This window comes from Chinchilla lanigera, unplaced genomic scaffold, assembly GCF_000276665.1.
Source record: "Chinchilla lanigera isolate Chin_1 unplaced genomic scaffold, ChiLan1.0 scaffold00031, whole genome shotgun sequence".
Taxonomy (NCBI): domain Eukaryota; kingdom Metazoa; phylum Chordata; class Mammalia; order Rodentia; family Chinchillidae; genus Chinchilla; species Chinchilla lanigera.
This window is the reverse complement of record NW_004955432.1, coordinates 22,585,126-22,657,214: the sequence shown is the minus strand read 5'-3', so window position 1 is coordinate 22,657,214 and position 72,089 is coordinate 22,585,126. Positions and strand designations below refer to the sequence as shown.

At 38.3% G+C, this 72,089-nt stretch overlaps 1 protein-coding gene and 1 long non-coding RNA gene across 2 annotated transcripts; both read right to left on the bottom strand.

Moving 5' to 3' along the window:
* Positions 1-31,851: 31,851 nt before the first annotated feature.
* On the bottom strand, positions 31,852-62,046 carry Capza2 (capping protein (actin filament) muscle Z-line, alpha 2). The gene is made up of 10 exons (XM_013515922.1): positions 61,975-62,046; positions 59,502-59,565; positions 54,562-54,613; positions 47,246-47,309; positions 43,203-43,409; positions 41,290-41,369; positions 38,509-38,587; positions 36,697-36,768; positions 34,229-34,291; positions 31,852-33,418 (listed from the first exon to the last, which is right to left on the bottom strand). The coding sequence occupies exons 1-10, from the start codon at positions 62,044-62,046 to the stop codon at positions 33,278-33,280; spliced, it is 894 nt and encodes a 297-aa protein (XP_013371376.1). The 3' UTR covers positions 31,852-33,277.
* LOC106148901 lies at positions 47,634-54,541 on the bottom strand. The gene is made up of 2 exons (XR_001234653.1): positions 53,146-54,541; positions 47,634-52,364 (listed from the first exon to the last, which is right to left on the bottom strand). It is a non-coding gene; the product is annotated as an uncharacterized LOC106148901 (long non-coding RNA).
* Positions 62,047-72,089: the final 10,043 nt, after the last annotated feature.

Genomic DNA, 72,089 nt, shown 5'->3' with positions numbered 1-72,089 from the left:
TTCTTTCAGGCTTGAACTACTTCACTTAGAGCTCTCCTTGACTTGAGGGTTTGTGTTGAGAAGTCTGTTGTGATTCATTCTTTATAGATGATTTGTTTCTTTTCTCTAACAACTTTTAATATTCTGTTCTTGTGTTGAATTTCCAGAATCGTAACTATTATATGTCTTGGTATAGTTTTTTTAAAGTCATGGATAATTGGAGTTCTATATGCCTCGCTTACCTATATGCCAAATTCTTTTTCCCTGCTTGAGAAGCTTTCTGCCACTTCTTCTATAAATAGATTTTTTATATCATTTGCACTATCTGCTGCTTTTTCATTGACTCCAATCAATCTTATGTTATTCTTCTTTGCATCATCTAGCAGCTGTTGGATAGATTTTTTTCATGATCCTTTGCTATTTTAAGTAACCTATTTTTTTCATGATTGTTAGCTGCAGTCCTGTCTTCTGTATCTGATATTCTGTCTTCACATTGTCTGATGCTGCTGCATATACTTTCAATGTAATTTTTAATGTGTGGGTGTCTGTTTGAACCTATTTCATGGATTCTGTTTCTTTCCTATTTGGGCATTCATGATTTTGATCATTTTCCTAAGCTCCTCCTTTTTTTATCTATATCTTCTCTAGAGTCACTAACCATTTCTTTCATTATGGTCACCATCTTTGTAGTTATCTGAGAAATTATTTCTGATTTGATTTTTGCTAGAGCCTCATTCATCTGCTTTGTTACTTCTGCTGTTGCCCCTTCAGAGAATCCAGGTGACTGGCTTTCAGATTTTCCCACCTCAGTGCTCCTTGGATTTACCTTTGGTGATCTAGAATTCTGGGGTTGCATCTTGCTTCTCTGTCTTATTTTCTTCCTTCCTTCCTTCCTTCCTTCCTCCTTCCTTCCTTCCTTCCTTTCTAGTTTAATTCCTGGGTTGATGATTGTAAATTACTTATGGTGAGTAGCTTTATAGATAGTATTTAGAGCCATTAGGAAATCACTACTTCTCAGAGATGTCCTCCAGGGGTAGCTGGCTTTTTAGTTTTGCATCTGCCTCTTCAATTTATTGGGGATGAGAAGTTGCTACCTATTTGGCCTAGCTTCTGGTTCTTTGGTCCTGACCTATGACATTTCTTATGACCCTTAGGCAATGTACATCTTGGCATACCATGAAAAACAACTGGTCAGGACAATTACATCACCTTGGTTAAAGTTGACAATCAGCAATAACAGTAACATCAAACAGCCTAGAAAATGACAAACTGTGATAACTATTAATTTGCTACCTTTAAGCATATGAACTAAATGTGTGATTATATAACAAAATTTAAAGTAATTCAAAAAATTGTACACAGTAAATAAGCTCTCAGTATGGTGATTTTACTCTCAGGGGAGAAAATTTAAAAGGTGAGAGAAAAATAGAGATGAAAAAGGAAGAAGAGTGGGAGGGGGAGGACAAGGAGAAGATACTAGAAGTAAGGCTAGAGAACAAAGGAGAGTATACTTCCCCTTGGAAACTGGTGAAGAAGATAGGCAGCAAAGAGAGAAGGAAGAAATAAAAAGAACAAAACAACAACAACAAAACGAGAAACAATGTTCACACTCATAAAAATGAGAACAATCAAGAAAACAAAACAGAACAGCATAAAAACAAGAAAAGAGAAGAAAATAGGAAAAAAGTCTACTTCAAGGCAAGTCTTTGCAATCACTAGTAGACAAAGTGGGCACAAATACTCCAGATCAGTGTTGACTAATCCCAGCAAGCCAGTTGTAGCTTTATGGCAGACTAGTGGATAATCTCAACAAGCCTGCACCTTTAGCTCCACTGAATCTCAGGCTGGTTTCTGGCTGTAAGGCTGGAACCCAATTTGTTCAACACTCTGTGTGCCTCCTGTTGGCCTGAAATCAACTCCTTACCCACTTAAACTTGGCTCCTTGATCTTCTGCTGACTTGAACTTGGAAGCCTCACCCTGACACTGGCAGCCACTAGATGGAGCCAGCCTGTAGTTGTTCTGACTTCTAAACTTACTTGGACCCTCTTCAAAATGGCTACTGGCCAATCGCCCTCTCCTGGGGGATGTCTGAACCTGAGTAACTCACCATCCACTGCAGTCCACTGCACCCTTTGCTCCTTTATACTAGTGTGTTTCTCCACAGATATCTCTGCAGTCGCCAGTTGTCACTGACCATCTGCAGGTTTGAGCTGACCCTTCCATGCAGTAAGTCTGGGCTAAGGGAGAACACACTGCCTGCTACCACCTCTTCTTTGTTGAAGTCTCTCTCTCCACTCTCCCCATGAGCTTCAATTCTCTTTTTTTTTTTTTTTTTTGTGGGACTTGGTGGTCTCTCGGTGGTCTCCAGGGGGAAATGGCGAGAGGATTCAGAAAATAAAGACGAGACAAGAGCCGGGGTTAGGTGGAGTTACCTCTTGCCTGATGAGCAAAAGGACTGACTTCAACAGTAGGGGCGTTTGTTTATACCCTCTAGAGGTTGGTTAATTTCTGCCTCGTCGCCAAACAATCAGTTAACAAGTTACAATGGTGTGTTTACACACTTCGAGGAGCTCCCATGTTCTCGGGCTGGCTTCATCCTGCTTGTGTAATTATTTTCCAGCTTCAGTGGCTCCCAACAATTTTTTTTTTTTTTTTTTTTTTTTTTTCTTTTTGAGACAGGGTTTCACTATGCAGTTCAGGTTGATCTTGAACTCACTTTATAGCCCAGGCTGGCCTCAAGCTTACAAAGATCCTCCTATCTCAGCCTCCTGTGTGCCGGGATTACGGCGTACACCACCACGCCCAGCTGGGCTTTCATTTTTCCTTCATCAGATCCTGCCTGGGTCCCAGGGAGCTTCTTCCCTCTTTTTCTTCCTCATGCTGCTACATTCCAGCATCTGTACACCAAATCTCAGAGAGGCTCTTTCTCTGCTTTTCAGCACTCCACCATCTTCCTGGAAGTCTCTACTGTCTTAGTCTTTATTTCTATATTTTGTTATTCTATATATTTAAGAATTTACTTTCGTGAATGATTTTCAGAGTTCATCTGAGATTTAAACACAAGACATAACTGTTCTACTTTTTTGGTTTTGTTTGAAAAATATCACTTTTGCTCACTAGTTGGGTTTATCAATTAATTGGTCAGTATGCTGTGTTCATGAATGTTATGGTTTATATCAGGATGTACCCCAAGAGCCTCCTGTGCTAATAGGCTGGACTTTTAGAAGTGATTGGATTACTGGAACTTATAGCTGACTTGTCACTAGGGGTAGGGTCTGGGGGGAAGAAGTGAGTCACTGGGGGATGTGACCTGAAAGTGTATGTCTCCCTCTTTCTTGTCTCCTCCTCTTTCCCAGTGATGTTGAGCTGAGCAGCTTTTCCTCCACTATACCCCTCTGCCATAATGTCCTGTCTAGGAGCCAATAGGCTATGGACTGAAACCTCTGCAAACAATACAAAATAATCCTCTCTTCCTTTAATTTGCCACTCTCGGGTTTTGTATCCCAGCAACAAGAAAGTGACTAATACAATCTGTAACATCCCACATACATGGTTACCCTCAATTACTGATTTTCTTAGAAAAGAACAAGGACAAATCCAACCTAGTTTAGTTTTGAGAAGCAGTAAAAGCAAAAACAAACAGGTTTGGAAAGAAATTACACTGTCTCATAGAATATTAAAAAGATGGAATTTCAGTTATCCATATGTAGTTGGAAAAGATTATTTAGATAGCATAAAGCTTGGGGAGCACTTCTCTAAGGCATAATTTTGCAGTTATTAGGAAAAATGAATCTCCATAATCAACAGACATAGATAGATAGATAGATATAGGTATATAGATATATCTTAGACATAGTGGACATTTCACAATTGTTACGTTTAGAAAATGCATAATGAATTATAATCACAGTTATATTTTATTTCTGTTTCTAACAAAGATATCTTAGCCTCTATGTAAAGCCTTTTTCATACAAGTTGATAAAATTTCTTAGCATTCCTGATTTATTTTAAATTAGTTATATTATTATGCAGAACAATTCTGATAGCAAACATGCAAAATAGAACAATCAGAGTAGTATGAATAATCTGAAGGCAAATTAAAGCTCTCTCCACACTGAAAACCAACCCCAGTGAATGGAAGATGGTTCCTTATTTTATTTATTTTTATTAATGCATGTTTGCAGTATGTAATGATTACATTTACCATGAGAAGTTGGTACATGTACATAAAACATCTTAATTCTTCTAAGTCTGCTTCCCTTCCCTCTTGCTGTGTTAGTTTTTCTCTCCCCTCCTTCCGTTTCCCTCTATCTCTTTTTTCCCACTCTCTTTTATTTTGCTCTTTATTTATATTTTGGGTTTTTCATGTAGGAGAAACTATGTTATGTTTAAGCTTGTATGTCTGATTTATTTAACTTACCATTATGGTCTCAAGGTGCATCCATTTTCCTACAAATGACTCAAGTTTATTCTGCAATGTAGCACTTCATTGTGCTAAATGCCAGATTTTCTTTATCCCATTCATCTGTTAATGGACCTACGAGCTACATCTACAATTTAGCTATTATAAATTATGCTGCTCTAAACATGGGTATGCATGTATAACAGACATCTGATGGCTTTAAGTCTTTTGGGATGAGACCTAGGAGGATAGCACAAGTAGCTAAATTATTTGTTTGTGTATCTGCTGTTTTGTTCTTTTCATCCACAAGTCTGTTTCTTTGTCAGTATCATGTGTTTTTTTTTAAATTGTTGTGGATTAGTAATGCGAAGCCCAGAATTGTGATGCCTCCTGCCTTGCTCTTGTTGCTTAGTATTGCTTTTGTTATTCTAGATCTCTTCTGGATCCATATGAATTTTAGCATTGTTTTCTCTAGTTCTGTGAGAAATGCTATTGGTATTTTGTTTGAGATTGCATGAAGTCTGTATATCAGTTTTTTGGAAGTATGACCACTTTATATTGGTTCTGCCTATCCAGGAACAGAGAATCTCTTTCTATTTTTTTTAAGGCAAAGTCTCATTATGTAGTGCAGGCTGGACTTGAACTCACTTATGTAGTCCATATTGGCCTCAAACTCATGGTGATCCTCCTGCTTCAGCCTCCTGAGTGCTGGGATTACAGGTGTACACCACCATGCCTGGGTTCATTTTTTTGATGTCCTCTTCAGTCTCCTTTTTTAAATAGTACTGTCATTTTCATTGTAGAGGTCTTTAACTTGCTTGGTCAGGTTAACTCCTAGGTAATGAATTTTTCTGGATGCTATAGTGAAAGGTATTGTTTCCCTAATTTCTTTGTTGTGAATTTATTATTGGGATACGGGAACACTATAGTTTTTTGTGTTGACTTTATATTGCTATGCTACTGAATTTGGTTAATAGTTTTAGGATTTTTTGGTAGTATTTTTGGGTCTACATAGAGCATTATGTTATCTCAAATAATGGTAATTACTTGCAAATAATGGCAGTTTAACTTCTTCCTTTAATGTACCTATCCCTTTAACTTCTTACTCCTGCTTGATTGTTCTGGCTAATTTTTGAGAACTATATTACCCAGAAGTGGTGACAGTGACGTCCTTGTTTTGCTCCTGATTTCCTAAGGGAAAGCTTTCGGCTTCTCATTTAATATGATGTTGGCCATTGATTTGTCATAAGTGGCTAATATCAGATTGAGGTAAATTCCTTCAGAATCTATTTTCTTCAGGGTTTTTATCATGAATGGATGTTGGGTTATGTCAAAATCTTTTTCTGTGTCAATTGAGGTGATCATGTGAATTTGAAAAAAATAGAGATTCTTGCTTTTGTTTATGTGAGTTATTACATCTGTTGAGTTCTATACGTTAAACTATGCCGGCATCCCTAGAATGAATCCTGCTTGGTCATGGTGTATTACTCGGTGATGATTTGTTGTGTGCTGTTTGCCAGCATCTTAATGTGGATTATTGCATCATGTTTATTAAAGTGATTGGCCTGTGGTTCTCTTTTTGGCTGGTTCATTTTCAGGTTTTGGTGTCAGGATTATGCTAGTTTCCAGGAATGATTTTGGGAATTCTCTGTACTTTTTGATGTCATTAGCGTTGGAGGATTACTGCCATTAGATTCTTGCTAGAGTTCTTGAAAAATTCAGCAGTGCATCCACTGGGACGTGGGTTTTTCTTAGTTGATAATTTATTATTACTTCTTCACTCTCATTGCCTAATATTGGATTATTCATGTTTTTTGTTTTCTTGGTTCTGCTTTGGCAGTTTATATGTATGGAAGAATCTATCGATTTATTTGGAATTTTCCTTTTTGCTAGTACAGCTTCTCATAATAATAATCTGGATTTCACTAGCATCCATTTTAATTTCATCTTTTTCATTTCAAATTGCATTGATCTGTTTTTTATTTTTCTGTCCTTATTTTGGTAAGATTGGCTACAGGTTTGTCTATTTTTTTTTTTTTTCCAGAGAAACAGCTTTTGATCCATTGATTCTTTATATTTCTTTTTGTAGTCTGCATTTCATTGATTTCTGCACTGATCTTTATAACTTCCTCCAATGTACTAGGTCTGGATTTGGGTTGTTCTTGTTTGTTTAGGACCTTGAAGTGTGCCATTAAGTTATTCATCTTGTCTCACTCTGATTTTCTGAATGGGCATCTACCCCAGTAAACTTCCCTCTTAGGACTGTTTTCATTGTGCCCCACAAGTTCTGGTATGTCCTACTGATGTTATTGTTTATTCAAAGAAGTATCTAATTTCTTCCTTGATTTCTTCTGTGACCTATGGATTATTCAAAAAGGCATTGTTTAATTTTTATGTGTTTGCATCATTCCTGTGATTTCTTTTGCCATTGATTACTGTTGCACTGTGATCTGATAATATATATAGTATAATTTCTATTCTTTTGCAATTACTTAAGCATTCTTTATGGACTAAAATATAGTCTATTTTGGTGAAATACACTTGCACTGCTGACAACAGTGCATATCCTGTTATTGTTAAGTGGAACACTCTAGAAATCTGTTAAATCCATTTGCTCAAAGACTTCAGTCAACTCTGATATTTCCTTTTTTTTTTTTTGTCTAGTTGATCTATTTGTGACAATGGTCTTATAGAGGTTTCCATTACAATTGTGTTGGTGTTTCTCTGATTTTTTTGTCTGGTAGTGTTTATTTTATGACATTGGGCATGCCAGTCTTTGGTGCATATATAGCTAAAATTGTTATCTCTTTCTTTTGAATTGTTTATTTAAACAATGTGTAGTTCCCTTCTTTGACTTTTGTGATCAGTTCTGGTTTGAAATCTACATTGTCTGAAATTAGGATAGCCACTCTTTTTTGTTCCCTTTGCAAGGAATATTGTTTTACATCCTCTGATTTTTAATTTGTGCATTTATTTTTCGATTTAATGTGTTTCTTGTATACTTCATAACATTGGGTTTTGACTCTTGATCCATTCTGCCAGTCCATGTCTTTTGGTTAGAAAACTGAGACCATTCACATTGATAGTTTTTACTGAAATATATTGGCTTATTCTTGTTATTGCATTATTTTGCTGTTGCTAATTTCCTTTTTACTACCATCCCCGCCTTTCTACTTACCTGCTCACCCAGCCTGGTGTATTGAATCCATTAGGTATTTTTGCATTGTTGGCCTCATTGTCTGTCAGATATAGATATCACTGAGAATTACTGGAGTGTTGGTTGTTTGCTGGTCATAAATTTCAGTACAGGTTCTTTGTTACTGAAATTTCTTTCTTCATCAATTTTGAAAAATTATTTTGCAGGATATTTCCATCTAGGTTGGCAATTGTATGCTTTTAGGACTTTAAACACTTAACTCCCAGATCTCTTGGCTTTTAAATTTTGTGTTAGGAAGTCTGCTGTATTTCCAATGGATTTACCTTTATAAATGATTCCTTTCTTTTCTCTTTTAAGATTATGTCCCTGTTTTGGACTCCTAGGATTTTTATTGTGATGCATCATAGAAAGATTCTTTTTTGATTATGGCTATTTGGGGTTCTATATGCATCACTTATCTGTATATTTAATTCTTTCTTTATATTTGGGAGACTTTTCTGCTATTATTTCTGTAAACAGATTTTTCATACCATTTGTGTTGTCTTCTCATTTTTCTTTAATGCCAAATAATCTAGATTTGCCTTTTTTGCATCATCTAGCAGCTATTGGGTCCATTTTTCATGTTCTCTTGTTTTCAAGGTACCACTGAATAACTGGCCTCCAACATCAATCCATCAGTCTTCTTGTTTTGACCCTCTGTCCTCACATTGGTTGCCTCTACTGTCTATGCTTTCAATAGAATTTTTTTATCTCCTGGATTTCTGTTCACTACCATTCATGAACTCTCATTCAGCTGTGTGGCATTTGCTCCTCCATGCCTCATGGATCAGCTTTTTGGGAGTTGGGAGGCATTGTTTTGTTGTCTTCTCACATTTTTATTGTTTTTATTTATTTCTTTGTTTTGCTTTGTGCTTAGATATGCAGTCTCATAATGGAGTGACTTCGTTGCTATATGGCAATATCTCTTCAGTTATTCTGCTTTTCACAGATGCATTCAGGGCATGACTAACTATACTCCTTTGCCTCTGTCTCAAGTTCTGGTCATCTCTGTTAATATGGGAGGACAGGCTGCAATTGGCCCAGTAGTCAGTCATCTGGGAAGGGACCACAGCATTGTTAATGTCACAAAGGCAATCCAAGTATTGTCATACAGAGAAAACCTATTAATAGTAACTATGTGATCTTAGCAGGTGAATCAGCAACAGTCATGTTCCCCAAGACAAAGTGGATATTGACATACCATAAGAACCAATAATGTACCACTCTTAACCTTAGAAATCTACAATTATAGTATAAACCCTAAGATAAATCAAGATTGACATTCAGCAAATATTAATAAAAACAATAACTATACATCCATTAATGATCAAAAAGAATTCAACAGTAGTAACATAGTTTGAACTATCTAAAGATTAATTAAGCTTTATGGTTATACTACTAAAGATACAAGGGGTTGGGAACAGGAGAATGCAAAAAGTAAAAATTTTGAAAAATTAAACAGTGAGAGATGAGAAAAGTGAGAAGAGGATCCTATTATGCAGTAGGAAGATATTTATAGAATTACACAAAGATTACAAAATAGCCAATGAGAAATAGAAAGTAAGAGAAAAAAAGAGAGGAGAAAAATGGAATAATATGGAGACTGGGAATACAAAACATTAAAAGGGACAGCAAGTGGAAAAAGAGAAAAAATAAAGGACTAAGAAAAAGAAGAAAGAAAATGAGTCCAAAAACAGAGAAAAAAATTTTCTCTGTATTTTTCAATGAGCGGTTTCCTTCTAGAAGCCCCAGATTTGGAGTCCCACAAGTGTCAGTTTTCTCCACAAAGCTTCATGGCCTGTGGGTTTGTGATGTGCGTGCCAAGTCTCTGAAGCCTCTGTTTATCCCAGGATGTGGCAGTGTCCATGCTGAGACGGGTCCTTGCTTATGTTGGTGGATTGGGAAGACAATCAGATTTTAGATCCGTGCTGGAGGTAGGCAGCAGGGCAACCATTCAAGTACTTCATGCTGGTACTTTCAGAGTCAGCTGTTTCCAGCACAGCTCAAGCAAGGCCTCCTTCTCACCATGCGAGGTGGGCCCTGCCCTCAGCCTCAGTTTAAACTTCTCAGGAGACTGCCTAGCCTGCTTCCTCTCTGCAGCTGTCTCCCATGGCTGTCTCTCACCCAGTCACTGCGGGAGGGTAACACTGGGAGCCCTGAGGTAAAGTTGTTTTTTGGTTGTTCTGAGTCTGAGATTTAAATAATCAATCCGTTCCTGAAATGATGCCTAATCAAAAACTCTCTGGAGATCTGGTTGGCCTTGATGCTTAAATCCCTCTGCAGCTGTTGCTAGCTGTGTGGAAGGTGTCCCCTCAGAGCAAAACACCACGCTATTTTTACAGTTCACAAGGGCTGTTGGCTCCACTGCCGTTTTCCCCTGGATCTCCCAGCCCTGGGTGCTTACCTTGTTGTGGGGAGTCTGGTTTCCCTCCCACAGGCCATGAGAGCCTGGGAGAGAGTCCAAATTATTTTCTTCTTTTCTCTGCATTAGGGACCATCTTCCCAACTTCTCCATCGCTTCTAATTTTTCCCGGCAGTTCCTTCCTGATTCCTGGTGATCTGCTTATTTTTCTTGACAAGTTGCTTTCCAACATCTGGATTCTGGGATTTCAGAGAAGCTGAATTTTGTTTCCAGTCACCACTCCACCATTTTCTGTGGGTGCTGCTACTGTGATTTTCTGGGCTAGTTCAATAAGCAGTTGTATTAAATTCAGATCAGATGCTCAGGCAGTGATTGAAGTGAACTTTGGATGTCTCCCAGCTCAGACAAATCAGAGCACTTTAGCTATAAGGGAGAAATGGTTCCTTATTTTCAAGGAAAAAATAAAAGCAAATTTCATTTTTAAAAAGGCTCAGAGACATCAACAGAGTTTTCTCCTTTTTGCTGCTAAGATATAATCAGGATCAGTCACTCACCACCACTGCAGGCATCCAACTGCCAGCTCCTAGCTGTCTCTTCACATTGGCTCCCTCAGCACAGGGTGGCAGAGATGATAGCCAATTGACCAACCTGATCAAAGAGGAGGTTGACATCCCAGAGAAGAGTATCAGTCCAGAACTGAAGTGTTACCCTGCCACAGAGACTGGGAGAGAGCACAGGGGACAGATGTAGTGAGGGTTAGGACTAGAAATAGATCCCCAGATCCCCTGAGAAGATCAAGCTTAGGCCAGGAGGGAGACGGGCCCGCATCTTGTGGTGGAAGGCCAGGTTCACTGGGTGCAGCTTCCAGAGGTGGCTGGATCTGAAGGAGGTGGCATGGAGTCCAGCGGTCTGCTTGTGCACCCTCCCTGCTGCCTACATCCACTGGAGATCAGTGTCTGATAGCTTCTCCATGTACCTGAGCAGGACTGCATCTTGGGTTGGACAGAGGCCATGGTTTGGGGTTTACAGACAGGGGACCTCTTGAACAAAGGGCTCACCTCAGAAACGCATTGGCTACAAAGTGGGGTGGAGAGGGCTGTGACTTGCTGGATTCCAAAGACTACAGGGCCTAAAAGAAAACGATTCATTTAAAAATATTGTACATGGAATTTTGTTTTTCTTTTGACCCATTTTTTTCTCTACTTTTTGTGATGTTTGGAGTTTTATCTCCTATATTCTCCCCATTGTTATTATTATTGTTATTATCTTTATCTTTTTTGAGTTGGTCCTCTTTTTCCCTCTTTCTTCTCTTTTCTCATTCTCTTTCTCTCTCCTCTAATTTGTTCCCTTATTTTTCTTTTTCCTTTAGTTTACTCCATTTTTCTTATTTCTCTTTCCTTGTTTATTTTTTCTGCTACTTTTATCTAATACTATTGATATCTTTTTAATTCTTAATAGAATCCTTTATTTCAATTTTATCACCTCCACTTCTGTTACATAATTTTTCAATTCTACGTTTTCATGCACCCAGTCCCTGAAACCTCTATCTATTTAGTATTACCATTAAGCTTTATGAATCTGTAGATAGTTAACTGTGTCTTACTACAGTGGAACACTCTTCTATTGATGGCAGAGGTAAAGCTGTTCAAACTTCACTATAGGTCAATATCTAGTTTTTCTTAGTGTCTGTACTATATCATAGATCTCTTTGCTATAGTTAACTGTGGTACATGATTGGTTCTTAGGATTTGTCAGTACCCAGTTTGTATGTGATGCTACTTTTGCTGCTGCAGTAACTATTATAGGCAAGGTGGCATAGTTGTTGCTACCAATTGGTTTTCTTTGTATCCCAATATCCAGATTACGTGGGGATTATAAAGAACACTGTGGCCTTTTCCTGAAGGACCAGGTACCTCCCAGTGAACAGAGGTAGCTGGATCCTGGGACAGAAACAAAGGCCAATAGTTAGACACTCCCGGAAGATATTTCTAAGAAGTCAGACAGAAACAAAGGCCAATAGTTAGGCCAATAGTTAGACACTCCCAGAAGATATTTCTAAGAAGTCGACACTAACTAAAGAGGTTTCCACGCTAGCTACAAAGCTACCCACTATAATCAACCAGAAAATTTGAGCATAGAAGACAAACAAAAAGAAACAGAGAAGACAAAGCAACAAAACGCCTCTCCAAACTCCCAACTCTCCTAAAGTGAATCCAGAGGGCATCAGAGGGGGAAATCAAAAGCCATATAACAGAATGAAAGAGTAACAGTGAAGGTAATAAAAATAGATAAATAAAATGCTTGGTGAATTCAAAGAAGATGTAACCAAACAGACGGATCCCACGGAAACAATCACTGAGTCTGCAGAAGACAATAATAAGTAAGCAGAAGAGCTAAATAAACAGATGCAAAATATAAATGTGCAGTGTAGATAAGACCTGGAGACTGAAAGCAGGTTCCAAAGAGAAGCTAACAGTATGGGCCACAGAAACAGCCAATGTTAAGACAAAGTATCAGAACTAGAAGACAGAGCTGTGGTTGGTGATCAGTTAATGAGAGATACCTTGAGAACACAAGAAAACATGAAAAATGGATTTAACAGTTGCTAGGTGGTACAAAGAAGACTAACGTAAGATTAACTGGAATTTGTAAAAAAATCAGAAGATAGCACAAAAGGCATAAAACACCTACTTACAGAAATAATAGCAGAAAACTTTCCAAAACTAGAAAAAGAATTTAGCATACAGATAGGTAAGTTATATAAAAAAACCTCCAGTAGCCATGATCAGAAAAGAGTCACACTGTGACACATCGTAGTCAGAAATCCCAGAAATACAGCACAAGAACAGCCTCTTAAAGCTGTTAGAGAAAAGCAACAAATCACTTCTAAAGGAAAACCAATCAGAATTACAGCATACTTTTCCATGCAACCCTTAAAAGCAAGGAGAACTTGAGTGAAGATTTTTAAACCCTAGAATTCAACTTCCAATCGAGACTGATATATCCTTCAATTATCTTTCATAATTCACAGAGAAATAAGATAGCTCCATAGTAGAGAACACCTAAAGAAATTCATGACTGCCAAACTGATCACAAAATATTCAAGGGTATCCTAGAAAGAGGCACTGAAGCTGACAATGCCTAAATGTCCAATAGAATGAATGCACCAAGTAGAGCAGTCAGTTAAAGGGAAAGAAAGGAAATCAGCGGCAGGAAAATAATAAAATGACGGAGAAATCAATACGTGTCAGTTATAATGATTTCAATAATACTGTTTATATTTAATTCTGTATTAATATTACTTTATAATTGGAAACATCTCATATATTGGAACATGTAATAAATGTGTCCATTTTGCCAACAGTCTTAACTGGGACTTATTCTGGGGTAGAGCTTGTATTTATGAGCATCCTCAAAAAATCATGCTAGGGTTTGTCTTCTGGTTAGGTCTCATTTTAAGGGAAATACGGTAGCAGTTCTAATAGCAATTATGATAACTAAATTTTGGAAACAGCCTGTATGCCCATCAACAGATGAGTGAAGAAAATGTGGTATTTATACATAGAATATTACTCTGCTCTAAAGGAAAGATGATGGGTGCACCTTGATACCGTGATATTAAGTGAAGTAAGTCAGACGCACAAGCTTAAATATCACTTGGCTTCCCTTAAATGAGAAACTTCAAAAATAAATAACAGCAAAGTAGAAGATACATAGGAAGTAGGTAGATCTTTCTCAAAGATGTTGGATGTGGGAGTAGGAGGTGAAGGGATGGGTAAGAGGGAAGGGAAAAGGGAAGGAAAAATAAAGAAGTGAAAAAAAACGGAAATGGAGCTTTTGCAAATGGGAAGGGAATAAGAGTTAGAAGGAGCACAGAGGGGTGGGAAGGGCAGGGGATGAAAGGAAGATGTGTCGTGCCCATGCATCAGCTCCCCAGGACAAATGTAAGTATCGTGGACTGCAAACATGTACTAATAAAAATAAAAGATGGGAAATAAATTGGTCATCTCTGAAAAATAAATACATGAAATATAATCAGGAGTGAAGACCATAGGACAATGAATGAGATTTAAAAATTAAATTGACTGAGAGAGGTCAGATGCGTTCAACAAAAAGACCAAAAATTTATTTTAGGAAACGCTCTGAAGTTCGTTCTGGTCCTTTGATTCTGAGGCTAACTCGTCATGAGGTCACAATGTTGCCCACTTTCCTTAACTACTCTCTTTATTCTCTTGATTAGTTCTCAGTCTCTTTACTCTCGGGAAGATATTCCAAGATGAATTAGTCTTTCTGTTGCACTTTAAATACTGTGGAAAGGTGAGCATATATTTCTGAATTACTGCCACGCAAAGCCAATAATTAAAAGAAACTTTCCCCAGCATTGGGGGTTGAACCCAAGGCTTTCCCATTGAGCTACATACCAGTTCTTTTTCTTATTTTTTTATTTTTATACAGTATCTTACTAAGTAGCTAAGTTGCCCAGGCTAGGCTGGGACTTTCAATCTCCTGCCTCAGCCTCCTAGAGAGCTGGAATTTTTTCTATCATAGCAATTTTAATTAAAACAAAGACCCATTGTCTGAAATATTTTGAATATATATAACATCATCAGCTATTCAGCTTCACTGTTTTACTTAAAAACTGCATCTTTTGGGTTCATAACTGGTTAGCATTTCAGGAACTGGAGCCATCTATAGATACATCATTGCTAGTCAGATGATTTTAAAAATATTCAGCACAAGTGATGATCATTCCGTAAAATAATTTTGAGCCTCGTACCAAAATAGCACATTGTCTTTTATTCTCATGTGCAGAGCCTCCTGTTTTATGGGGTTTTTCCTTTTTGCTTCACTTTTCATGCACACAAACTTCCAAAGCACAAGATAGATTTAGATATCTTAAGTCAACAATCTTCACATTTAAAAAAATCCAGAAAGCAGGTTAGACTGATGTTTTAGAATCATCACTAGAATTAAGAAAATCCAATAGATATAATGAAAACATTGCTTTTATTGACACATAACCTTTATCCCCACATTTCTGAAAATGGATTCTATCATTTTAACCAAAATATACTCCTTTTTACTTTATGGGTTACATTTAATTTTGTTCTCATTTCTAATATGTGAGACTATACTTGGCATGCAATTAAAGTAAAAATTTCACAGTCCTCTGGTATATTTGACCTAAATAGAAATCTAGCCCACAAGAATAGGTAAAAGGAAAAAAAAAAAAAAAAAAGATTATTTTTTATCTTAAAATGTGTTTCAGCCTAATATTATGAAATGTGATTCTCACTCCAGCCTAAACTCACTGTATTTCTAATATCTCCTCTACATTGCATTGCAAAATTCATTCCTGGTTTTTATTTTATTTTGAATTTTAATGACATTTGCTCAGTTGCTAATAGAGGGCCTTATCCACGTCTAACTATAATGGGCTTTAGTTTCTCGTTAATAATAAAAGTTAGTGAATGTGGATCACAGCTGAAGCTCTGGCTTCCCTTTAGTTTTTTCCTCCTCCTCAAAATGTTATTACAATACTATTTGAGGTGTGTTATTCATTCTTGAGCTGAAGATACCCACATTATCAAGCCAGTTTGAAATAACTTATCACATAGAGTTGAGTGGACAAACTGCTGCATAGCAAGTAAACCTGCTATAGCCTAGGTTTAATTATCTGCTTTTCCATTTCTTGTATACAGTGTATATCATACTTCCAAAAAAGGGCACTTACTTTGCTACCATGACTAGCAAATGTTCTTCACAGGTTTATTCATTAGTCCATCTTCCTTTGTTAGAGCTCCTTGTGGGCTTAGCACAGCTGTTGTGTGCTGAGTTAAACTGGAACGAAAGTGTTGAATTGGAGGGTGGGGGGATAGGGTCATTGATTTTTTGACCTCTCAACAAGTTGATTTTCTAGACTTACAAAACAGAAGCCCATGTAAGAAAGGACCAATGCGTGTAAATAATGGGGGGAAACAGTTTAGTTTGAGGGGGAAGTGTCCAGCAGAACCGCTAGCTAGTTTCCCACCACTGAGCATATTCTACCAGGTTTGCAAAGTAGGACCCACAAACTATGACCACTGATATCCTGCGTTATCAGGTCACAACCGATTCTTGCAGAAAATAGGAGGTTGTATAACCAATTCATCCTATGTCGCTAGGACTTACCCAGTTTTAAAACTGAAAGTCTCTGAAGGCCTGGGCTATATAGTGCATTGAAGGCCAGTCTAAAGTACAGAGTGGGACTCTGTGTCCACAGACAAACAGTGGAAGTCCAGGGCTGGCTAAAGGGCCTCTGAGATTTCTTTCAAGTCTTAAGACACACGATTTAGAGCCTTCCCCAGACAAAACTGGGAGGAGAAGGAAGTTCACTTTCTATACTTCCTACTGGGCTTTTTCTCCTCCTCAGCTGCCTGTAGTTTCTTCCCTCGTGTACTTGCAAAATTTGCTCTCATAACTATTTATGCACAAATAATTTATGTTGGCTCAGTCCTTCCAAATACTATTAACAGATACCAGATATCAAAGCCATAGAATAAAACAGTGCTTCTCAAGTTGTTCCGGACACGAGCATATCTTGGGAGTCTGGGGACCCTTACCAAACCTGAATATGCTGATAAGTTTAACTCCATCTTACAAACTAAGAATAAAGGTATGAGTATATATTATGCATTGTGGTTAAAAAGTCACAAATAGAGCATGTATCCATAAAAGCAGACAACAAAAATATCTGTGCCTTATTACTAATTTACTACTTACTTCTTTTATCACTTTACTAAGACTCTAGCAAAAAACACAGTCACATGTTGCCTACTGACAGGATGTGTACAGAGAAATGTGTGGTTAGGTGAGTCCGTAGTTGTGCAAACAGCGTAGAGTTTACTGAAGCAAACTGAAATCCGTAGCTGTGATGTCACTAAGTGACGAGATCCGATGGGACCGCCACTGCATGTGTGCCTGTCCTTCACTGAGACAGTCTGTGGTGCGTGACTGATAGTGCGAGGCCAAGGTTTGATAAAAAGCTAGGAAAGAAACAACCTCGAAAAAACAATTCTCATTTTCACAAATTAAGGTGGTCATTTTAATCTTGTCCCTGAAACACCTGAGTTTCAGTGAATTATACGTGGAACAGACTGAGGTAAACAGTTGAAGCTCCACATGCAAATATTAACGTAGTGTGGTAGGATTTTAAAAGCAATGTGGATTTTAGTAAGTACAGCATGTATAGAAACGGTCGCAAAATTAAAAATTAAACGTATATATATGTATATACATATGGTTAGTGTGTTCCATAATGCCGCTATATTAAGTACACAATAAGAATATACAGGCATTTAAAATAAAACTTCAGTGTATGCATACGTACAGCATTTTCCCACAAGCCACTGGTTGTTTCTGTCTCTGCTGCCCGCACCCCACTGTAAGGAGGAGTGACACAGAAACCTCCTCTGTGGACTATTACGTCATTATTGCCAAGTTCCTGTAATCATGACACTGCTGCCTGTGGCAGTTAATTCTGAAATGTTTGGATGCAGGTCAAGTTTTCATCTTCTCAGTCTTCCAGAAAAATTCCAGAATTTATGAGCTTTAATAATGTTAGCACGTAGGAACACAACTCTGCACTAACGTGACTCATCGTCCTGCAGAAACGACACTTTACTATCAGAGTCTTTGTATTTCACCAGCCAGGAAAGTCAGTGAAAATTCCTTGAGGACCAGCCCTTCCTGAGTCAGGTTTCACTTGTTGCAGCGCACCCCAGCTGGACTGGTTTTCCAAGGCTGCCCTAACAAAGTACCACAACCTCTGCCCAGTGAGGCGTCCTGGTTTCCCGGGCTCTCAGCATTGTCCTCTAAGTTCAGGGTTTCTGCTGGACTGCCTCTTAGGCTCCCCTTCACACACTGGGGCCCGGAAACGCGTTGAGGGAGGCTGAGCTCACTTGTTTCCCAACTGCTTGCTTGTTTGAGGTAGGGTCCTGCTATGTAGCTTCGGCTGGCCTGAAACTCACGGCAGTTCTCCGCCTCAGCTCCCAGTACTGGGATTATGGGCGTGTGCCACCGTGTGCAGCTGGCTTCCCAGCGCTCTAGGTTCGTGTTGCTTTACTGCCTTGTCAAGGGCCTCGAGATGGCTGTGTCGTACGTCTTGTCTGTGTTGTTCCAGGGGTGAGAATAAATGGAGGAACAGTCCATTAAATGTCCATAAATCATGCAGAGTAACATTTATAACTGGATGAGCCGTGTTTTGGCGGGGTTAGTACTAGGGATGGAACTCAGAACTTCACACTGAGCTGCATCCCCACCCTGCCTGCTTGCCTGCCTTCCTCCCTTTCTTCTTGCTTGCCTGCCTGCTTGTTTGTGTGAATGAGCTTGCAGTCCTTCTGCCCCAGCCTCCAGAGTGCCGGATTACAGACACCTACCACCGTGCCAGCTAATTCAATGACTCTTTATTCCAAGTACACATTAAGTGTCATAAGGATTTAAGGAAGTGAGACATTAATTTACAAAAAACTGTTTTGGAGAGGATGACCTTTGAGTCAGGTCTTAAAGTATGATGAAATTTGGACTTAGAGGGCATACAAAGGAGGGAAACAAGTAGTACAAAGTAAAGGGCAGCTCAGCAGAGGGGTAGATGTGTGTGACATTTCCAGAAATTATTCTGTGTATCTCGTAACTTGTAGGAAGTAATCATGTTTTATGGATGAAATGGTCTGTGCGTATCTTTCGCTGTGGCTTGGATATGACTGAACTGTGCCCCTCCGAGGTTCGCTGTTGGAAGCTTGGCACAGTCTGGCACTGTTGAGAGGTAGTGTGGAACCGTGAGAGCTGTGACGCAGTGGGAAGCGTTCAGGTCTCCGGGTTGCCAGCCTCAGAGGGGATAAGGTAGTTTCCACGGGACGCCGAGCTAGTTCTTGGGAGAGTCAGTGGTTGTAAAAGAACAAGACTGGCCCCTGCCCTCTCTGGCTTCCTGTCTTGCCCTGTGGTTGCTCTCGCAAGCCCTTCCGCCATGGTGCCGTCTGTCACAAGGCCCTCACTAGCGCCAGCACCGTGTGTCCGTGTTCGGACTTCCAAGTAAAATATTTTATTTATACGCCTCCCAGCCCCAGCTATTTCGTAAGGCAAAGGGACTAATACACATTTCAGAGAATCGTCTTTCGTGGGCTGCCTGCTCTACAAGTGCAGTTCTGCTGTCTTCAGTCCCAGTGTGTGCATTCACTCACTGAGGTGGATTTCCTGAGTGGAGGTCAGTGTTTCAGGTGTGTAGCTCCACTGGTGGACAAAGCAGACTCCTGCGCCTGTAGAGCTTACAAGAACCAGTAGGGAGTGCGCAGGTGGGAGGGAAGGGGAACGATAAACAATAATTATAGTCAGACTCTTACACCTTCCTCATTTTCGCAGAAAATCTCTGTATTTCTTTTACGTACGTGCATAAGGTAGGTGGTTTAACCTGCGGAGTGACTTGTGTATCAGCCTGTTTCTTTTGTATATTCATAGGTGTCTTGAGCAGGTAGAAAAACTGCTTTAAAGAAAAGCACCTAATAAGAATGAATTGTACACTCCGAGGCCTATGTTTGGAATACAGAAATTACTGCAGATGAATATGTCTTTATGGCAAGTAAGTTGTGTTACTGGTAGGTGTGTTAGGGCTACAGAGTGTAGTTCCACTCTGGACATGAAGCTGTGCTGGGCTCTGACTTAAAAGTTGCTAAATATTTAGTAAAGGAAGGGCCACGTGGGAATTTTTGTTTCATCTCTTTCATCTCATGAATTCAAATTACTACATGATGGTATCTATGGCTACAAAAAATAAGCAGACAAACCCAAAAAATAAACAAGCAAACAAAAAACCCCAAAGCCAAAACAAACAAATGAACAGAAGTAATGCTCAAAGGAAGCGTCTGCCTTTCAAGGTTATATGCCACTGTTTTTGAGGCTGAAAATTGCAGGACAGTATCGCCCTGCTGCACATTATATTTCAGAGTGGGACATTCTTCCAGATCTATAGATTTTTTTTTTTTTAAAGAAAGCTTTTGTAAGAACTTTTAAAGTGTGTGTTTTGACTTGTATGATAATGAAAAGCTGATACGCGTGTACTTGGGATGACGTGGTCAGTGCCCCGTACTGTATCACTCAGGAGCCGTACCCACACTGCTTTGATCCATGTGCCATGGCAGAGGTCCACAGAAACCAGCCTCTTCCTAGCCCACACCACCTCTGTGACTCTCCTGTGGCATCTCCCCACTCAATCTCTGGGGCAGAGTGACACCAGAAACTTGCAAGTGTAGTTGTTATGTAGCTCAGTCTTAACACATTCCCAGTGGCTTGAGCCACCAGTGGTACGTGCATGACTGCCCCACCGGGCAGCTTGATACACTTCAGCTGTTTAGTAGGGGCATCGCAGTAAATTTTTAGAAAAAGCATGTTATAGGGGTATATAACACTCGTGTATTTTTTAGGAGTACTTCTATTGATGAATTATTAATTTTAATTTTATAAGTTTTAGTATATTAAATAATGTATACTTAACAGAAAAAACTTTAATAAAGTGAAATGCATTTTAAATATGTAATGGGTGTGTAAAATAAACAACATTTTTAACATCAACTGTTTACCTGCTTACAAGATCTAAAAAATAACAGCAGAAGTAAATTCCAATGTGAAGTACAGTGAAAATACAAACAAAACTCTACCACAGCAATAGTGCTTGCTTCAGTTATCACCACGAAGGCCGTCTTCACATGTGACCACAGCCCATTCTACACTAATCTTGCTGACACTCACAGCACCTGTACTTAGCTGTCTTTTCCTGTTTAGCAGGTCATACTTGTCATTCTCTTTTGTCAGGGGCTTCCTATTATATTCTACAATGAGCACTTGGTAAGAAAATGAAATAAAATATCAAATATATACTGTGTTTACAATAAACATCAACATTTTCTACATCAAGTGTTTGCTTACTAAATCTAAAAAATAGCAGTAATAAATTCCTATGTGAATTACAAAGAGAATACAAATAAAACTCTACTAAAAAATAATCCTTACTTCAGTGATCACACCCAAGGCAGTTTTCACACACGAGAACTGCATGTTCCGTACGTGTATGGCTTATACTGACACACGTGTTTGTTTTCCTTCTTCGGTAGGACATACTGACGTCTTGCTGGTCTTCCTGTTTTCTTAGGCGGTTCCTGTGATGTCTCACCTGTCTGCTCACTAGTCTGCTCCAGAATTCTTTTGTGGAGTTCTTTGGTCAGGTACGTACTGTTCTTCCTCTGCTGTAACTGATCATTCATCAATTCGAGTCTCAATCCTCTAAGAAAATTTCTCCGTGATATTTTGTGCTTGTTATTTTCTTTATAAACTATGAAACGATTTATGCCTGACATGTTTTGGATCCAGCAAAACATAATCATTGGTCAACACTTCGTGTTCAAGTGACAGCGTAGTTCCTGCATAACTCGTCAACAACATCTCCACTTTTCATTTCGTGAAATCTGACCATTTCTGACTCCTTATGTTGAAGACTCATGATCAATCTTTTTTGTTGTTCTTTGGTTTTGTGAGACAGGGTCTTGCTTTTTTCTTCACTATATGAGGCCAATGTCTTTCTGAAATCCAGAGATTATATTGTACATTTCTCTCTGGTACCGGGAACCGAACTCACGACCTTGCGCTTGCCAGAGCTAAATCCCCAGCCCCTATATTGTACATTTCTCTATTGTGAACTTGCAACATCGTTTCAGGAAACTCCATTTTATCTTACCAGTATTTCCTGTGCTGGTCAACTGGTGTTTTTTTAGCAAATGTAACATTGTAGGTAACTTGTGAACCAGTTGTTGAATGTGACATTAGGTTACTTTTTGAAATAGGTGCAACAGATCTGTTCACAGCACCATATGGTTTATTACTGCACAAATAAAGACCTGGTGGCTGTTTCTAAATTCAAGGTGTGAAATCTCTTATCCGACAGAGAGCATATATTTTTATACCATATTTGTAAGGTTTGTTTGGCATATATTGCTGAAACCTTCAACAAGCACAAAATGATGCAAGTTGTTTGTCAGTTATGTATTCAGATGATGTACAAACTGCTTGCATTTAAAACAAAGCCTTCAAAAAATGAGCAAATAGCCAAATTATCAGATTTTTCCTTTTCATCCTTCACTGTTCTTTTTTTTTTGTTTGTTTATTTTTTTTTGTTTTGTTTTTGTTTTTGTTTTTCTCCGGTACCGGGGACCGAACTCACGACCTTGCGCTTGCCAGGCAGGCGCTTTGCCGCTGAGCTAAATCCCCAGCCCCTTTCACGGTTCTTTTTACCATCAAAACGTAGGCAATTTTGAAAGAAACCACATCTTGTGTCATTATTACACTAAAAATCTCAATGCCACATCTGACTGATACTTCTCCATAAATTCTTTAGATTCTGACAATTAGAATGATAAAGTCCTGCTATGGAGGCTTTTAGTTCAGATGGTGAGGTGTCATGATACATAGATTTTTGAGTATTATTATGGATGCATGTAGAATGTTTTACTTGTATTTCATTATTAGCGTATTTTAAAACATCTTGTTGCATATCATCCATTAAAACAATTTTCAACATTGAATCGCACTGTTGGCATTCCATCCAAAAGGTTTCACCCCTGGCAAGAACCTAGTAATATTTTCTGACCTAGTTCTAACATTGGGTTGTGCAGATATACATGACCATTCTGTAGCCCTTTGACCAGTCAAGTATTTACATTACTATTTTCTTCCTCGTCTGAATCGAAGTCTTCATTCTCTCTCTGTCACATCTTGCTAACTCCTTTGGCTCACGTGATCCAAGGCATCAGTGGTAGCTGAGTCACCGGATGACTTTCAACCTCCTCTCAAAGTTGTAAAAGCAGATTTTCATGTGACATTGTTCTGAACTGGGCTCATTCTATAAGAAAAAAATCCAAAGAAAACGTGTAATAAAAAATACACAAAAATGTAACATGGTGCATAATGTGGGTAAAACCCACATCCATTTTCACTTTGACCCAGGTGCACACACCTTGCCATGCATCCTACCAAGTGAGTGACATGAAGATTGCTTCCTGCATTCCCCCAGGTGCACAGCCAGCTACCGTTACGCTAAAGTTCGTATTTTTACTAGAAAAATACGGCTGGGTGTATTTTACCCACCGTGATGCCCCTTAACCACATCCCATGATGGAATTGCACTCAGTCACCTGCAGTGCACAGCTAGGTTGGGCACATGCTGAACAGTTAACTCCTTCCCACATGGGGCCTGTTTAAACTCTCAGGTGTGCTGGCCCTACACTGATCTCCAGCTCTCGCCTGCCATGCAGGAGTGACTTTCAGAGCAAAGCCCCACGCTGTTTACGCAGTTCACAGTAATTGTGGGCTTTCCTCATGGCTCGAGCTGCTGGCCTGGTCTGTGGAGCTGCTGACCCTCTCAGGCTCACTTTGTGTCACAGAGACAGGGCTGCCTCTCCAGAAGCAGTACTTCTGTTCCTGACTGCTTTTTTCCCTTTTCTGCATTTTGCTTCATTTCTCTGTAGTTTCTCGTTTTCCTGTCAGCTCCCTCCCAATTCCTGGGGCCCTATGTTGTTGTGACTTCACCAAGTTTTTATTTTCTAGATGTCTCAATTCCAGGTCCTGGAGAGGGTGCACTTTGCTACCAGTCTGACATTTTTAATCCAGATGCAGGGAGATGCAGAATGTGGGAAACGCGGCCGGCATAGTGCTGTGTCCGTCTCTGGAGCCCCTTGGTGTGTCATAACCTGACTACTTCAGCAGAAGGATGCTGGGTAAGAAACTTTGCATGGTTAGCATCCACCGAAAGAGTTCGTGTGTAGAGAAGTGGGCACTAGGAGCCCATAATGTTAAGTGAATAAATCAGATGCACAAGCTTAAACATCTCATGGTTTCTCTTCTATGAGACCCAAGACATAAGTAAATAAAACCCAAAATATAAGTAACTTAAAGAGCGAACAAGATAAATGTTAAGATGAGAAGAGGAACAAGGGAGCGGGAAGGGGGACTGGAAGGACAAGAAAGAAGAGAACAGGGAAAACACGGAAACAAAGCTTTTGTAAATGAGGGGAAGAGGGGTTGAAGGGAGAAGAAGGGGTGGGGAAAAAAGCAGCAAGATATATCATGCACAGGTACAAATTTCCTAGGATGAATGTTACCATTATGTACATGTAAAATGTACCAATAAAAATAAAAAACAGTATGAAAAAATTAAATATAATAGAAAACGGAGATCTTTTGCAAATGGGAAGAGGAGGGCTGGGGATTTAGCTCAGCGGCAAAAGCGCCTGCCTGGCAAGCGCAAGGTCGTGAGTTCGGTTCCCGGTACCGGAGAAAAACCAAAAAAAAAAAAAGGGAAGAGGAACAATAGAGTGGGGACGGAAGGGAAGGAGAGAAGATGTAAAAAGAATTGAGGTGTGCTGTGTACCACTCCCCACGATGAATGTAATCATTTCGCACCGTACTGCAAAGATGTGCTAATAAATAAATTCTCCCTGTACTGTGCTTAGCCTGAAGTGAGAACAGTGACACCTGCTGGCTTCTTCTGGAACTGTACCGTATCCATTCCACTAAAAATTTCGAACATGATCACATCCCACTCAACATATGCTCAGAAACACGCAGCTGTTCTCTTTCAAAGCATATAAAACATCTCTGACCATAAAAAATAGCCAACACAAAATTAATATGTAGAATGCAGGTGATGAGAAAGTCTTGCAACCACTGGTGATAAAGTCTAAAATACTGTATGTAGTCTTCTACACTTTAAATTTCACACATTTTATCGTCAGAAATGTCAAATATTTTGGGAGAATAACCCTATCTTTTCCTTAATTTTTAAAAAGGTTTGTCTTTTTACGAAGGTTGTTCTCTAGCTCAAAAGTCTCAGTTCTAAAAGTTCTACCATTTGATTGGTCAGATCTTAAAACCCATCTCGATTTTTTTCAAATGTCATTTGTGATAGGGTGGAGAGAAGGAGGCTTTATCTTCTAAGATAAGTTTAAACTACAAGCGAGAAGAAACAAAATAGGAGTGAGGTAAGCAAGAAAGGTTTAATTTCCGCTGGGACAACGGAAGACTACAAAAGCGGTCCTACGCTACTTTCACTTTTCTCATTAGCCAGACTTAGAAGATGGCCGACTGCTAACCGAGAGAGAAGGGGTTAGCAGCTGCAGTGAATTTGTACTCCCTGTCAGAGATGTTCAGGAACATCATCCCGGAGTCCCACAGCGTCCTCTAGCTGCAGGACTGAAAAGGTCTATTCTGCAAGGGCAGATGCGCAGCAGGAAGTGGACTGCAAGGGCAGCTACCAGTTTCTCCCGCAGATTACCCTCTGACCTATATGGACGCACCAGCTTAGGACACAGGAATAATGTTACTCCTCCCCATGGGGTGCACCACCAAAGCCCCGGTCTCTTCTGGCTGTCAGTTCAAGGTCCCCGACGTCTGGGTAAAATATAAGGTATCACCGCAAACTAGAAAAGATAGCTGCCTCAACGCACTCAATATGGATATAGGGGTTGAATAATTACAATTAATTTTAAAGAGAATAAAAAATAATTCATAAATGGAACAAAGTGGAAATGACATGGTGCAGCTACGGAGAAGGAATAACTTCTCTGTTCTATAAGCAGCCAGACAACTATGGTACATGAAAACTGGACACTTTAAAACAGCAGGGTTTCTTGAATGTGTCCAGCACAGACATTGTTTGAGATGATACACAATTACCCTCATCTGATCACTACATACTGTATACATGTACCCCATAAACAAGTATAATAATTAAAATACATTTTTTAAAATAGGAATCCCAAGGTGTCTCTGCTCTGAGAGTTCACAGGTTAGCCCCTAGCGGCAGTTCTGAGTTTTGGGAAGAACTCCCTGGCTATTCTTAGGAAAGGTCTTCATTTTCCATTATTCTTTCTGGCTGCAGCTGGGGCTGTAGCTATCACAGTGATCCCACATAGCAGGCTTCCCAGAACAGTTCCTGCTTACACCTATCATTTCTTACACCTGTATATTTAAAGGTCCTTTCTCTCAAACATACTGTGATTTGGTAATACATTACCCAGTCACTGCATTCCTGAACTAGACTAATAAGAAACTGACTTCTGTCAATGATCACGAAAACCTGGAAGAGAAACTCAAGTCCCAAGTGAAATTGCAGCCCAGACAGGATTTCCATCTGGCAAGAGCCAGAAAACGCAGCTAACATGCCCGACACGTGGAAACTGAGGCAAACTTGTGTTAACAGTGTGGCCCTGTCACAGCAACAGAGAAGCGACACACTTGGTCAGATAATGGGCTGGGTCGGAAGCCAGTATTACTGCGTTTCACCCCTGCCTTCAACCCACCTCCCACGGATGTATCACTTGGGGCCTGCAGCCCATGAGAATGACCAGTCCAAGTTCAGTGAGCCTGGCGCGTTTGGGGCCAGTAACGAGTACAGGGAAGCCCTCACCATACTGACGCTGCAAGCTCCGCTCAGTGTCTGCTCACACGCGGGGAGATTCCACACAGGAGCGAGCCGCTCACACCTGCCCGTGGTTAGGTATCTCACTGATGGCACAGGTCACCATTCTCCACCTCCCCTGCCACCTTCCCTATTGTTAAAGCCACTGTCCGCTGTTTACTATCAAGGCAGTAGAGGCAAACGTGTTGTCATTGCCTCCCCAGGGTCAGCAGCTTTCCAGCCTGCAATTATCTCTGTCCTGTTCATTTTCCCTGGTCAGTGAAGCCATGCTCCCTTCCCCCAGGGGAGAATTTCTGAACAAAGGATGAATTAGGCGGCTTCGCTGGCATGTAGCGCCTAGGGGCAGAGCTGACGGATGTACAGCACGGAGCACCTCCCACACTGTACTGTATTTAAATGCCAACAGAGCCCTGTGGATGAACACTGCCTTTCTGGTACCGAATTTTGTGTAGGCTGAGAGGCAGAAGGGATTAAAGAAAAGACAAGAAAAAAAAAAAGCCAACAACAAAAAATTAATCCAAACCAGCAGTGGCTGAAACAAGGTAAGTTTATTTCTCAGTAAAGTTCCAATCAGTCTAAGACTGGTGAGGCTGTCCATAGCATCAGGGACTCAGGTGTCAAGGATCTGGGTTTCCGTTTTCCGTGGTATTCAGAAACTCACTGGGCATTAGGTAAATCAGCAATCTGTTCAAAAAACCGCCAAGTACTTTTCCCCTTGCTTTATCATTTGACCTTGCAAAGAGCATTTTAAGCCACGTAGTAAATCTTCACTTTTATGAATTATTAGGTAATTTTTGTCTAAGATTCTGAAATTAAAAATATGTACTCGCACACTTATGAACTTACCATATTATACCATTAACCCCTTGCACCCCACAGGCTAACTACCCTATCGACTCAACACCATTTTTAGAGTAATTTTATCTTTACCCCACTGACCCCCCATGGTGCCTTTGAAACCCAAACATGGCAGTAACTTTTATCAAATGCTTCTGTGGTATCTACTGAAAAGATTGTTTCTTCTTTAACGTGCTAAGATAGTAAGCTACATTGCTAGGTTTCCTAATAAGGAATACTCACTGCATCTCAGCCATAAACCATACTTGGTTACAATCCAGTGTCCCTTGGCTATTAATACAGTTAGTTCTGCTTTTAACTGTGTAGGGAAGTTCCATCAGTTTTCTGTTTTTTTGTGTTTTTTGGTGTTTAAGCTTTAGGCTGCTCTCACAACAGAGCTTTCCATATTTCCATAGCTTTTCATCTAGAATAATTCTTGTAACACCAAAAATTATATATGGAGAACTGGATAAAATTTACTAAAAGCCAGTCTCATGACCTTCTAAGAGGAACAAGTTAACTTTTAGTTTTTCTGTGGATAGGACCTTTTCCATTTTTCCAGCTTGCCTGGATCAGAAGGATACATGTTTTCTTTCACATACTTCTAAACGTTAACATGTCACGCAATTTTTAAAAGAAAAAAGTATCGGATATAAAAACTGAAAATGTAATGGACACCTGTATACCTATCACCAAATTTAAGCAAGCTTAGATACAATTCCCATATGCTGTTCCCTAGTTTCATTCCTTTATGCTTCTCCTTACGTACCCTGATATTTTTTGTCCATGTTTTACACATTTGCAATACATAAAATGGTATATGCGGTTTTACAGATGGATTATGCGTGTAAAATGAGAGCGTACTTACCTTCCGTAACTTCCCTGACAATGAATTGCTACAGGAAGCTCTGTTTTAGGGCTCTAAGTGTGTTCACAACGTAACTAAACCTGTTCTTTACTGCTGGGTGTTAGAGGGGTTTAAGGTTTTTGCCATTACAAGTCTCTATGTTGGAATTTTACTTTCTGTTAAGTTTTATTTCCTTTTGTTTTTCATCATAAAACTACACAATGAGGAAAACATGAGTATACACCGGGTGGGGGGGTCCTCTTCTTTTTCCCCTGCATCTGGGATACTTTCAGTGTCATGGAACATGGTTGGAAACACCAGTCTCCTGTATCTTGTACGAGAAAAGTTAGTCTTCCCCAAGTGCTTAAGTTGTACGTAAGAAAGCTATGGCTCCTGATGATTCATTTTTCAGGTAAAAGTCTAGGATAGCAGAGATCTGTGTGTGGAATCAGTGTTCAGGTTCCACTAGATTAACAAGTTAGCGGCACAAAACTTGAAGCCAAAGAGGAAGCTAATAATTTTCACTGTTAGCATGAGTGTCAGGGATATTCTTGTAGTAAGAGAACTCTACAAATTTTACTTGGCTCAAAAACTGGGTATTTTACAAATTCTTCTAATAACCTGTAAGTCTAAGGTAACAGATTCTGTTTCTGTAACTGTCTTATATTAATCAGAGTGCTTTAATTCCATGTAGTCTCACACATGAGGGAAGATTTACGCTACTACAATAAATGGCTGCTTTGGTATCTGTAAAGTGGGTACTTCCCAGTCTGTTTATATAGGAAAAAAATCTTATTCAGTCACACTGAAAGAGGGAAAACATACTAATCAGCATATTTTTGTTAGGCAATACCAAAAGTAGGACTAAAAATACTTCAGTATCTCACCGGCTATACTATTTATAGGAACACTTATACCTTTCCTCTTCACATTAATGCTTTCATTGTACACTATGTTAAAAACTCATTTAGCTTTGAACCGGATCTGACTCATGACATTTCTATACCAGAAATGTTACCTGTACTTTGATGCTTCGGTGGGATACAGAAAGATTTCTTGCCTACCGAAAAATACAGTTAAAAACCCATCCTTTCCAGGAAACCTTCCTTGCTTTCATAGCCTCTTAAAGCTCCCTTAGGTACAATAAAGCTTGACATCTACCTTGTAAAGAACCTTGAATCCTAATTAGAAACACACATTTTAGTGTGCTATCCATGACACATCCTCCTAACTGGGTTTAAGGTGTGTCCCTCACCTAGCACTCAACAGAGCAGCTTTACATTTCCTGGTGCGTACAAACACCAGCACTTCGTCGATGTGTGCGCACGCTGTGATGGCGAAGAGGATGCAAAACACCGCCGGAGCCCCTAGCAGTCTGCAGACGCCTGTAGGAGGCAGTTCCGTGTTTTCCCAGCGCCATCATCCATTAACCGTCCTCTGGATACAGTTTCATTCATCTTGAATGACCTGACATTCACTTTCACTACCAATTAGACATTAAAAGTTACGTGGGCTATTTTAACTGGTAAATAAATATTTTGTATCTTCGCCAATTGCTATCACTCCTGGCCAATCCTACAATGAAGCTCAAGCATAATAATAAGAACGTCAAATCTGGAGACACCTATTCAGAACCCAGTTTTTAAAAACTTTCAATCCTCCAAATCTACACTTTAAGACTGGCAAGTACATCATTGCTGCCCCTGTAAGTACATCTCCTTAGATAAGAGAACAAACACACATCCTTGTTGGGATGTTTTGAAGTGTGTGTGCATTACAAAATAACTGCACTAATTCTTCACAAAATGTGGCTTTCTAGATTTAAACACATTAGTTGGCAAAGATACAAGCTCACGATCTGGTATGAAAGATCTTTTGAGAGGACTGTTTATTTTTTGAAAGCCTTCAACATAGTTATTAAGAGTCAAACTCTAGTGATACATAATTATCAGTAGCTGTTTTTAATTAGCTTTCCTGAGACTGTCCCTTTTGGGGAACATTTTGTAATAAACCAGAACTTCCAGGACAACTTTCTTTTAAAGCTCTTCTTCCTGTTTTAGTTTCTAAAACCTCAAATGCGGAAAAGCCCCACAAACATCTGTATGCATATTTATCTAATTCATAAAAATATAACCAGAATATCCACGTACAAACTTTCCCCAATTTACAACTTTTCGAAAGTGTAAAAATGTACCTATATAACATTGTTTTTCACTTTCAGTATAAATGACATGATCTTCAAAACTGTACTATAAAATAGGCTTGTTAGATGACTTCGCCCAGGTGTAACCAGTTAAGTGCCGAGTAGGTTTGCGGTGGCTGGGCTGTGATGTTTGGCCGTTTATGTGTATCATGTGCACTTCGACTGTTAGTATTTGCATTTTACGATGGATTTACTGGAGATGCAACACTATTGTCAAGTCTGTTTACAGTCTGTATCCAGAGTCTGGGGGAAAAAGCTCTCATGTTAAAACACTTGAATCAGATTTTGTGGGGCAGTAACAGAGACTGAACCCAGTCCTGCATGCTGAGCTACATCCCCAGACCTTTTTTTGTTTTTATATTGAGACAGGGTCATATTAAGTCATTAAATTTCCCATGCTGGGCTTAAACTTGTGATCCTCCTGCCTCAGCCTCCCAGAATGGTGGGATCACAGGCATGTGCCACTATGCCTGGCTCAAGAATTCTTGGTTTGGCTACCAAGAGATGATCTTGCCAATCCTAGGCTTCATGTTGCTTGTGCCCACCTACTCTCCCTCAGCTAGTCACTTTCTTTGCCATAATTGGTGTTACTAAGAACTCTCCCAGAAATCTTGACTTTAAGCACACTGTACACTTTAACCACTGCTTCCTGCATTTCCAGTTCATTCCTTTTAGGTCCTCAACTGAACATACTTACAGTCCATTGACTGGCCCACATTTTCAACTCTCTCCCTCCCTTTCTCTCATGTCCTCTCTATATATGGTGTCACTCTAAATTATCACTAACCTGAAGGAATCTTCCCTTTTCCTGGCTATCCAACTTTCCCAGGATCATTCTCTTTCCCATTCCAACGTAGTGCATTCTATCTCGTGTCTAACTGCTATAGTATTTCACTTTGAAATCTACAGCTGACCTCCTGACAAGATCCCTGCTCCCAACCACTTACATGCTCGCTGTAGGGTCTTCCCCAGCTCAAGCCCGTATCTCAGGTTCCACATTCCTTGGCAGTTCTCTTCATACCATGATCTGCAATCTTGCTGACTGTTACCTACTGCTTTACCACCTTTGTAGGTACCGCTTCACCCAGGCCATCGTTCTCTTTCGGCCGGGTCACTGCAACAGTCTCTCCTCATTCCTTCCCGATTCTGCCCCTGCCCCGGCCTTGACAGTTCAGCCTATTCACAAGAGCCGTTCAGTCTCCTATTAAAAGACTGTCCCTGAGCTTCCAGATACTTCGGGGTCTCATCTTTTTCTTTAATAAAATGTTACTCATACACTGAAAAAAGACTAAAGACTAGTCTATTGTACAGTCATGTTGGCCTGAGTTCTACATTTTGACAAGTAACATGCAAATTTTAAAAACATTTGCATACATCTTCAAGCAAGTATTCTAAGTTATAAAACCAAGCCAAGGAATTCCCCTTTTTGCAACGGAATATAAACCCATGACACAACTAATGCAGACATCCAATATTTAGCTCAGAATCATCAAACTTTTAAATAAGTCTCTTAAAAAGTGAACAGATAATTCATGTATCAATTCATTTTCCTTAGGAATCTCAATACACACAACTTGTAAAACTAAAGAGAAAATGATTTAGCCAAAGGTGTCATAATTTCAGATTATATTCTCAATGGTTTTAAAGTCCAACAGTGATTTTTAAAAAGAAATTAAACATGCTTTCATTGAATTTTTAAAAATTTATACAATTCAAGCTAATGAAATATTTTATTGTTCATAATAAAAGTGTTTTAAAAAAATTTCCAGGGCCAGATGTCTGGAGTATGTGATGAATGGATTTCACTCAAGGATAAGAAACAAAATTCTGTTGAATGAAACCATAAATCCACCCACCTCCTGATAGTAAATACTAGTATTCACCACAGGTTTGAAACTCCTGTAGTATCAGTGTATTTTTAAAAATATTACAGACATGCTCATGATGCATAGGAAGATGGAAAAGACTCAAGACTGCTACACACCATAGGTACTCCCAGCTTTCCTAACTTACAACCAGTTAAGAATTACAATATCCAAAGTATTTTAAAATAGTATATGACTCACTGTTAAGTGATTTTTCTACTCAAGTAAATAGGAAAGTTTGCATTTTAATGTCACAATGATTTTCAGTACATTTCAATCCAAGGAAAAAAAATAAACTGAGACATGGTCATGAGTTCAGGATTACATATATTACAATTTGCCTTGTTATACTATATTTGTGGCTTTATGATAAAAATAACTCAGGAACATATGGAATTCAAGCTAATTTGCGTAACTGTCACAAGAAAAAAGCATTAAATGCATTTATAAGTATTTTCATTTAATTTCAGAATCTCAAAACAGCAACAGACCTTGGCCTTGTTTAAAAAAAAATTTAGTTCAACACCAAGCTAGCTAAATAACCTTACTGAAAGGTTTAAACATAACTGGTATAGAAAATGTTTCTTTCTAATCTCAATCTTACATAAGTGAAGAGGTGAGGGAGAAAAGGTAGACAATTTCTTTAGCAGCATATAATGGCTAAGTCCATCAACCACCTTAAACTAGAATGTCTATTATTGACCCCTTTAAAAAGAATTGGGCTAATATCAAAAGTTTCCCATTTCATAAGCCAAAAGACAACAATTTTAGGGTTCTACTAAGTAAAATGTTTTTGTAATACTTCAAAAATTTTAACCATAAACTAGAGGAATCAGTTCTTCATTGTAACAAAGAAAGGAATAACAAAGTAAAAGACATTTAAAGTACTCATTTTTTCAATCCTCTTCAAACAAAGTAAAGAATGGTTGATTAGCTAAGCTTTGTGCTCTAACCAAACTAATTAATTACACTGATTTTACATGGCAATAGCCCGTCTGACTGGGCAGCTTGACAGTTCTGAACACTTTTGCAATAATTTTTTTAAATGCAAAGATTACTAAAATGATCCAGACATGCAATGTTCATCTTATGCATTCTGCATTTCTTTGCCAATCTTGTAGCTAAGGATCTTGTTCCAATCAATCTTAGTACGCGTAACTGGCAACTGTCGACGTAAGGCTTTGAAAGTAGTGTCCGACATTGTCTGATAATTCTCACTGATGGCGGTCTATAAAAAACAGCAGTTACAAATTTAAAACAAATGAAAGGAACAAAACAATTTTCAACACTTTTAGAAGAACATACAAGGAGCTGATTTCAATGCTTTTAAAGTAGTCAAAACTCGACATGCTTTTAAAAGCTGCAACTGTTTTGAATGACTAAATGAAATGTAAATTAGGTTTAATGTCTACATCCTCATTTTGAATCTATTTTACTATTTTAGTCAGAACTGTAAGTTACTGTATGTAAGAGGTGGAGACTTATCCAATCCACAAATTAAATGCTTAAATTAAAATGTTAGTTTGGAGGGCTGGGGATTTAGCTCAGCGGCAAAAGCGCCTGCCTGGCAAGCGCAAGGTCGTGAGTTCGGTTCCCGGTACCGGAGAAAAACCAAAAAAATAAAAAAAAATAAAATGTTAGTTTGGAAACTGATGATGTAAAGAGCACAGCACAAACCTATGCATGTGACCTACGTAGATTATATACAATCCAAATGGTTCTGGAAACATCCCTTAAATTAAAATTTCCAATGAGAAACAAAACAGCTATTGAAGAGTATGGCATATTTTGACCAATAATTAGAAATTTCAGTTGACTAAAGCTAAGACTTGGTATTTTTAAAACTAAATTGTTTATTTGCCACTTTTTTGGACTACACTTTCACAAATTTGCTCTTGTACTAATAGCAAACACACAACCAAAAGATCATTTCTTTTCTAGCAAAACAATGAAAAAATTCAGGATTATGGCTGAAAGTAAAATTTCAGTGCCACTCAAAAATGAACACAGATTATAAAAAATGTTTGAAAAATCATACCTGGTATTCATTTTCTGCAGCTTCTACAATCTTTATAAATTCTTTTGCTGTTTGTACTTCATTCTAAAAGAACAAAAAGTAAATTAAACAGTAATTTAAAACTAAGCTACTATTACTTTAAAACACATAATGAAATGTTGTAATTTAATAACAGATGAATATTATGACAAGTATATGGAAAACTGTAAGATTATTCTAAATCCAAAGAGAACCAGACACAAATACTGTAAAATTCCACAGCATGAGTGTGATCTCAGTATTTAAGTTAAACCTTAGTAATATACATTGATTAGAAAGTTGAATTATAATACTTAACAATCATTCCAAAAGACAAGCTTTATAGATAGGAAGTTATACACAGATTTCTATTAAATGACTATCTTCACTTACTGTCAAATATTTACTGAGTAATGTTTACCATAATGATATAAAAAAACTGTTGATAGGAAGAATCTATTTTCACATTTAAGGTGAATTTATTCTATTATTTAAATATTTCAGAGAAAGATTTTAATATGCTGATATATGGTTTTATTTCATTTTTCCTAACAGTCAATGGAAATCTGTATTTCTTTTTAGTAAACTGTGTTAAGGGGGCTGGGGATTTAGCTCAGCGGCAAAGCGCCTGCCTGGCAAGCGCAAGGTTCTGAGTTCGGTTGCCGGTACCGGAGAAAAACCAAAAAAAAAAAAAAAAACAAAACTGTGTTAAAAGTGAAAATCTCTAATACTTACATGTGTGTTTGTATTCATTCATGTAATGGAGGTTTTGTCTTCCCGAAAACAATGACATAGTCAAACTCCCATACAATAAAGTAAACAGACCTAACCAGTGTATTAGTGTAGTTTAACTACTTATGGCCACAGTTTATAACTCTACAGTTTATAATTTCTGGATACGTTTCAACCTTTCTTTAATGTGGAACTCCCCAAAGCACCTTTGTTATGCGAATAATATTATATGATAATTACATATGATACCTAGCTATATGGAATACAGTGTCTCATAAAAATCCAGATTCATTAAGTTTCTTTCGTGGGCAAATTCTGCAAGGAGTGTAAAAGTTGGCACAAAAGTGGAAGTGCTAACAAAAACTTTTAAAAACACGCTTCTTTCTCTTCTTGTGCAGCATTTGGTCTAACATACTTGTTAAATACTTTTTGTAATTAAAATAATTTTTCTTACATTCAAAAACTCTTTAATTGTAAATCACAATCTAAACAGCTAGAGGAAAGAAAACAAAAGACAGCCTAGAAGTTAGGTGTAGAATCATAGGCCTAAATGTAAGTTAAAACTGCAACAACTTGGAGTGGAAACCACTGAAGTAAATCTGTGTGATCTTGGGTCAGGCAGTGGTTCTATTAATACACTAAAAGTACAAATAGTAGAAGAAAAAATACACGAGCCCACATCAAAACTAGTTTTGTTCTACAAATAATACAACGAAGCAAGAGACAACATGAAGTGACAGCAGTATCTGCAAATCATGCATCTGACCTCAGAACTGTATCCAGAATATATGAACAACAATTACAAGTCAGTAACAATAAGACAATTATAACTCACAAATAAACAATTACAAATGGGCAAAGGAACTGAACAGACATTCCCTGAAAGATATACAAGCAAATGAGCACATGGAAAGATGCTCAACATCATTCTCCACCAGGAAAACAGCCCCACTCTACATTCACTAAAAAGGTTGTAATAAAAACAAACCAAGAAAACAACGCCGAGTTTGAGGAAGTGGAAAAACTGGAACCCTCATGTACATCTTCAAATTGGAATCATAAAATGGTGCAGACATCCTAGAAATGCCTGGGAGTTCCTAAGAGTCTACTTCTATACATGTGTCTCAAAAGAAAAATTATTTTTACAAAAAAAATAATACGTAAATGCTTATAGCAGCGAAGAGTAGAAACCGAAAGAAATGTCCACCTCATAACTGAATATGTATGTTTGTACAATGAAATATTTGACAATGACAAAGAGCGTATCAATACAGACCCCATGAAAAATGCCGTGTGAAACAAGGCCAGGCCCAAAGTCCATGCAGTCTATGATCATATTTACATGAAATGTCCAGGGGAGGCAAATGCGTAGTCACAAAGCAGCTAAGTGGCTGCCCAGGGTAGGCAGAGGTCCGAGAGAAGAGCTGAGGAGGAGGATGTGTGACTGCTAATAGGTACGGATTTCTTTAAAGAAACAGGGAAAAGTTCTAAATTTAGACTGCAGGGATTACTGTACAACTCTGTTAATCTAAAAACAATGAATTTTACACCGTAAAAGAATGATTTGAATGGGATGTGAATAACTCAATAATGCTAAAAACAAAATTAGGTATAGAACTGCATCTTTAATCAATCTGAAAACACTTTAATCTGAAGCAGAAACATGTAACATATAAACTGCAGAACTGCTGTGGTTTTAGAGGTACTGCGTTGTTTTATTTTACTGTCAAATTACTCACAGACACTGTTAGGGAGTCCTGTATGTCTTTATGACTCACTAGCTGAACATTACCGTCTTCATAGTAATGAACCTAGTGGGAACACAACAGAAAGCACATTCAGCAGTCACACCGGTGCCGCTCACTCAGCTCCAGCCCAGTCTTCTCTACTGAGCTGCAGTCCGTTAGAGTCCCAGCAAGGCTCTCCACCCTCGGTCTGGTGAGCAGACCGGACACTGGTGCAGTTACTGAGGAAAGTGCATGATCCCCACTGGCCTCACTGCACACATTTTTACATCACAGGCATTTTAGTAGTACGAAAACCCAACATGTACAAAATTAAGGTCACAGTAAGTCCCTCCCCAATGCTGCTTTTCTTATGTGCACTTCCACCAAACCTTTAATTGGCCCTGGACACGAATTTATTCAACAATCATTAGCAGTATAAATATTGCCCCCACATAAGATTGTGGAAATACATGGCTTTTAAAATGACAGTCCCTAACCCCATATTCTAACAGGGGTTGTGCAAAATACACTAGCGACGCTTTAGCCTCAGAGGGTTTTAAATGAACTTGAGCATGTATCAGAAAGAACTAAAGGTATTTGTGGTTGCACTGCATATAAAGGTGTGGGGAAAGGGAGAAACAGCTGGAGAAATACACAGGTAACAAACCAGTCAAGTTCAGTCCCTGAATTCCACACAAACATGCCTGCATTATCTGGTAGGTAGCAGTGTATTACTAAACGATCTAACCATTTCACTCTTTTATTAACTAATTATTAGTTATTTATTAATACTAATATTGCTAACTAATCCTCAAACAATCACACAAGGGTCAGAACACAGGGTCTAGCTATGTAGTTCAGGCTGGCCTCAAATTCATGGTAAATTCTCCTGCGCCAGTCTCCAAAGAGCTGGAATTACAGGCAAATGCTACCCCTCCCTCCAGACTTCACTTTTTAATGGAAGTCAAAACATACAAACTTAAATGACTTCGATGTCACACAAATAGTAACCAGCTGAGCTGGGATTCAAACTCTTGACAGTCTGACTTCAGATGCCATGCTCTTAATTTCTATTCTCTGGTTTCTAAAGGGCAGGGACCAAGACATAAACCAATGTGGAACAAGACTAGGAATATATACAGAAGTCAGATGACAGAGCTGCAGTATGAGATTAGTATTTATTCTTTTACAACTCCTAGCACAGTATCTTTCATGACGGTTGATGAACACATACTGAAAAAGTGAGCCAAAATACAAAAATATTAGTACCTTCAACTTATTTAGCAATATGTATATATATTCAACTAAGTACTTAGATATCAAATGTTCTCTCTACATAAACATCGGAGCTTACATTAAGAGTCAAAGGATTCAATTCTAATGGGTTTCATCTAAGAAGCCAAATAGTACAGGAGGTATTTTTAAAACATACGCTATACATGATTATCTACAGTAATACAGACATGTGTGTTTATACTTCCACACACACATTATACTCCACTCAGGTGAAAGGACAGAAGAGCACACCTCAAACTCAGAAGATGTTCGGGTGAACAAATTGTATGAGGTACACACCAAGTGGCAGCATTTAATTTTAGTTGCATTTTAGATTCTGTCAGCTATCCTCGCAGGTTTTTGAGGACTAGGGAACAAACTAGAAGGTTATTTAAAAGATTTAAAAGAGTACTACTACTTTTTCCCATCATCTAAAATCTGGAAAAGACATGGTATGGTGTACTGTGAAAACATAAATTTATTAGGCTTGTTGTTCCTTTGATCAAAATCATCTGGAAATCAGTAAACAAAACTCTTAAAATTGTGTACCTGAATTTTCAAGATGCCAACCACCTGAGTGGTTGAAGGTGTGATTGTAAACTTCCACTCTGACCTCCAACGACCATTCCTTAAAAATAAAAACAGCAGCTGTAAATAAGGTAGGGAAAATAATTTGAATCAATATTAAGCTTCAGATTTAAAGGTAATGCTACAGTGTGGCAAAGAGTAGGAACCAGATGCTGGACATTTATTTTTCAACTACTGACATATTCAAGAAGGTCAAGAAGTTAAGAACAGGTATAAGACACACAAGGTATGATTGAAAAATACAGTGTGTTTACATTGAAAACATTTGTTACAGTAAAAGACACACTTAATTCCCTTCAAATACTTTCCCTTGCTTTGAACATACAATCCCATTCATTTTTGCCACTTCCTGAAGCAGTTCTGGAAGTCTTCACTCATGAATGTCTTTAGTTATACTGCCACGGCTGCCTTAAGGTTATGAACTGATTCCATGTGTGCCTTTCGTCGTCAATTTGACTTGGGTAGAGAGCCAGTTATACAGGGTCAGATTCGGTGAATAAGACAGACGAGGACACACTGTTAATGTTTTTATGAGTCTGCTTCTGCATTAGATGGTACTAAGGAGCCATATTCACTGCATTTTTGATAAATGCAGTGAATTTATCAGTGGTAAAGATAAGAAAGAGGATTTCCAGAACTATTTCAAAAAGTGGAAAGAACAACATAGTAAGTATATTCAAGGTGAGGGGCGACTACCGTTAAGGGTATTGATGGCAATGTGCCTTTCATTGTAGTAATTTTTAAAAATTTAAACATTACTGTATTTTTTAATCATCTCATATTTAATCTTCACCTTACTCATAAGAAAGACCTAGATAATGGATATAAATTCAAAATTCTACAATTAAAGCTTAAAATACAATTCAAAACTAAGGTATTTCTTGGACAAAAATATTAAGCTACTTCTTCAACTGAATCACTTCTGCTTTAAGATTAACCTGAACAAATGTGTAGACTATCAAGTCCTTTCATAAATACAATCAGAGCAATTTAGTATGTACTGAATGACAGTGCCGAATAATTTTTTTAAATAGCTAGGAAATGTTATGTAATACCCGTGAGTAGGTTTTAGTATCTGGAAAGGGTACGGCTTTAAATATCACTTTTCTAATTTTAAGGTTAATTTGCTGCATAAAGGGCATCTCTTCTTGAAATGATATGATATGGATCTTTGGCAGGAAACTGAGAGGTTATGAACAATACATAAACTATTCAGTTTTGTCTACTAGTGAATTCTGCCCTATTTTTCTGACAGTCTTTTCAGAGCAACTCCATTTCTTTTTTGCCCATTTGCTCTTTGCATATTAATAATATTTTGGTATGCACATTAATACCTTAGCTTTTCTGAACACTGTACGTTTCCCCAATCATGACAGAGTTCGCGGAGCACCGCACTGGCTTTTGCTATAAAACTGTGTGAGTTACTTTCCTTTTTTTGTACTCTATCCAATCATAAAGTCTGTGGAGTGATAATACTCTCATTCCAAGAGTTAACACCTAACCACTGAAAACTATTACAACAATGCACTTGTGCTACAAAATAAAAAAGAACTCTGTAACATGTTTTGACTTTGAGTGACTCATCCAAGAGTATTCAGAGATGCCTGGCTGGGAAAAGAATCTAGATCTATTCATTTTTGGTTCTTAATTCTAAAAGAAGTTATTTCTCTTATTTAGGTAAGCCAGTAGTGAGTTTTAAACATATATATTAATAATTATTTGACAGTATTCATATATACCACTATTGATCATACAAAGATTCCCTGCGTTGGGATTTTGGTCGGTTAATGGTACACATTTTTAGAGTTAAAATACAGAAACTACATTTGTATTAAGCCCATAAAAAGTAAAAGTAACATTATTATACCAAAATGTTTAGGATACGGTAGCTTACTATTAAAACATGTTTACAAATGGGAATGATTATCCATTCATGATGCTGGATATGCACTCCTCCAAATATTCCCGATTAATCTTGTAGCTCTACATCTATTTCTGAGGCGTCGAAGCAGGGGAGTAAACCTAAGCAACAGTCCAAACTAGTTCACCTGGGATATTGATTCCTGTTAACTGACCCTGAACAGTTCCACCACCTGCTTGCCTAATGAGTCAAAGGCTAATAGAGTCTGATGATCTAATCACATATTAAAGGAGGAGAAAAAAGTAAATATTTCATTCAATTCTGAATCTGTACAGTCTCGGAGAACCTCAGAATGTTGTAACAGGCAATATCTCAGAAATAATCTTGTCAAATACTAAAGATTAACAGGGCAAGTCCATACTTTGGGAGCTACACTTTTGGAAGGAGTAACAATATAAATTGTATGCAAAATTACAAGGCACAACTGTAATGTCACTCTCTCGTATTAGGCAATCAAACAAAGTAATTCCCATGCAGACATCTTTGGCACTCCCAAGGTCACAAAGGCATCGTTTTTTCTATTACTGCCCCCCCGCCACGTGCGTATCACTCAGGAGCACCCCTCTCAGCGAGCACAAGGGCTGACTGCTGGCCTGCTACTCCGCAAATACTGGGTGCTCTCCTATGTGCTTTCCACTCAGTGTCATCAGATTTATTGCTACCACCAGTGATTAGATAATTATGGAACGGACAGCTTCTTCTTCTAAGAGGCTGACGTTTTATATCACATTTATGTCATTCAACCATACACAAGATTCAGCCCTAATCACAAATCAAAGAACCATAAAGAATATGAACAATGCCAATATTTCCCCACTTACCAGAAGTTTTTCGCTTGGAACTGATGGCTTTCTATGCATGCGATAATGGTCTGCTGTCCGTCTGTTTTTCTACCGTACACCTTGTTGGTGAAAAACAAGGCAAGACCAAGAATGAGAACCTAGCGCCACGAACGCCCACCTTTAAGCATCTGTAAAATACTGGGAAGCGTACACCACTTGGGAAGATGTACGTAACAGATACCAAGTAGGTCCTTACCCTACGACAGTAACCGGAAAAACACATTTTCAAGTATGTACATCTGACCACTGATAAAGTAAAATTTACTGAGTAAAATTCACTTTATTGTACTACGAAATATTCATATGCTACCTATATCCTACTTTCACTCCACACACAAGGATCGTAAGTAGGAAATTTACTTAAACATATAGATACCAACGTAATTATTTCCCTTCAAGAAAAAACTGAACCCAGTTTGTGATTACCATTTTTGGCCACATTACAGTGTTAGAGGCTGCCATTTCTGAGGTCATCAAACTTACCCAGGGCTCGGAAGCAGACGTGCCCGTAACTGAGGGAGGTCATGCAGACTGTCTCCAGTGCACTGCGACATGCCCGTCCCGCCCCCACTACTTTAAAAGCATGTGTACTCTGGGCCTCGCTCCTCCCTGAGAACGAGAGCGGGCTACCTAGCTGCTCCCGCGCCGGTGACTGAGACCCTCCTCCAGAATAACCCTGACTAGTAAGTCTGTACTGAAAGAACTGCTAAGTTTATTTTAGGTAAGTTGCTGTATTTTTTAGAATGAAAAAAATTATTTTTTTTCACGTTTGCAGTACACAACGACTACATTCACCATGGGTGTTGGCATGCGCACGCAACACACGCTCTTATCACTTCCCCTTCCTCCCCCTCCCTCCCTCATCCCTATGTTGCTCTGTTTCCTATTTTTGTTCTATACTTGTGTAATTATTCTCTTCTTTTCATTTTATCGGAACACTTTAAATATACACGGTAACATTCATCACGGGCGTCTGTACTTGTACAGGGTGTATCCAGCTGCTCCTTTTTTCCCATTCTCCACCCCTCACTTGAGCCGGTCCTCCTATTTACTTACAAAAGCTTTGCTTCTATTTTTTCCTTCTATTCTTTTTTTTTCTTGTCCCTTCTTTCATTGTATAATCATTCTTGAGAAGACTACAAAAACTTCTGTCCTCATAGGAAACCTCTGAGAAAGAACTGGGGTGCTACTGGTGATACTTAACACTATGATGGGAGAGTAGGTATAAACTGATCTGTGGTCATTTTAGGTTGGAGAGGTAAGCAGAAGGCCACAGTTATCCTGCTTTGTAAGCCATGTTCAGACGTCCGGACTCAGTCCTAAGTGCAACAGGAAATCTCTGAAGACTCAAGCATAGGATTTTCATGATCTTGTATGCATTTGAAAAGATCACTACAGATATAACGTGGTCTCACAAAGCACAAACTCTGGATGCTGAAGAGCCTATCTGGATACAATCTTATCAGCGTTCAAAAACAAAAAGCACACCTACTTTCTACCATTTTTCACCCACAAAACAATTTAAACCTAAGACAGAATTATGTAAAGAACGCAAGAAATGTGACTATAAAATACTTGAGGACATAATCTCACTTCCAAATAATTGTACTGTTTCTAGGATTTCTGTAAGTTAAAAGGCAGGGGTAGAAAGTTTTTCTGAAAGTTAAAATAGAGATGAGTCATGAACATGAGATTAAAGAATCTTATCATATCATTTTTCCTTTATCTTTGTCTTAGAATTTCTGTGTGGATTTAATTGAAGATATAATCAATTTTCCATTATACTATTTAGTTTTTTAAAAAAATAGTAAAGACTCTTAAAGTTATAAAACATTCTGTAATTCAGCCACATTTACATAACAAACGAAAAGGAAAAGCTGTCACTGACTTACAGTGCAGACCCCGTTTGGGTAATGTTCTTTTACGTATGCTCGCAACGCAGTTTCTACAGAAGTTCTCCACGATTCAATTGCATTTTCTGCTTCATAGGGTCTTGGATCAGTTGCTTCCTTTCTTAGGTGATCAAATTTGAAACTGATTCTGTTTTTTGGATCCAAAAACTTTCCATTTCCCAAATCACCATGCTCTGTTATCAATACCTTAAATAATGGAATGAATTTACGAAAAAAGGATTAACACATTTAAAGTACTCATGCATACTAATATATGTTCACGTAATCGTTCCCTTAAAACTGTAAAACAATTTCACTTTAAGCAACTGTTTTAATTACACAGTAGAACTATACTACTTCGAAAGAGTAGAGCATAAAGACAGTGAGGCTATCTGCGTGCAAGGTAGATCAGGTTTTCTAACCCTGGAACTTCCGGCCATTCCGTGGGAAAAAAGGGCTCTCTATACAATTTGCTGGAGTCCAGGTATTTTCTTCTGAGCACTAGCAGCTGTTTAGCACTTTTGATATTAGGCTCAAGTTCCACAGAATTAGGAAACTGGAGATAACGTCAGCCAGGTGGTGTCAGCCAGGGAGGAAGCTCTTCAGTGAGCCCCAACCCGCTATGGGGCTCGCAGGCTCACCTCTGCAGGGGCTCATCTTGCTTTTTATAAACTACCTTTTATTTTTAACAACCTCTTATTTTTTATAAATAAGCAACAAAACTTTATTTTAAAAATGTATTTCCAGGTTGTTTTCTCTACGGAAGAGAAAAGGGCACCAATAAAAAATGGTGAAGTACACACATTTTAATATACTGATGTTGGGGGCTGGGGATTTAGCTCAGCGGCAAAAGCACCTGCCTGGCAAGCGCAAGGTCGTGAGTTCGGTTCCCGGTACCGGAGAAAAACCAAAAAAAAAAAAAAAATACTGATGTCTGAAATTGTCTAATATACTGCGGTTTTAATTTCCTTCGGATGCTTCTCCTTTTAAATTTTCATACAATAATGGTACATACTGATGGGGGACACAGTAGTACTTCAAAATGTACATAATGTGCAATGATCAGGTCAGAGCAACTGGCAAATTCACCACCTCAGACGTTACTCTCTTTCTGTACTGGGCCATTCAAAATCCCCTCTGCCAGCTACTTCACAGTATGTCCTCCGTTACCGTCAGCCACGTTACCCTGTGCTCTCAGGACGCCTCTCGTTCTACTGGGCGGGTCCCCAGCAGTCGTGATGAAGGCAGCAGGTAAAAGTCTGTGTGTTTTTAGTATATAACGGGATTGCTTTCCAAAACTGGCTGTGACAGTCTGCACTCTACAGACAACACGAGTATGTTTCTCTCCACACCACTAACATCAACAGGCACTCTAACTCCCTTTTTAGTCTGATGGATGTAATTTTAATTACTGTACATTTCTCTCATTTCTAACAGATGTAAGTATCTTTTCAGGTTTATGGGTCATTTGTTCTTCTGTGAGTAAATATTCTACCATATTTATTTGAGGTGGACTTTTTACAATTTCTTTATAAAAGTTCTTGGTTTAAGGTTCCAGTCTGCAGTTTAATACATAGCAAAATGTCTATCCATGGTCTTCCTGCCCTTACACGTAGACACTTAGGTTTTTTTGTAATTTCTGTCTGTACATACTTTTAATCCATCACATTTCTGTATACAGTGTGAAGCAGAGGTCCAAACTAACTTTCTTCTCGATGGAGATCAGTTACACCAATGTGTGTATAAAACTTTCCACATATTTCAGAACTAAACCCCAGTTCTTCATGTTGCTCTGCCGACTTACCTACTCTGAACACCACACTGATCTGACTTCCCACTGGTGATAAAAGTATCTGCGCCTGTGCAGTACGGCCATTCTCCTGTACTGTTCTTTTTAGAATTTTCCTGGTTATTTCAACATGTGTTACTTTCACATTAAGCTTTCTCTCAATATTGACCAACTGAAAAAACTGATCAGGGTTTAAATTCAAGTTTTAACACATTTATTTATTAATTTTAAAATAATCTATGCTTCTAAGAATGGGATGCAATGTACCTCTCCATTATTCTGATCTTGTTTTACATGTTTAATGAAGTTAACCAGTTTTCTTCATGATCCTATTTCTTGATAAATATGTTCCTAAATTAATGTATAATTTTTACCATTACTTTAAATGAAATTCCCTGCTAGACCCTGACCCCTCTTATTTCTATTTTTAGGTACTTACTTGCTGCAGCAGAGGACAGCTAATTAGTGTTATATATAGTACTTACCTTAAATGAAGCCATCTCAACAAATTCTTTTTTTTTTTTTTTGATACCAGGTATCAAACTCAGCACCTTGTGCTTGCCAGGCAGGCGCTGTGTTGCTAAGTTAACTCCCCAGCGCTCACCAAATTCTTTTAAGTCTAGCAGCTTTTTAGTTGGGAGCTAAACTAATACAGTTTCTCAGTATTACTAACTATATAAATTGTATCAGCAAAGAGACTTACAGTCTAAGCATTAAGTTTCGTCTCATTCTTGTCTTTTTTTTTGCTACAACCTCATTTATGATTAATAACAAAGTAAGCAGGCATAACTAATTTTTGCATTTTAACTAAAACTGTTTTACAGTTGCAATTGATGACATTTAGTATTGGCTTTTGTTAAACACTGTATTTAGATTTTTGTCTGTACTTTTACTTAAGAGTTTTTGTTTTCCATAAGAAATGGTTGCTGGGCTTTTAAAAATCCCTTTCACTATTTACTGACATTGGTTTTTCTCTCTGATTTGTTAATATGCACGACCAATACACTGCCTTTACATGGAAACTCTTGTGTTCCTATAAAAACTGCTGCCCAGTCTTGGTATATTATTCTTTTGCTATATTTTTGGATCCCATTTGTTAATATCCTACAGTTTTAAAAATCAAGATTCATATGTGAAATCAGCACACTATTTACCTATTTGGTTTTATCTTTTTAGGTTTAAGAATTAAAATTATGCTAGGTTTGTAAAGTGATTTTAGAAGCTATCCAACATTTTAAAAAGATACATTCTCTTACCCAGCAAATTTTCTTTTAGGGATCTGTCCCAAGAAAACACTGTCATGTGATCAGAAGTACAAAGAAATTCAATATACCACTGTTCATACTAGTAACCCCCCCAAAAAAACCCCTAAAACCCAAAAAAGCAAAAAACTTTCAAAAATTAAAAAAAACTCCAGAGAAATAAAATGAATTTAGAAGATGAACACAATGAAACACTAGTTTTTCATGTATACACACACATGCGTATCTACATGTAACATGCAGTTTCCCTTTCCATTGGAAGTCACCTTTAGTTCCTTTTCCCCTGTAACTACGGGACCACACATTGTACAACGCACAATCCCAAACACAAGCTCTGGTGTCATTAGCCACTTAAGAGTTGTCCCTCATATTCCTCTTAACCATCTTCTCTTATACTCTCCCTACCAGTTCGCTTCTCATATAGTTTTATACGAATTGTACTTCACGTAAGCATAATATGAATTCCTACAATCACCATTCAATTATTAGTAACTCTAAACTAAAAAAGCTAGTGACCTGTTGTGGATTTTCTTTTTTTTTTTTCTTTTTTTTTTTTGTTGTGGATTTTCTAAGCTTACCAACTTTAATTGATTTTGGAAAGAAAAGATTTAGTAATTACTAACTGCTAAATTACATGAAAAACTATAGAATTCCCGAGCAACCAAGTTATGATACAAAATCTTACAAATACACATTCTAGATTATGGGTTAATATAGGATTCATTTTTTTTTCCTATAAAAAGTAAAAACGTAGATCTAAAGCCATTATTTTCTAAAATCTTTAAAAAATTACATGCATATGTCTGTCTAAAAGGGACCTTCTGCTAACAGTATTAATAATCTCAACAACACGTTTTCTATTACTTTGCCAGTAAGTGGGTATGGTTAAAAAGAGCAATTTTTAAATCTTTAAGTACAGCACTTCACAGTTCTTGCATAATTTATTATCAGAAACAAAGAATAGTCAGACTCTATGTTTATATGAAACATACCTGATCTTCATAACCTTCAATTTTTACTGGAGTAAACTGATCCAAGTTATACTGTGCAAATGCACTAAAAAAGAAAAAGACCATTACTTAAAACTGCTAATTTTTGAAAATAATCACAATTTATCTCTTACTAAAAGTCTCCTCCTATATTGCCCATGGCCAAAATATTCTCTTAACAGTGATCTTTTTTTTTTCTTTGAGACAGGTCTCACTATGTAGTGCAGGCTGGCCTGGAACTCACTGCCTGGTACAGGCTGGCCTCAAACACACAGAGCTCCTGCCTCAGTCTGCTGAGTGCTAGGACTACAGAAGTGCATGACCATATCCAGTTACGATCTTATACTATTTATAATACAACACAGGTATAGCTGTTTATCACATTTATAGATTTTTTTTTTTTTTTTTTTGCTGTTCTGGGGATTGAACCCACAGCATTCACACTAAATTACATCCCAAGCACTTTTTATTTTGAGAGAGGATCTTGCTCAATTGCCCAAGCTGAGATCGAACTTGCCATCACCCTGCCTCAGCCTCCTAGAGTGCTGGGAGTGTACTACCATGTCTAGCTTAGGTAAGGACATTTCAAAAATTAATTAATGATATCTAGCCTTCAACATTTAGCAACATAAAATTAAATTAGTACATATAAGTGGTCATTTCACTCAAAACCCTGAACATAAAGATTACTGATATATATCCAATTATTCAAGTACTATATATATTTAATAAACCAGGAAACAGACTACATACTATAATAATCAGAGACATCTATGATCAAAAGACTTACAATAGAAGAAGAAGAGACAATGGATCAATATAACCATAACACAAGGTAGAAAGTACCGTAAGAGAATTACTAATAATGAACTGTAATGAAAAAATATACTTTAATTCTGTTAAGGAAAGACAAAGGAGAAGAGCACTGGGCCTAATTCATGATGTATGTGATCATGAGAAATGTGCTTAAAAGCTGAATCAGTTCTGGTCTTGTAGAAATTAGAATGATGGGCAAGAAAGGAGTATTTCGGGGCTGGGGATTTAGCTCAGCAGCAAAGTGCCTGCCTGGCAAGCGCAAGGTCGTGAGTTCGATTCCTGATACCGGAAGAAAAACAAAAACAAAAAAAGCAAAGAGTATTTCAACCAGTGGGACCAGAAAGCGACAACTTCAACAAGCCCGGCACATAGCATGTGTTCAGTCAGTGACAGCCATTGAATAGAAAAGATAAGACTTGAATGATGGAGTCAAAGAAACTTTTTGAGAAACAAAGTCGAAGAAGTACTTCTAAAGATCAATGTGGCGGTAGTACGTATGGCAAACTAGGCAGCATACCAACAGCCAGAAAAGGCAGTTAGGCTACTGCTACTGTCCATGTTAGAAGTACAGTCTAAGCCGGGAAACAACGGGACTGGCTGAAGAGCAAAGCCTTCTCCCTTCCACAGGAGTAAATACGTCACCAGATAATTAGGCAATTCCCGTCTAGGAAAAATTCTCACAGCATGACAAATTATCTAAAAATTACATAACATACTGTATGGTACTCTATTAAACCTGTAAGTTAAGAAATTACTTCCACTTACTAGAAAAGATGGAGAATTGTAAAACTTAATAATAATTTGTCTCCAAACTTAATCTACTTTGAAGCTTTGCAGACTCCTGCGGATGGTCAGATGTCCACTGATTTTTTGGGTACATTCAGTCCCTGACTTACAAACACTGGAGTTGTGAACTCTCGTGGGTGTACTGTAACGTGTAAGACTCACTCTGTCAGACACAAATGAGTCAGACTTTTGAGCATGCTCGTGGCATGGAACGCATTTGTAGGTCAGCGACTTACTGTATTCGCTTCCAAGTCTCCCCCGAAAGGAGTGTTTTGTTGAGCAAAACATTATGGATAAGTGACAGAAATATGGCAAAGCCGGATTAAATTACCATCTGTCAAATTCCTGACACTGCATGTTCAAGAAAGATGAGGGTAAATATAGCAGCACAGGGAGTGGGAGGGAGAAAGCAATAGCTATTCATGTTTTAATTCACTAAAATTGTAATTTTCCTAAGAACAGCCTCAGTGTAATCAAGCAGCTACTCACCTTAAGTGATTTATTTCAAAAGCATGCTTGTAAACTAAGCTCCTTCTGCTCAGAAAACTCCATGCATGCACTCATCATTCACTCATCCACCCCTCCATCCACACAGATACTTACTGAGGTCTTACTACTGCATGCTAAACAGCCCACTGGACCTGGAAACAATGGTCTCCCTGCCCCTGTAGAGCTCTGCAGCCCCATCACCCGTTTCTAAGTGATCTGTTACTGTAGATTTGTACACTCTGCTATTATCCATTCATCACGTCATATCTAACACTTTTCTGCATGCTTTCTCCTCAGTTTAGCCACATCCTTTTCCTTATGTAATACTGAAACCCTGGTCATCATTTAAGAACGGTATCCAAAACTACCTCTACACAGAACATCAAAATTTTCTTCCTTCAGTGTCCACAGGCCTCTGATACGCTTCTATAACTAAAGTTTATTTCATACACGTTTGGCTACCCACTGGACAATCACTAGGAGGCTTATTTGCTCATCAGTTAAGTATGGCCTTCTTTTGTCCACTGAATAAAAAAGGCTATTTATGACTATTTCGAAGTGTTCTAGACTTGACAGTAACAACTCTTCAGTGAGTCTAATTTTACTGTGAAACATACTGTTTGTGTACTTCTTAGGTAAAGATGTCCGGTTAGAACCACAACAGCCCTGTTGCTTCCCTTCACCAAGGGAAGAAAAGGAAAAAGATGAAAGATGAAGCAACAGGGCAAAGGTGGAAGGAAGGAAAGTATGTGTATGTGAAAGAGATATAAAAGAAATTCAACACTAAAAAAAAAGCAATTTTTGAATAAGAAAACATCAGTCTATGGCTATAGGCTTTTTCCAGCAAAACTGTACCAGGACACATTCTGAATGTTCCTGTGATGCCTTTTAAGCTTATGTGCTGAATTCTGGACAGGCGCAGTGACAGGAACTTCATGGTCTGGATCTAGAATGTCCCCCAGGGTCTCACGCACTCACAGGTAAGGGGCCTGGATGGTGACTGGGTCCCAGGGGCTCTACACTCATGAGAGGACTCACTCATGATGACGTCACACCCACATGTGTTCCCAGAGGGCAAGGCCTAACTGGAGGAGGTGGAGCACGGGGCACGACCTCGAAGGGCGTGCTTGCCTCCCTGGCTGTTCTCTTTGCTGCCTGCTGACCACTACAGTGTGAGCAGACTCCTGCTCCAGGCACCCCTTGGAGCTGGCAGACGATGGGCTGAACCTTCTAAAAACTGTGGGCCAAAAGCAATCACTCCTTTCAAACTGTGGAAGTCAGGTTTGTGGCCCCGTGAAAAGAAAGTGGCAACATAAATACTGATCCCAAATGTGGACAGAAGGCAAGTCCATCCCTGACCATGTGGTTCAGAAGCCTTTGGAACTAGTTTGCAGGAAGATTTGAAAAATCTGGAGATGCTAGCTAAGCCCGAGAGCGCTTTAAGGCAAGTCTGATGGGAAATTCTATCAAAGCTCTGAAAACCAGAATGCTAATAGAAATGTGTAGAGTGAAGGCCAGGCTCAGAAGGTTTCAGTCAGAAACAAGGACTCCACTGACTGCTGCACTAGAGGCCACATGTGCTACATTCTGGTAAAAATTTGTCTGCATTTTGCCCATGTGCTGAGATATTGTGGGAGACTGACATTAAGGGTGGCAGACTAATCTAGTGGAGGAAATTTCAAGGCAGCCGAATCTTCCGGCTGCAGCCAGAGTGCTTCTGGCTACTTTTGGCCAGACTTACAGTGAAAATCAGGAGCCAAAATACCCATTTGAAGAGTCTACAGGTATCCCCAGAAAGGATACTCATACAAAGTTTGGCAAAGGAGGGCATGGTCATTAAAAAGGTTCACACTGAAAATAAGCCAAGCACTTTGTATCAGGACGAAGGAAGAAGCCTCGAGGCGATCTGAGGAATCAGCAAGACCTTGCCCTCACAACCTCAAGAGCCAAGCACCCCCAGGGCACCCTGCTCAGAAGGGCAGCCTATGGGACTGGCTCCTGGAGATCTACAGTGCTCAGAATCCAGGCACCTAAGAAACCTCTACAGCCACGCAAAGGAGGCCCAGCTGTTGGTCAAGGGAGATCACTGAGTCACCCACGACTGCTGGGTATGGGCGTGCAAATGTAAGAGCTGTGGGGCTACGCAGGCTTCCACCCAGATTGCAGAAGGCCTGAGAGGGCAGCGCAGGAAACTGTGAAAGTTAATCCAGAAGGGCACTGGAGACCCCAGGAAGCTGGACAAGCCAGGCAGGTGCACTGTCTGCTGAAGAGAGCCAAGGCCGTAAGTGCAGCCATCCCAAGGGAGGGACCACAACGGCTGCACCAGTAGTGGACTGGAGGGGGGCTTCCCCAGCCCTGTGGGGTCCACATCTCACAACGTGCACCTGGTGCTGGACAGGAACCTGCAAGACTTACTACGTACTCTGCGGGGGTTTGGTCCTGCTTTAGTCTGACTCCTTCCTATCCCTGTATTTCTCCCTTTTGAAACGGGACTTTACCATCTGCCATCGTACGTTAGAAGTGTTTAACTTTCTGATTTCTATAGGGGCTCACAGCTAAGTTTGCCTTGAGGACCACAGAAGACTCCTGACTTGAAAATTTCAGCAGTGCCAGAACTATTACAACTGTGGCAACACTCAGAGATAGACTAAATGCATTCTGCATGAAGATATACACACAAGTTTTCTTCAGGCCTAGGATGGAATGTTACGGTTTGAACCTAGAATATCCCTTAAAAGTCTCAAGTTTTCAGAGGTGGGAATTTCCAAAGTTGACTGGGTAACAAAGGAACTACACCCATAGTTAAAGGTGCTACTAGGAGATGGGGGCTGATCAGAAGAGGTAGATCACGGGGGGTGTGACCCTGAAGTGTGTACTTCCATCCCCGGCTCCTCCCTTTACTCTCTGGTTCCTGGCCGCCAGGACGCAAACAGCTCTCCTCTGCCAGATACTTCCACCGTGCCCTTCTGCCTCCGAGCCAGCTGACTGTGGACTGAGTCCCCTGAACGCCGTGAGCCACGGTGAAGGTCTTCTGCTTTCATCAGTGCGGGGTGTTTTGTCCCGGTGAGGAGAAAGCATGAAGGGTATTTCAAAGGTAATTTAGAATTAAGTAAGGGAAAAAACTGGGTAACACTATTTTTGTTCCAAAACTGTTTCACAGAGAGGACACTCTGAACCAGAATAATATCATTATAAATTCATTTCCTAGTTTAGAGTGTATTTATGAAGTTTATAGACACCTTTAGCATTCTACAAAATGATCTCAATAATTAGTTTTGAGATATTGGGTACAAAAAATATGAAATCAGTAACTGTTTTCTCTACTAATTCATCTAGGCAGCATGACTGTGTAAGCACAAACACATTTAAGAAAATCTGAAGTGCACATTAAAGCTTTTGATGTTCTGCTTTACTTGGGGTCATATATTGTAAGCACGACCTTGTTCTACCATAGTTTCTTATTTCTGAAAGTTCTCATTTCCTTCAAGAGACCAAAGTATCATGTTTTCTACTTCAATGTGCCTACCTCTTGAAGTATATAGCATAGTTGTCCAAGAAACTGGTTTACAATAAAAGAAACCTAGCTCACAACAACTGTCAATCAGGATGAGCAGGAAAACTCAAATACTTTCATTCACCCTGACTCAGATATGTGACTACTTACATAATTATGGATGCTTCTCTCACTTTCACTAATCTTTATTCTGAAAAACTCAATCAAAATTGTTTCTAAACTGAAAAAAAACCCACTAATTATTACATCTACATGAAACCCACTCGCTTATTTAACATAGAACCCAAAGGAAATATACCTTCGAAGCACTGTTAAATGCCTTCTTTGAATCCATAAAGCAATTTCATCAACACAGAACTGCTATTATGAAGAAAACTGATCTCCCTAGAGCAGAAAAAATTTCAACAGTGCTTAAAAAATTTAGAGTATGTGGCCAATTTATTTAGAAGCTGATAACTCAAACCAAAGTATAAACCAAACCAATTTCTATAAAGCACTTTGAACCAGTCACAAAAGGTCAAATATCATACTATTCCACTTATACTTACGTGTCTAAAGTGGTTAAATTTATAAAAAGTAGACTGGTATGGTTGCTACAGGTAGGAAATGGGGAGTTATTAAGCGTCAGTTTGGGAAAATGAAAAGAAACAAAAAAAAAAAACCTTCTGGAAATGGATGATGCTACTGTCACACAAGAAAAACGTATGTTGAGCCAACTGCCTGCTTACTGGTCAAATGGTAAATTTTGTTATGTGCACTTTCCACAATAAAAACTGCTTATAAAAGTAACATTTTAATCAGAAGCAAAAGCAGGTGTCCTGTAAGTAGGGTTAACCATGAAGGCCAAACTTATAAAACAAAGCCTTCAGCTGTAAGGCAGTTAGAACGAATGCCCTCCATTAATAAGGATTCCACATGTTGAGTAGTATGCTAGGAAGAAAAGTGGCTGACTGGATGAATTAAAAAAATTCCAAGGTACTTAAAATCTATATACCATTTCATTATTTGCAAATGAGGAATGGGGTTGGGGAGCTTAAAACATGAGTTTCCAGACTATTTTGGGAGGTAGGGGAGGATCAATTATTTCTCTGAAATCTATGCTGGTTGTGAGACCCATGGTTGTGGTCATTGGTCCGAAGGTAATGTATCAGGGTTATAACTGCTTAGTTTTTTGAACTGCTCAAAAATTTGGTAAACATTTACTGTTAGGTACTATGTTGAGCATTTATGGATGAATAAAGTAAACTGCCATACCTTAAAGAGCTTAAAAACCCATTAGGGTCAAACATAGTAAAAAGGAAACTCTACATAAAAATTAAAACCATCTCCATTTAAAAAATAATTTTATCCAAATGTCAAAATGTAGTATTTACTGAGTATTTAAGACACTAAATTGTCAAAAATAAAATGACTATTTCCTGCTATTGTGCCTACGAGTTCCTTTGTGACCAGAAATCTTTCCCTTCAAGGCTGGGGATGTAGCTCAGCTCCAGAGTACTCAGCATGCACAAGGCCCTGGGTTCAATGCCCATGGGCGTGCACATACGTGTACACACATAAGCAATTCTCTTCAAACATAGCATATATATATAAATAATTATATATGTTACAGATAATTTGATGTTCAAATCTCTGTACCAGGAATTTGTGCTTAAATACCACTTCTAAAACATCTTTTCCTAAGTCATTTTAATTGTTAATTTTAAATACTTACTGGGCTGCTCCCTCCCTGAGGAGATTATCATTATTTAGCAGTAACCGAACATCTGCAAAACAAATATTGTTTTCTATGTTATTTATGTTTGAAGAACGTATAGAATACAGGTTATTTTAGTTATGTATTTAACTCCCCCCCGACCCCAAATGCAAGCAAGATCAAAATGTCATTCTAATGATCAAAATATCCAGAAATGTAGAGCACAGTATTTTAAAGAAATAAAAGATTTTGGTTAGAACACAGACAAGGGAATTAAACAGAAATACACATAATTTTGTATTCTTAATAGCAGATGCAGGCAGACTGCACTGTATCTCCAAATAACTAAGGTAGAGATAAGCTGTATCAGAAACATGGTATAATAAGATCTGCAGAAAAGACTGAAGCCCTCTTAGTTTGGCAATATAATCATCAGTTTTAAATTTGGTCTACAGAAAAAGTGATTAAACAGTGACAGTTTGTGATCAGTCTATATACATAGGCATTTCTGTCCTTTGATAGGTCATATTCAAAGAACAGATAACTAATTTTACTTTCTTTGACTTAATAATCTTGCTTTGGTTGATTCTTAATCTGTCCTAATTTTTTTTTTTTTTTTTGGTGTGTGGTTTTTCTCCGGTACTGGGAACCGAACTCACGACCTTGCGCTTGCCAGGCAGGCGCTTTTGCCGCTGAGCTAAATCCCCAGCCCAAAGTTTTTGTTTGTTTGTTTGTTTTTGTTGTTGTTGTTTTTCTCTGGTACCGGGAACCGAACTCACGACCTTGCGCTTGCCAGGCAGGCGCTTTTGCCGCTGAGCTAAATCCCCAGCCCCTGTCCTAATTTTAGAGAGGAGGCTGGACGTTTTCAAGGTGATATGACCATAGATAATAATGCCCTAATTTTAGACTGTATTCTTACATAGACATTTGACTACTAATCATTAAAAATACACTCAAAAACAGTAATTTTTATTGGAAAATCCAGTAACTTTAAAAAACACAGAAGAAAAAAACTGTATGTACTTTCATCAGTGCTATGGCTTGTGTTTCAATATCCCCCCGAAGCCACATGTGGTACCGAGTGGCTTTTTCAAAGGTGGCTGGATCTGGAGTGTGTGACACTGGGACTGAGTCATGGTGCAGTGCTGGGTTCAAGGGCACTAGGGTTAAGGTGTGAATCCTACTGCCCTGAGTGACCTCAGTAAGATAAACAGGGCAGAGACATTACTAAGGTCCCTCCTTGCTTCTGCTGCCTCCGACCCCCACGCACCGGTGCCCCTCGCGTGTGCCACCCTGCCCCACAGCCAGCCCACTGCAGCGTGGACCTTCCATAACCTGTAAGCCACACGAACCTTTTCCCCTTTACTTTCGGGCCTCAGGTATTTTGTCTCAACAGGGAAAGTAACTAACACAACCAGTAAATAAAATTCTATTCTGGTCTTGATGCATTTTCTTTCACTATTTTTCTTAAGCTCTTGGCTGTTTTATATAGTTGCTATCATATGGTACACAAAAAACAATATACCACTTTCTTACTAGAGGAAAACACAAATAACCAAAACATTTTCCACTAAGAAACTGGTTAAATATTTAAACAGACTATTGTCTTTATACACAGTGAGACATTCTTATACTCCAACAGCCATTAAAAATGCAGATACCAAGGCACCTGCCTGGCAAGTGCAAGATCCTGAGTTGGATTCCAGGTACCAAAAACAATTTTTTTAAAAATGTAGATACCTATCTATAAACATGGAAATACACTCATAATAAAATAAATAGGAAGGGGAAATTCAATAGGTACAGTATTAGCATATTTATATATTGTTATGTATGTTGAGAGATGTGGTAGTTCAGATGGAAAACTAAGAGGCAGTGTAAGCATGTTTGTGCGTGTATGTGTGTGTGTGTGTGTGTGTGTGTGTGTGTATGTCTTTTTCTTTTGGTGGTGGTGATGTATACTGATCCTAGAGATCTGTGTATGCCAGGCAAACACTCTATCACTGAGTTATATCCCCAGCCCTTTTAAAATTTTATTTTCAGACAGTCTTGCTAAGTTATCTAAGATGGCCTTGAACTTGAGGTTCTGCCTCAGTCTTCTGATCAGCTGAGATTACAAGTATGTGCCATTATGCTTGGCCTGAATTTTGCGATTTTTAAGTAGTTTTTGGCATTCTAGAAATTTTTCAAATGACTATAAATCATGTTTACAAAAATAAGCCATTTCTAAAGAAAAAATATTGTGTATTCACATACTTTTCACCAATAGGCTCTGGTTTAAAAAACAACTCAAACTGGGCATGGTGGTACACACCTGTAATCCCAGCACTAGGGAGGCTGAGACAGGAGGATCACCTGTAGTATGAGGCCAGCCAGGGCTACATAGTGAGTTCAAGGCCAGCCTAAACTATACAGTGAGACCCTGTCTCAAAAAAACCCAAAAAAACAAAAAAACACCAAAAATCTCTTTGCTAATTACTAATAGTACTGAATTTCTAAATTAAATTATTTTAAAATATGGACATTTCTGCCTAAATTATTTAAATAACAGACATTTACAATTATGGTTATTTTTATCCCCCCAAAAAACAAATTGAGAAATTCTTTTTGATAAATGATTCTTTTATCTTCAATATTTTAAATATAATAATTGTATCATGTAGTAATTATCCTTTTCAATTCCAAATGGAAATAATTTAAAAGTAAGATCTATTTGAGCCAGGAAAACTCTACTGAAAAGAAATAACATGCTTCTGTCATAAGGAGAGTGGAAGAAAACAGAAAATCTTAGAATTTGAGTAAAAGCAAACGTTGCTCTTAGAGAGGGAACTGGGCTGTGGCGCCAAACCAGGCTGCCCTTCAGAACCCACCAGTGCTGGGCAGGAGGCTTTAAAAGAACAGGAAGTCAGAACCCGAGCCTAGGCCTACTGCTATCCATTAGTTTTTGCGAATGAAGACCAAACACCCATGTTTCAGTGGTTCTACTACAAGAAGCCTATGAAATAGCAGTTAGGAAACAATGAACTGGTAAGATTTTATGATTACGATTTTTGAATTTTTTTGATTCTCATGGAATCGTTCTGACACCAAGATTTTCAACAAAAAGTCACAAAAATAAATTCGTAAGAGATTTCCCTTTCAAATACAATATTCCTTTTAACTCTAAAATACCTTCTGAAAGTTATTAGATAAATCCAATATCCCACTCCCACTCCACCGTTCTTTCTAACCCAGGCCAATTTAATGGCTCATTTTAAGTGCCCAAATTTAATGCGCTTCAACAGAGAACATACCAATTCAATGTCAATTTCACATGCAACTTAGAAACAAACAATTTTCGGTACTCACACATTCTTTTTGGACCTTGCTGATTAATTTTTAAAATATGAAGGTCAGGTATACCAAGGTAACAACCTTATATAGGTAGCTTTTCTTAGAATTACTTTTTTTTTTTTTTCGCAGTACTGGAAACTGGACCCAGGGTTTTCACACTGAGCTATATTCCCAACTCTTAAAATTTTTTAGGACACAGTCTTGCTAAGTTGCTTAGGCTGAGTTCCAACCTCCCATCCTCCTGTCACAGCCTCCCAGAGTGCTAGGATTACAGGGATGCACCACACACCCGGCTCTGATTTATTTTTATTTCTACGAACTGTTCAAGGTGCCTGGGAGCTACTGACCTTAGTCGTTTTACCATATCAAATTACACGCCAAGTTTGACATAACCTGAGATTATATTTTTTAATCCCCCAACCACCAACTGTATTAATTTAGGTATAGGTCATAGAAAATATTAAAGCACAAGCTAAAAGCACAAGAAGCAAAATACTTTGTAATTGTCTCCAACTCTTCTATTTACCACCTGAGATTTTACAGTTCTCTTAACAGCAGAAGTATTTTAATTTCCACATTTTTTTTACAGTTTAGATTTTCATTCTTCCTCTATGTGTGTGCTCAGTGGTTAAATTTTAACATAATGTAAGAAATGTGAAATGTAACTGTATGCACTGTCATGTTATACTTTGTTACAGTTTGATTTAAAGAATTTTCAAGATTAATTTTAGCAGTTTAATTTTTACCTCATTTTTTTTGCTTTCCAACTACATCTTAAGTGGTATTACATTACATTTATACTATAAACAAAAATGAGTGACTAACTTTAAAAACATATTTAAATAGTGTACTGAGTAGGATGTTTAAAAACAATCAATTACACTGTATGAACAGACCTTTTAACTTAAGACATTGTAAAGGCAAATATATATACACACGAGAAATAACAATACATTTATAAGTCCTTCTAACTTCTCTGAAGAGAGTATTTTGGGCCACTTTCTAGGCGATTCTCTCAAATCTGTTATCCTTACTGGTAAGACATAGATACTGTCAATCTTTATAGCAAGTAGGACATTCTATAGCAGTAGCAGGTTCTGGTCTATGGGTGAATAATTATAAAATGCTTGCCAATGAAGCCTAAAGAAAAGCATACTGCAAAATGATTTACAAGATGTAATTTAAATAACAAATGGTTTTTACATTTTATCATTTTCTATGCGTGAACATATTTTCCCCTTTATATTGGCCATTCTATTGACCTAGTAGGCCGTTCTTTAAAAGAAGGCTTAAAAATGTACTTTACAATCATAAAACGTAATTGTTTATAATTATTTAACTGTTCTACTGAAGAAATACCTATTTGCTTTTTATTTTACTTAAAATAATTTAGCAAAAAAACAAAAAACAAAAGATTTTTTTAAATACGTTAATTTATTAGAATTGTCATATGTATCCTAAATACAGCTAGCCATTACAAAATCCAGATTGACAAAAATTTTGATGGTAATTCAGAAAATACAGATTTTTCTCCACATTCTTCTCAGCTTATTTTGGTAGGTAGGGTTTTCTTTTAAAAAGAATGTTGATATATCAAGACTTAGTTTTACAAATTAAATACTTACCATTAAAAACCTCATTAAACTCTCCAGGAGGGGCATGAATGATGAATTTTGCTGCTATACGTACCTAAAATAGAAATGGAGGTATAAATATTCCACAGTATGTATCTGCTAGGATAATTAAAAACATGCAAAACTATACAATTTCAAGGAAAATGACTTGAAGTATTAAAGACAGTTACACTTCTTCAGTCAAAAACAGTTTTAATCACTTAATATTATAACATACAAGCTGAGTCTACATAAAATATATACTTTAATACACAATGATTCTAGGCTGGAACAGATAAACATTTTCTTATAATCAATTTTATTTCTTTTACACTAGTGAAAAAAAGTCAAGAAAATTTATGTGTGAGGATGTATTTACATACATTAAAAAAATTTATTGCACTTACAATGTCACAAATCAATGAAACTACAGAAAGAAAGAAAGAAAGAAAAAAAAGAAAAGAAAAGAAAAGAAAAGAAAAGAAAAGAAGGAAGGAAGGAAGGAAGGAAGGAAGGAATTAAAGAAAGAGGGGTCTACAAAGTACAAAAGGGTTAATATGAGGCATGAGCAGCCCTTAGGAAATTTCAGTGTAATGGTAAGTGAGAAGGACAACATCAACAAGTGCTGTGAATTGCCTATTTTGAGACAATAAATGGTATCCTGACTATATGATTACTAGTTAATGAAAATGTATCTGAGAGGTTAAACAATAAGCCCAGCGTAACAGTTTAGTGAAGAAGCTGTACACAAAAGCACCGTGAAGCAATAATGGCAAAGACACTAGAACGACAGAACCAATTTTGAGCAAGAATATACTTGAGAACTACCAACTGCAACCCTGTTACGTACAGCCACAGTCATCAAGACAACGTAGGTTTAATGAGCAGAGAGACAATTAGTGGAAGAGAACTGAAAGTCCAGAAATACACGCACATATACACAGTCAAGGGCTGGGGATTTAGCTCAGCGGCAAAGCGCCTGCCTGGCAAGCGCAAGGTCGTGAGTTCGGTTCCTGATACCGGAGAAAAACCAAAAAAAAAAAAATTAAAAATTAAAAATTAAAAAAAAAACAATATATACACAGTCAAGTGATTGTTAACCAAAGTACAAAGACAATTTACTGGAAAAAGGACTTATTTTCAACAAATAATATACTAAAACAATTAAATATTTGTGAAGAGGAAAAGAAGAATCTCAACCAAGACTTCACAGTTTACATAAGAATTAATTCAAAGCAGATTGTAGCTCTACATAGAACTAAAATCAAATACATAAAAGGAAAGAACATTTTAATGATCCAAGGTTAGCCAAAAAAGTTCGTAGACATGACACCAAAACTGTAATCCATTATTTAAAAATTGACAAGGTGAACTTTATAACAATTAAAAACTTTTGCTGTTAACAGAATGAAAAGACAAGCTGCAAAGTGGCACAGATAGAACAGCATCCCTAATTCAAAAATCTGAAATCCTGCAGAATTTGAAACTTTGCCTTGCACTAAGCTATTATCTTCAGGGCTCCATTTTTTATTTTGAGACAGGGTCTTGCTAAGTCACTGAGATGCCCCACTGGACTTGAAATTCTTCTGCCCTCGCCTCCCAGGGTACTGATGTAACAGGAGTATGCCGTGACACCTGGCAAGAATTTGAAACTTTCTGAGTGGTGGCATGATGATCAAAAGGTTTTTGGATTTTCGTATTTCACACTGGGGATTTTTAACCAGTAAAACTTATACAAACATTCCAAAATCCGAAACACATTTGTTGCCAAGCATTTCAGATAAAGGATACTCAAACTGTATCGACAAGTTACACATCCAATAAAAGATTTACATCCAAAATATATACAGTACTCTTAAGACAACTACTTAAAAAGAGTAGTGATCAAGAAGAGCTCAGTAAGTCCACCACCAAAGGGGATATACATAGGACAGATAAGTACCCCAAAAATGCTCAGTATCATTAATCACCAGGGAGATAAATAATGAACACATGGAATGCTACTGCGCACAGCACAGGAGTAAAATATAAAGATGGACAACATCAACTGCAGAGGAAGATGCAAAACAACTGGAACCCATATATTATATTGGAAATGCAAGACTGTACATAGTATAGAAAACAGTTTGACTATTTTTATAAAACTAAGCATGCACTGTAATAGTCCCATTCCTACCTATCTTCTTAAAGTAATACAAACACATGTTCACACAAAAACAATTTCTCAAAGTACTTCTTTAGCAATAAAAAGTATTAATATATGCAACAACTCAAGTGAATCTGAACAAATAAACCTGTCTCAAAAGGTTAAATGGAATAGGATCTTTTTTTTTCAAAATGAACCTAATATCCTAACTCACTAAATACCATAGCTTAGAAACACAGTAAACTGTGATACAGGGAATATCTAAACTCCTAATCCCATGGGTGGCAAAGAACTACAGCTCGCAGGTACCGTGCAGCATTTCAAGAGCATTATACCTACCACATGCTGGACATGGTGGCACACGCCTAAAATCCCAGTACTACGGGCAGCTAAGACAGGAGGGTCGTACATTAGAGCCCAGTCTGAGCAACTCAGCTACTTAGTGATATGCAGTATAAAAACACAATCTAAAAACGGGTGTGAAGGCACCGGGTGTTCAATGCCCAGCGCCAAAAGAGTACCACACGTACATGGTTTGCTGAGAAAGACCCAAATTCAAAGTCTGAAGGAAAGCTCTTGCTGAATGCAGGGTTTTTACTTTTCAGATTTTTACTAGATGACACATAAAAACTGTACAAAAAGACTGTGTGAGGGCTGGGGAAATAGCTCAGTGGCATAAGCGCCTGCCAGCAAGCGCAAGGTCATGAGTTCGATCCCTGGTACCACAAAAAAAAAAAAAAAAAAAAAAAAGATTGTGAAACATGTTAATAAAGACAGTAAAATATTCCTTTTGTAAACGTTTAGAAATTTGAGGTATTTTTAAAAACATTCTTAATTACTTATACACTAAAAACAAGCAAAATTAAAGTACCGCTAACAAACAGTATACATACAACATGAGTAGTAATGCAATTAAACAGCTGCTGAGCTTAGATCATTTAGAATTTGTTGGTTCTATTTTGAGTTGTCATCACAAAAGCAAAAATGATCTATACCCAATACCTCCAGTTTGGCCTCCTTTATGACAGAATACTATTCCACAATACATAAAAACCACATTTTCTTTATCCATTAATCTGTTGATGGGCATATGGGCTGTTTCTAAGATTTTGCTATTACGATCTGTGCTGCTCTAAACATGCATGTATTGCTGTGGTAAGATGTATTTAACTCTTTCAGGGAGATACCAAGTAGGAGAAAGCTGGCTCAAATGAAACTTCTACTTTTAGTCAAATCGCCATACTGCCCTCCACAGTGGTTGCACCAATCTACACTCCCACCGACAGTGGAGAAGGGTTCCTTTTCCCCCACAGTCTCAGGAACATTTGTTATTGGTTGATTCTTGATGACAGACATTCCCTCTGGAGTGAGACGGAATCTCAGTGCTGTTTTAATTTGTATTTTTCAAATAAGCACTGATGCTGATCATTTTTTTCCATTTATTCCTTTGCTGACTGTACTTCATGTGAAAAGTGTTCATTTCAGATGCCCATTTTTGGATTGGTTCTTTAAACAATTTTTGGGAGACATTTTGAATTTTTAAAATTATTTATTTTTGCCCACTTCTAAATCCAAGAAAAAAAAAATGGTCTTACAAGGTACCAGGAAATAGTCCCAGGAATGATTACAAATAATTTCTGAAAGTAATTGAAAACATATTTCCTCAAAGTTTCTCTAACTCACACAGAGCTATATAGCATCTACCCTTAAAAATTCAGCTTTTTTGAAGAACCCAGGGAATTACTAGGTACATGAGTGTTGAACTTTTTCATTAACTATCATCTTCCTCCATATGATATTCTTCAAAGTCCTTTCATATCAAACTGGAATAAAAGTCAGGGAAGGACTACCACTTTTACAGTACTCCTAAATTACAATTATGGATGAGGGTTGGTGGGTCTGTTGGCAAGGGCTAACTAAGGGAGACATTACCCGTCTACGGCCAGGGATGGCAAAGTTTCTAGAGTTTTCAATGACAAACAGCTGGCTGCCACAGGCTAGCTGCCAATGGTGATGCTAACACAGCTGGCAGCTGATGGCATACCTTACAACAGCACTGCAAAGAAGCACAGAGCAGTCTACAGCTAATTCATTGGTTTCTAGGGTTAGTCTGAGGTAAAAATTAGAAGACTGTTATTTTTTTCTTGTCTCTCTATTGGTTCAAAACATTATTTTGTGGAAAATACAGATAACAAATATAAAAAATATGTTCCAGTCTGTTGCACATCTTGGAGTGATTATAAAGTCATTTACTCAACAGAGAAATGCGGCAAATTTAAAGTACCATCCAAAATATTACACTATATGAGCCCTGAAAAAGTTACTGTCCATCAAACATGTAAGCTAACACTCAGCAAAGTGGCACATGCAAAGTAATATCCAAAATATTAGTATGCTTCATGAGCGCTGAAAAATTTCTGTCCATCAACAATGTGAGCTAACATGAAAGTATTACTAAAGTGTTGCTGAAACTTTACATTTTGTACACTGTTTATGTTTTTTTAAAAGCAAAAACAACAAAAAACTGCATTCTACAATCCAAGCACCAAAGTAAATAATGATAGTAAAAGATAGTAACTCATAGAATAAGAATCTACTGAGTCCACAGTGACATAAAAGAAATGAATGAACAAAGCAGGCAATAGAAAGCTCACTGCAGTAGAATGCTAACAAATGCAGAAGGAATGACTAAACCAGAAAATTAAGGGTTACTACCATAGCAATTCTTGCAGTCAAAAATTATCAACAGATGCTAACTTTAGTGGGCAAAGGTACTACACAAAACAGGGAATTTACATGGTTTGTAGATATTTCTGCATGTGATAATCACAAAAGGATAAATACCAATTTTATATTGAGGAAACCCGCTCACACCACACTTTTACCAAATTATCAAAAGTATTAAGAAAAATAAATGTCATATTCTTCCTGAGTGGATTCACTGAGAACATATATATCACTTCTGTGATATTCCTGCCAAAAATTCATAGGCTGAATCTAATCACAAGGAAACAAACAAACCAAAAATGGAGGCAGTCTACAAAACTAGTAGCACTCTACAAAACAGTTGGGCTTGGTAGTGCACACCTGTAATCCTAGCACTTGGGAGGCTGATGCAGGAGGATCCACAGGAGTTCAACATCAGCTTGAGTTAGTGAATTCAAGGCCAGCCTGAACTACAATATCAAGACCCTGTCTCAACTATATCTCAAAAAACAAAAAAAAAAAACAAAAAGAGTGAAGGTCATGAAAGATAAGGACTAGAAACTGCCAGATTAAAGACCAGAGAGAGAGAGATTACAACAAAATTCAACGAGGTTCCCCTTTGGCTTCTGGACCAGAAAAGTGGTGGGAGGTAGTGACTAGAGTGACAACTAGTAAAGTATAAACAGGGGCTGTAGATTACAGCACTGTACAAATGTTTGGTAACTGTACTAGAGTTAAGTAATAAAATGCCCTACACACAATGAGGTACTTAAGAGACTTGGAAAAACAATTTCCTTTCCAGTCTGAGGTTGTGATGATTTTCTACTATAGTTTTCAAATGTCCCTGTGTTTAGATTTTTACTATGTCCAGGATTGATTTTTGTGTATGATACGGGGTGGGAAATGGTTTTTATTATATTGCCATATGGATAAATTAAACATTTTAGTACTATTTGTGCAAGAAACTGAAAGAGTAAGTAAGATTCAAAAGGTACACAAGGTACTGTGAAAGGGAAAGAAACTGCTCAAAATGAAAGAACAACTGGGATGGGGAAAGGAGAAAAGGAAGAAAGGGAAAATTGTGTGTGTGTGTGTATACACACAAAATACCTAAGGTAACTGTGCTACTAATTTCTATTAGCTCAGTGAAAGGAACAGTTAGGGCTTATATTGTTTGATCAATTTTGCATGCCTGTATATTGTAATCTGAGCAACTATTTTTTAAGACAGCAATATGCAATGTAATAACCATTGTTAATTTCCTATCATCTTGTTTTGAAATTCTGTATTATTTTTTTCCCTCTCTTAAAAAAAAAAAAAAAAAAACTTCTCCCCAGTGGACCCCTGCAAAACAAAATCAAGTTTATATATTGAGCTTTACTTTTAGAATATGAGCTGCTTTTTTATTTCAGTCTGGGATATGAAAACCACATGTTATACATTGTAATAAATTCCAAAAATTCTTCTGAAAAGTGAAGAACTTTGTGGTCACCATTCATTGCTAGAATGGACTTTCTCAAGTAAATTCTATTTTCAGTAACATCAGAAGACATAGTAGCAGGAAGAGATATACCATTCAGTAGAGGCTTTGAATAACACTAAGAAAATATCAATGTAAGTAACATGGAAGACTAGGAAAGTTCATATCCTATTCTCGCCATTGACAACTCATTTTGTTTAAATACTTCCAGTGGTCATGTCTGGCAGTAATGAATGATTCACCTTTATAAACAAAACTCTACCAGGGTTACTAGGCACTGTTGCAATTCACAGTGAGCCACAGGCTCCTTAAAATCAAGTTAAGCAATACTGCACTACAGGGTTCTAATTACTCGAGTTCTGGTTAACTAAAACATGACCATATCTACCACTTTTATTTGCTTATAACTACTTTAACCACCTTAAGATGCTGGAGACTCAAACTGCTCCCTTTATAAAAATAAGATAAATGGGTCATTTTCTGATATTTCATCCATGGTTAAATATTTAAAAGGAAATTCCAGCCAACGTGATTCCAGAATCCTCAAAGTCTAGCAGTGACTCAGGCTAGAAGAAAAGAAAGCCAGAGAGACTTTACCTTTACACTGCTTTACCTGAGTGCTTAAATGGTGCCTGGCAAATGGCAGACTCTCAAATATTTATTAAACAAACACTGACTCTTCCTTCACGGCAGGACCCCTATGGTCCCTGCCCCATACTCAGCATTTAGTAACAAGCTACTGATCATGTGTTGAATAAATCTATAAGCAGTAATATACTGCCACTAGGGTCAGGTATTAGTATCTCAATAAAACGAACATTTCAGAGTCACCACTTAAGCAATTCTGAATGCAAACTGTCAATTTTCAAGTTATCTACATGCAATGTTATAAAAACTTGTTACACTATCTGCAGTGCACTCGTTCACTGCTCACCAACAGCCCTTTCCACTCACTTGGCCCTGCTCACCCCAACGTCAGTGACAGGCACAGGAAGAAGAAGCTGCATGACTGGTTGTATGCAGTTGTGATCTTGGATTTTATTCAAATCAAGGCAAGGTTAAATCTTCAGGTTGGCTGGTTGGTTTCTTTCAAAACCATAAACCTTATTTACGTATACTGAACATAGGGTCAAGCATGGCTAGCAAACTGTCATTGAGCTGCCCCTTTACCCCTGCAGCTCAAGTTTTTAAAAAGGTGACACTGAGGGAAGTGAGATATATCACTTTACTACCTTTTTAAATCCCTGCCCTATTACATAAAATATTACCCCCAAGTATTCTTTGACACAGCTATTACTATTCTTAATTTATGGAAGAGAAAGCAGAGATTCAGAACTAGGGTTGAATGAAATCTCCAGAATACTCTTAAGTCCAGGGCATTTTACATAGTTGTCTCCCATTACAGTAGTATTATCTTTCTGTGCTGATTCGGAAGATAGGCCGGGGACAAACGAAGTCCCTGGATAATCTCACTCTTTTCTAGTATCACAAGATAGTTCTAAAATCTGTACATCCTATCACAACCTCTCAAGACCAATATCCGATTTTCTAACGCTAATGCTTTCATCAAAGGGCCTCAAAGGTAACTTGGCCTATCTCACCCAAATCTACTCCTTTTTGTTCTTGACCAATTAGCACCATCTAAATAACTCACTGCACTTTCTTCCTTCTCTCCCAGTTACACGATCCTCTCATTCTAACCCAATCCTCTTTTCTGACTGCACTCCCTTCACATCTAGTCCCTGTTTCCGGGCTGTTCAAAAGCTGCCCTGCCTCTCCTCTCGTCCTTTTTACTTGCCAGCAGAGTATGTTTCGATGCAAATTCTGATTCCTTCCCGCTTAAAATTACCCAATGGTACACCACTGCCAACAAGATAAAGTCAAGTACTTAGCACTACTGTAAAATACAACTATTCCCAGCGTGAGCTCCTAAGAAAGACTGCATGGAATCATACTACAGCTACACTGCCCGTACGACCTTGGGCAGATGAATTCAGCTTCTTCAACTGCAGGATGCGTTAGCACCTGAGAAAGTGCCTGGCACAGACGGGGTAAGGACTCAGAGAGCAGCTACTACCTTCCCATTCTCCTGGCTGCTTTCTAGCCACACAACCTACCCACTCTTCTCCCACACATGCACAGTCCTGCAGCCTTCCCACTCCACACCGTCTCTCCAGGACGCTCGCCTTTCATGCCCACACACCACCCCCTATGTATGCTGTTGGCATCGTTTGCTCACTGTAGTAAAGCTGCACACGGTAGCTGAGTATCTTAAACTCTGCAAATCATCAGAAGAAATGGTCGTATAGAAAGGAAGACTGTTGTATTATAAACATCTTGATATATTATGCATTACAACCATCATTACCAAAACTTCTGATAAAGTATTATTAGACCTGTGGTTATAGCCTAAAATCAAGGCCCTCTTGAAAAACTGTAAGTTCCGGGGCTGGGGATTTAGCTCAGCGGCAAAAGCGCCTGCCTGGCAAGCGCAAGGTCTTGAGTTCGGTTCCCGGTACCGGAGAAAAACCAAAAAAAAAAAACAACTGCAAGTTCCCTTCTTAGCTCTGCAACCACTGATAAGGTCTCTAAGTCAAACAACCTGTCTCATCACTTGAACAGACACTGCTCTACTTACCCCTACGTGGCACATTTCACTTCCCCCTCCAGTCCCCAGAATTACTGGAACAAGCCAATCCTTCCCTCCCTGAGGAACCAGGCATCACCCTTTTGATGCTGCAAAGCCTGCCCCCTGAACCTCTTGCCTTTTTTCTCTTCCCAAGTATAACCTTTGTGTGGTTCTGTATGGTAAGCTGGGTTTCCCTTTACAGAGCTGTTCAATATATGTGATTAATAAAATGCTGTCATTCTTAGCAGGAAATGGAGTCCTAGTCAAAGTGGCTACAAAGCAGCATAGGAACATACAAAAAGCAGACATGTATGTGCACATAAATGCATACATACACACCACAAAAAAAAAGCCACCTGGAACCTAAATTTAGAGGTACCTAAACCCTCTACTCTGCAGCAGCTCAAAGATATACGACATGGAAAACAGCTATATTTAAAATAATTCATTGAGGGGCTGGGGATTTAGCTCAGCGGCAAAAGCGCCTGCCTGGCAAGCGCAAGGTCGTGAGTTCGGTTCCCGGTACCGGAGAAAAACCAAAAAAAAAAAAAAAAAGTTTAAAATAATTCATTGCATATCTTAAATACAAATTTACCCAAACATCTGTTTTTATCTGAGAGTGCTACCTATAGTGCCTACAGTTTCCACATGGGGAAGTCATCAATAAGGAGAGCAACTGCCCAAATATGGATGCCTACCACAGTCACCTGGAAAGCTTCTGAAACAGGAAAAAACAAAAACAAAACTAAATTAATTAATTAATTAATTAAAAAAACTAAATCCCCACAGCCTCCCAAACTCCATTCCAGACCTACAAAATCAAAAACCGACAGAGAACTGGAATCGAAGAATCTACACTTCAGAAAATCTCCCCAGGTGATTCTGATGAAAGACCAGATACAGAACTCATACCCTACAAGGAAGTGTATACACAAAAATGCGAGGTTTTTTTCTTGTGAAGAAAGAAATCAGGTTCTACTTGACTTCCAAGGTCAGATATCCAAAAGGGTCACTGACTTAGAAATTGGTAGTAAAGGAACTGTTACACATTTTTCCACTTCAACTACTAGAATTATTTGAAGTTGTTTCCTGCAGCTCTCTCTTTTTTGTTTTCTTTTTTGTCTTTTTGAGACAGGGTCTCGCTAAGAAGTTCAGGCTGGCCTTGAGCTCACTCTGTAGTCCAGGCTGGTCTCGAACTTGCAAAGATCCTCCCGCCTCAGCCTCCCTAGTGCTGGGATTACAGGCATGCGCTACCACGCCCAGCCCTGTTTCCTGTAACTCTGTAAAAATTGTCTTACTGAAAGTTGCCAGTAAAAAAAGAGCAAAAAGAGACTTTCTTGAAATTTATACCACATAAGCAGTTTATGGCCAAATGATTAGTACTGCATGTCTATGTTTTTGGCTAATTTCTTGAGTATACTTAAGAGTTGTAGTTAATAGTTTCCCTTAGGAAAATTTGCTTTATAATAATCATTTTGAATGGTAAATAAAATAATGGTAATAAAAATAAAAATAAAGTGTACAAACTTACCCTAAATCTACATCATCTATTGAACAGTAATTCTTCTTTAAAGATATTTTATATGTATTTATGATATTAAGAAATACATGAACCCAAAGTAGGCATTAAGTGAAAAAGAAAAGGTTATATAAACTATTCTTTATCTTACATTTTCAATTTCTTTCTCTCTGAAATAATTTCCCACAAAACTACTACTAAATTTTCTCCATCTTAAAAAAATCCTTAAAATGAAACAGTAGGAAAACACAAAGTAGTAAAACTATTCTTCTTTGCTTCACTACCAACTTTTTCAAGAATAATTTGTATTTTGGTCAACATTTATTGAGCGCTGTTATGTTTGATACATTGTGTCAACCTGGGGAGTCTAGAAGCTTAACTAAGTAATTCAGCAGTTCTACAACTTGGGGTGCAAAGGGACATATCCTTAGTGCTCTAGGATGTTGTTCATTGTGTCAGTGTGAGAAGTTTAGAAGGATAACTATGTGACTCAGCAGGGAGCCAGGGTGCTTACTCTGTATTCATCCTGAGCCTGTGCAAGAGGAGGGCATGGAGATTATGGCCTGGGTGGGGCCAGCCTGTTTACTATTGAGGGAAAGAGGCTTGCTCTTCTCTGCCATTCCTCCCTTTGCTCTTGTTTCTCTGCTGTCTTCCATCGCCATGAACGTGTGCCCTCTGCCATGTGCCACTCTTCCTCAGGGCTGGCCAAGTATGGACTGAAACCTCCACAAACTGTAAGCTAAATAAACCTTTCCTTCCTTAAATTCGGGCGTTGGGTATTTTGTCTCCGCAACGAGAAAAAAGTAACCAAGACAAGCACCTAATGCAGAAAGATTCAATCCAGGTTGCACATTCAAGTCATCTGGGAAGCTTTTTCTTTTTTTCTTTTTATATTAAACAGTACAGACACCTCAGCCTAATCCACAAGTGGAGCCTCTACCACTGAGCTACATCCCAACCCTTTATTTTGGGACAGCACTCTGTTAAATCTTCTAGGTGAAACTCAAACTCCTGGTCCTCCTGTCTCAGCCTCCCTCTGTGCTAGGATATTAAGGGTGCCCCACCTCACCTGGCTAAAACTGCTCTTTGGAAGGCCACGAAGGACCCCGACCCATCACTTCCCAGACTGTAAAATGGGCATAACAAGGTTGTCATGACAGTGAACTGAAAACATATGTGTTAAAGCACCTGGTGGGCACTAAGATTTGCACCCTGTCCCTATCTCTTAAATCCAAAGGCTTTTATCCATCTTACAGTCCTTAGTGTCTGGAAGACTGGCACTGCTCCTTCCTAACAGTCTCTTCAGTAAGCACTTCGTGCTAAGCACACATCACTTCCACTTCAAGCGTCACGCCTCATCTTTCTTTTTAATCTTGCACCTTCTTATCCCTCAAGTGAAAGTATCGGTTAAATATCTCTGACTTGAAAATACAAAATTAAAAGGCTGCAAAAGGTGAACTTTCTGAGTGCTACATGATGCCACAAGTGAAAAATTCCATATAACGAAACCGTCTTACACAAAAATTACTAAAAATATTGTAAAGAATTACCTCAGCTATGTGAATAGGGTACATATAAAATATAAATGAAATCTGTGTTTAGACTGAGTCGCACTCCCAAGATATCTCATTATGCATATGTGAATACTCCAAAATCTGAGAAACTTCTAAGTTTGTAACAGTTCCATTCCTAAGCATTCTATATAAGGGACATTCAACTTGTTTGGCAAATTAACATTAGAGGTAGTTTTCAAAAGTTATTTTTATTAATTTTCAATTTTTCACTGTGAACTCAAATATACAAGAAAAGTTCCCAGCCATTAGATTTCATAGTTGAACACAAATAGATCTTTTTTTCTTTCTTTCTTTTTTGTACCGGGAATCAATCTCAAGACCTTGGGCTTGCCAGGCAGGTGCTTGTGCCACTGAGCTGCATCCCTGGCCCCTCTTTGTTTGTTATTTTGAGATGGGGTCTTGCTATGCAGTTTAGACTGGTTCCAAACTCACTATGTAGCCTAGGCTGGTCTCAAGCTCCTGGCAATCCTACTGCCTGCCCCAGCCTCCTGAGTGCTGGGATTATATGTGTGTGCCACCATGCTTGGTTCACAAATATGTCTTGTG

Bases quoted from the DNA above. Each gene is read 5' to 3' on its own strand.
- Capza2 (XM_013515922.1), bottom strand. From the start codon at position 62,046: ATGTACGACCCTCCTGTCTTAGCTGCCCGTAGTACTGGGATTTTAGGC. The intron at 43,410-47,245 runs GTATGTTTCATA...CCATTATTTAAG, and splicing joins TTGAAGGTTATGAAGATCAG to GTATTGATAACAGAGCATGG. The intron at 41,370-43,202 runs GTAAGTCAGTGA...TTCACCAACAAG, and splicing joins ACCCAAACGGGGTCTGCACT to GTGTACGGTAGAAAAACAGA.